Source organism: Diadema antillarum, unplaced genomic scaffold, assembly GCF_040938485.1.
Source record: "Diadema antillarum isolate AM-2024a unplaced genomic scaffold, OU_Dant_1.0 scf00000212, whole genome shotgun sequence".
Lineage (NCBI taxonomy): Eukaryota > Metazoa > Echinodermata > Echinoidea > Diadematoida > Diadematidae > Diadema > Diadema antillarum.
Genome location: NW_027271101.1, coordinates 289,117 through 348,834, shown reverse-complemented (window position 1 = coordinate 348,834; position 59,718 = coordinate 289,117). Strand labels below are relative to the sequence as shown.

The following is a 59,718-nucleotide window of genomic DNA, read 5'->3' as shown; positions in this document are numbered from 1 at the left end:
ATAAACCTCTTAAATACTCTTTTATTAGTGTGCTATTTATACCACCTTGGACGACAAAAAGCTGCTCATTCTGTGAATGTCAAAGAGGACACACATAAAAAAGAATGGTAACTGGTGATAATAATCACCATAATACAAGTTCAAACATCATCTGATATCCGGTGTTTCATGGCTGGTACACCTGTCCAGAGAAGTAACAGAATCCCATCATTCTCTATGAGTGGGACTAGGAGATGTCTTGAGACACCCTTGTCTGGGTTTGACACACAATAGCTTTCTGTGACACAGGAGGACCATGTACGTGCTATGCACCCATGGAGCACGGGATGGGGTGGGAACGCTGAACGGGGTGGGAAAGAGGGGCATTCATATGCCCCGCCCTAGTAAGATGAACCCTTCACTGAACTGGTCCTGCTCGGGAACACGGAAGAAGCCCAGCTTAGCGTAGAACTCCAGATGTGCTTCATCGCCCTCTGGGATGGCAGTGTGCACACCCGTTGAACCTGAAATGAAACCCAATTGAATCAAAATGATTATCATTGTCATATTTATTCATGGCAGTGTGTAGGGCATCCGAGGCCTTCCCCCACCCCCGACACACACACACGGAGTAACACACAAATTTGGATACTGGCTCTCACACAGAAAATCAGAAAGCAAAAACATAATGATATATCTTGTTTACATTAGATACAAAGACTTCTGAATAGAGTAAAGGATGGGCTATGCTCAAATTCCTATTCATTTTTTGAATTTGCAACGTGTACGCCATTTCATGTATGTGTGACTTCAATTCGCCAACGAGAAGAAAGTATAGTATTTCCTAGTTCAACAGGACTTATTTGCCAACATATTTTCTTTTTTAATTTTTGTCAGTTTGTGTTTTACGTTTACGGTTTAGGTTTGCATGTGAGGTAGATGAGGTTTTGTTACACTTTCTGCAGTCTCCTTGCTTGCTACATTCAACCCGTGTGTTTGACAATCCCTCCCCCCACATGATGTCTGGCTGACTGACACCTACCGTTGGACTTGAGGGCAGCCAGCACGCAGGCCAGGAGGTTCTTGATCAGCCCCTGGTCCTCCACCGTGGGCAGGATGTCCACGAAAATGGGGGAAGGGAGGCGTGCGTAGAGAGTGACCGGCATGTCCACCTCTTCCTCATGTAGACTCTTGATCATCTCCTGTAAGAGCATCAGGAAAAAGTCACAAATAGCATGTTTTATGATCATCATCTTTTCATGTTACACTTTAACCAAGATTTGCCATGGGGGGGGGGGGGGGTGTCCATTTGTCAAAAGGCAGTAATTTCACACAACATGGTAAGCAAAATTGTCTTCAAAACTCTAGACGAGAGCCCATGAGAGATTTCTACATTGTCATACATCTTTTTGGATGGGACAATGTCCACCCTTCGAGCACATTCAAGAACAAATTTTAATTGTTGTTGTTGTCGCTGCACAAAGCTAAATGGTATTTCTTGAAGGGATATTGAAGTTTGTCGAAAAAAATCGGAAATAAAAATTTTCAGGTGATTTCGATACATGGAAAAAGCAAAATGTGTATAGACTTGAGGGAAAAAAATCTGAAATCAGATTTAAATCTACACAATATCATGCCTGTTCTTGAAGAGGTGTTGTACCCACATTGCCAAGCCAGCTTCCTTGAAGTGCCCAGGAGATGCAGTAAAGATATCATACTGATATACAAATGATGTAGTATACCTTCATATGCACTCATCTTCATTTTTCTCTAAATAATCTCATGTCATTCTATCTATTCACTAATCTATCTATCCACCTATCTATCTCTTCCTCAATCTATTGATGTATCTATCTTATAGCAAATCAGAGAGTATGGGATTTGGAGGAATAACACCGACAACTTCCCACAGACAAATAATTGTTGCCTCTCAGCTTTCCACACATCTGTGAGACTGCAGCACTCTGTTAACCCGTTGAGGACAAGTCCCGAGCATACTCGGGCAGGTGTTTATGGGAAATGCGTGTTGCGGCAAAATCGGTACATCCTCAGCGGGTTACCCCATTGAGGGCGGTTTGATTTTGCTACAACACGCATTCCCCAGACACCTGCCCGAGTATACTCGGGACTCGTCCTCAAAGGGTTAAAAACAAATATCTGTCCAGCAACTCTGCTCAAAGGGGCAGCAACCCCCCAATGTTAACCTCACAAGCAATACGTGTATCTATTCACCTGTGCCGGAGAGAGATCCTTTGTCTCCTCCACCTGGAGTGGGTACTTGGAATGCAGCTCGGGCATCCAGGCTGCCTGGATCTTATTGCGGAAGACTTTGACGTCCAGGGCGGCCAAGACGTAGCCGATGATGTTCTCCGACTCCTCCACCACGAAGCAGTACTCTGGGCTGAGCGTGAGGAAGTGACCCACGTGTCTGCAACAGGAGCATGAGTGGAAAAACATCTTACAGCCCTCGTTAAAGAGTATCATGCACAACTTCAAGGTCCATTTTGAATAATAATTTGTTTTAAAGTGTTGTAATTCAGTGTGAGGTGTTTGATTTAAATTCATTTTGAACTGTATAATTCCACCTGGGTACTTTTACTTGACAGCAAAAGCGTCCACTGGCAATTTTGGCAAATGTCATATGATGAGCAGTTGATCAATAGCATAGCACGAGACACTGTAAGTGTTGTATAAACTTATCTATTGAATACCAAGGAGATGGACTTGAAAAGTGATATTATGGACTTACTTGTCTCCTATTAGTTGTGGGTATTCATCGAAGCTCTTATCGTTATTGTTGTCTTCTGAATACCGCATAGAGCACACGTTGTAAAGAGCCTCCTACCATGGGAAAACAATGAACACAGAAAAATCATTATTACAACTGACATTAGACAAATAATTTCTGTCTGCAAAATGCCAACTTTCCAAACCGTACCTCTCAGTACAGGTTGTTTCTTTCCATCAAGTGATCAACATTCAAGACTTGACATATGTTCTAATCACTGACAAAAATTTGGTAAGATGTATTCATTTTGTATAGACTCTCTCTTGTCAAGACTATATTTATGCAAAAGTATATTGGAGCAACATATATGACAAAACAATGTGCAGAGTATTTCGATCGACAAGTTTTTACGAAAATATGCCGTTGCCATGGCAACCCATTATGCGATACTAACGAAAAAGGTGTCTTGCACATCTACCTTTGATAGTGGTCACACATGCCAAATTTGGGGTCAATTGCTCAAAAAATGAGAGAGGAGTTCCACCCACAAGATTTTGCAACGGACCGACCGCCCGACGGACCGACCGCCCGACCACCCGCCCGACCGACCGCCCGATCGACCGCCCGGCCACCCGACCTCAGAGTGACTTCTATATACCCCCTACACACTATGTGTGGGTGGAGGTATAATTACACAAAGGATTCCATAAACATCTCATAAATGGTCTCAAAATTTAAACTGCTGATTAAGAATTGCAGAAAAATTCTCTTTCCTCTGGATGCTTCTACCTTTGTTGCCTCATTTCCTTGTGAGAATGTTTCTCAAACTAAATGTCACAGCTGAACCAATAACCACTCTTCAGTAGTGCACTGATGGAAAACCTTCACAAATTACAATGCAGATGAATGAATGCAGCAATTGAGCCTCCCTCCCTTTATGCTTTGCCAGTACAGGCTAAATGTGTATACAGTCTACTGCACTTTCATAGAGCGGGCACTGTATGCTGAGACAGAAAACTGCATGTTCATACCTCATCTTTGGCAAGGTAAGGCCTGATGGTGTAGACTTTGCTACTGACTTGTCGGGGCATCTGGCGAATGAAGAGGTCCCCTGCACTGTCCAGAGGTAACATGCGCTGCAGACAGAGAGGTGGGGGAAGGAAGGGATGGAACACATTATGCATGATTACGTACATTGTGCATGGTTCTGTTTTTGACAAGATTTTACTTCTAAGAGAGGCTTTCTGTCTAAACTTCCTGTGAAAACATCTCCTCCATGGCATCCGGAAGGAGAGGCACATATTTTGTTAGACTGGTTACATAGGGCTCTTAGAACTTTAGTGAAGCTTGAAGAGCATTTTTGTTCATATTTTGTCTACATTCGAATGGGGTAAGACATGCTAAATTGAAGTATCATCACCAGTGTCCAAGAAGATTTCATTTCTTGTTTTCAATCAAGCGTAAACCCTCCTTTGGTACAAAGGATTCAAGTGGATGACTTTTACATCACAAAAGTGGAAACCTCAAACACAATTCACAGACAACTGGATGATTGAGCAGATGGATTCCAAATAGTGGAAGATAAATTTGGAACCCTTCTGAGAACTATATTTTGGCTTTGAAGAAGTGAAGTACTGGAAAGCAAACTTACGTGAAATTCACCAGTCAGGCCCCCTCTGAACAGCCACGGCTCTTTGTCACCACTCAAGAAGGCTTCTTTGTGATTTTTGGAACACCCTGTACAATACGAGAGATTGACCATTTCATTCTTTAGCACACATGACACATCTGGCATGATATGTGTTCGAAAGTGCACCTAGCGGATCAGAATTGAGGTGGTGGTGGAATAGTGGGGTTCGTGTGATCAATTGAAAACACAAAGACTTGGAGAGACAGATAAAGCGTGAAGATAAGGACGAGAAAGACCCACAAGGCACTGTTTAGTTAGTGTTCCACAGAAACCCACGGAGTTGAGAGCGTATGTATGGCACAGGGAATTGTGGCACAGTTTCAACTGATAGTCTAAGTGTAGCAAGCCCATTTACTGAGATATTCTTGTCTTTTGCTTCTAATCTAATCCTACACTGCATTCAAGACAAGAGCCTGGAAATGGAAAGCAGACTGTAAAGACTGCTAAGTATTCTTGTTTTTACCCTACATCAAACTAGAAAGTACAGCACTTATTCTCACATGCACGATGATATCCCCACTGAGACAGATACTATCTTGTTTGTGTTAATTTGATTTATCGGTTTCCTCACATGTGATGGAGGACGGGGGGAAAATACTAGCTTGAGCATAAGTCTCCCTACAGAAGCTATTAAGTTATGACACATTCATTAACAAGTCCCAAAAATGGAGATAGTATCCTAATGAAATTGCTTCAAAAATATAAGCTAACTTTATTCATTTTATAAGAACAAGAGATAATATGCTATCATCTGATCTAAAGTAACATAAAAGGAAAGTCAAGATAGAAAACATCTTCTGAAAATGATGAGGGGAATGCAAGATGGATATATTAAGGCTACAGACGGAATAGTAGATGAATGGACAAGGGATAGATAGATGGAATAGTGGATGAATGGACAAGGGATGGATAGATGGCATAGTGGATGAACAGACAAGGGATAGATAGATGGCATAGTGGATGAATAGACAAGGGATAGATAGATGGAATAGTGGATGCATCAACAAGAGATGGATGGATGGATGGGAGTAGTGAATGAAAAGACAAGGGATGGACAGATGGAATGGAAGATGAATAGACAAGGGATGGACAAATGGAATGGAGGATGAATAGACAAGGGATGGATAGATGGAATGGAGGATGAATAGACAAGGGATGGATAGATGGAATGGAGGATGAATAGACAAGGGATGGATAGATGGAATGGAAGATGAATAGACAAGGGATGGATAGATGGAATGGAAGATGAATAGACAAGGGATGGATAGATGGAATGGAGGATGAATAGACAAGGGATGGATAGATGGAATGGAGGATGAATAGACAAGGGATGGATAGATGGAATGGAAGATGAATAGACAAGGGATGGATAGATGGAATGGAGGATGAATAGACAAGGGATGGATAGATGGAATGGAGGATGAATAGACAAGGGATGGATAGATGGAATGGAGGATGAATAGACAAGGGATGGATAGATGGAATGGAGGATGAATAGACAAGGGATGGATAGATGGAATGGAGGATGAATAGACAAGGGATGGATAGATGGAATGGAGGATGAATAGACAAGGGATGGATAGATGGAATAGAAGATGAATAGACAAGGGATGGATAGATGGAATGGAGGATGAATAGACAAGGGATGGATAGATGGAATGGAGGATGAATAGACAAGGGATGGATAGATGGAATGGAGGATGAATAGACAAGGGATGGATAGATGGAATGGAGGATGAATAGCCAAGGGATGGATAGATGGAATAGTGGATGAACAGACAAGGGATGGATATAGTGGGGTGAATGAACACAGAGTGGATAAATGACGACAGAGACGAGACACATGCAAACAGCATAATGCATACAGACAGATATAGAAGGATGGATGTATGTATCAATGAAGCAGATAGACAGATGGACCAATATTGAGAGATAAATAGTTAAATGGATCTACATAGATTCACACACACACAAAGGTAAGTAGATATCAGATGAGAGACAGACAGATAGATGGACAAAAAGAAAGAAAGACAGAGCAATGGGAATAGTGAGAGATATCATGGGAAGAATTGCGAATAAAGTCAAGCGAAACAGATCATAGATTAAGGTAAGCGTCAGGGAGACACACACAAACAATGAAAGCAGATTCCAGCACACACAACCACAAATAATTTCTGAGGACCCTTTTTACATTAGCAGTGCCTTCTACGCAGCAATTTGTATGCTGCTCAACTTTCACAACACCGCCGAAAGCCCCCCAAAACCAACCAAAGACCACATCTGTCAATGCATGGGCAAAACACTTTTATGAATTATTCATGCACATCTCCAAAGAAGCACATCATGTCATTGCTGTGTTGGCTTCGCTTTCATGCAGCTATAATTGTGGTCTTGTGGTGTTTTGCCAGAAGCCGCAGACAGAGCGTCTTCTACGAACCTCTCTCCAACTCGTAGAACCTCAACCCTCTGCAGCATGCCTGAGACAGGACATTAACCCTACGCAGGCAATGATTTCTGATAAGGGGGGGGGGGGGGGGCTTGAATTGCCCATTTACAAGGATCAATACCTCAAAACAGCTGACAACTGCTGTCATATTATCTTAAAAACATGAAGTTTGTGATATCTCTGTCACTGAGCCGTCAGTGCACGTTTGGTTGCATTTTCATTGCTGAAGGGGTATGCACTTCACGTCACGTTGGTAACATTTTTCCACGGTGTGTTGCCATGAGTTGTGACTGCAAGACACAAACCCTTGAAGTATGTCTGCAAGACACAAACCCTTACACACTTGTGCATTTAGGATGGTATCACCCAAGGTGCTCTTTCACAAAGTGACTATGGCCACCCTCAGAAACCACCTCCCTGGGCTTTTCCCTGGGCCCATTTGTACAGAGTGTAGGAGCACAGTACTGCCTCTCTTACACCATTTGCACATCCATGCTGAAGACCCATGTGGCCATAAACTTGCCTTGTTAAACCCAACTACTGCAAATGCTGCAAGTCCTCTGGATCTACATCTCAATAAGTCACATGAAATGCTGAAACCAACTGTCAATGTTACTACACAATTCTTAATATGGGAATGACTTTCAGGAAGTGCTATGGAGTGGCTCAGGCTGTAGTGTTTTGCCAGAGTGGCATCATTCAGATTTGCATTCAGCACAGGTCTTCAAAATAGGGTAAAACCATCATAAAGCATTTGGCGGACAGTAAAGCACAGTCAGGCCCAAAATCTGACTTTGGCACCCAGACTACCAAGACAAGACATAGATTGGAGGTCAAGGTCTTACCTTGTGACCGAGTCACAAGTCATGCACACACAAACCACACTTTGCTTTTCCTCAAGAACAGCACAAAGAGCATACAGTGCAATGAAAAAAGTACTGGAACGGTGAAGTGGTCCATCCCATCATAACCACATGCTCTGGAGGATGACTGGACAATGCTGACCCCTTGTGGTTTGCCCCCAGTGACCATCACTAGTCTGCAAATAGTACTCAGTGTGGCACACAAATGAATAGATGGTCTTCCCAGATTGTTGATAGTGAAGATGCAAGTACCTATTCTTCACTTCTGAACAGGGTATGAGCAAAAGTTGATATTTGAGTTTCATCTGAGAAGCAACGAGAAGGACCTCGGAAAATTGCAGTTGGGGCTGACATGCTGATTAAAAAAAAACAACAACAACTCTATAGCATTGGCAGTATTTGTGAGGATGAGTAACCTTTCACAGAGAAAGTGGCATCCAAGTAATCTACTAAATATCAGACACTAATCCCACACTGGCAGCTTACTATCTGACTGATGAGAATCAATCAATCAATCGCATCAAGCATCACCGGAGTACTTGTGGTCATTCAGACAGTAGGTAGACTGTAAAGAGTATCACACAAATGTCTCACTAAACTCGAAACAAGATATACTCTGAAAGAGAAAGATGGAGAGATACTGGGAGATACAGACAGACAAACAGACAGACAGAGAGGAAGACAGACAAAGAGAGGGGGAGCCAAAACAAAGTAGACACACAAACTGTCACAGACAGACACTTCGATAAGAAGATACAAGGAGCACAGCTGGTTGTGGAACCACCGTCAACAATACAGTACATGCGGTGAAATACTCAAGAGGCCAAGTTGAAGGTCTGCACACACAAAAGCATGGATTCTAGAACATCCATTCCGATACTGAAACAAACACAGGAAACAGACCTAGTTCAGCAAAGAAATGAGATAAAATAATGGCACATGGCGGATATTCTGAAATAACAAGATGTGCTGATGGGTGAAAAAAAGGAAGGAAAGGCAATGCAGGGAATAGGGAACAGGGGTATGGAGAGGGGGAGAGAGAGAGAGGGAGGGAGAGGTGAAAATGAGGAAAGAATGGTGCCTATGATGTAACAGGTGCTAATTGATCACTACAGTTCACTAAGACAGAGCTACAGCAAGAATATTGTGACGACGAGGTAAAAATGAGAACAGCTACAGAGTGCATGAACGCAAGGTAGGGAGATCTAAGTGTACAGGATCGACACATGAAGGAAGGTCTGGCGTACATGTCATATAATGTTCAAAATTATTGAACAGCTTGTAAAATAAAAATAAAATAAAAATCTGTGAGCGTAATAGCCGTTTCTTGTAATAGACACAATTGTTTGAGAGTATTACATGTTTAAACAGCAAAGAAAGAATCAAACTCTCAAAATTATAAATATTTAAACAAACAAAAGGGATTGACTACATTGTGCGTAGTCGGATTTCAGTTTCATAATAGGCATCTTCAATTCAACATGTCTAACTATAGTAAAGAGATGGTTATATTGTTACAGTTTCATATACAGGGATCAATACATGAACAAAAAATATAATAATAATAATAATAATATGTAATTGGAGCACTGCAAGGCATTATATCCCACATCATCCGCAGTATTAAATCAGCAACCTGATTTAAGCTGTTACAACCAGAGTGAACCGCCCTGAACCGGTTCAATCCTGCCAATCCTAGAGGGTGTTCTGGCTGACAGATTCCGCTGGGATGAACACAAGTCACAATCAGAGCAACATTTGCAAGATGCTTCAAAATGTTGGCTTGCAAAATCAATCAATCTGATCACATTTTTTTACTTTTTTTTTTTTTCTGGGGGTGAGGGAAAGGGGGATAAGCATACATTTTTGTTTTCTTTCTAAAATATCTAACCACAGAATATGATTGATTGAACAGAAAATATGCCAGATTTCCTAAATGATCTGATAATCACAACACTCAGGGAATATAAATGGAAATAATGTCATTTCTGGCAAGGTTTTGTTAGTCTTTCTAAATCTTTACACCAGTTCAAATAGTTACCACTTATCAGAAAGTTCTTTCTGCTTGTCACTCCATTATAAGTACCTTATGTATTGGGGTCAAAATCAAGTGACACTAACATACAATAAACAAATTAACTTAAAAAGAAAACATCAAATTCCAAATTTGTTTGTGAAAAAACTCAACTGTGTTTGATTGATTTTTTCTAAGCCAACCCTTTGGAGCATATGATGCATCGACCAATGAGCACTTTGACTGGTTTGTAAAAGTGGATAAATCAATAAAATCCTGCCATGTTCACTGCCTCATCATAGCATCAGATTACCACTGATTTACAATCACACACAATCACATTTTTTCTATCCAATTAACAGCAACAGGTGTAAGGAGAATAGATACATCTTCTCTAAAGTTGATTATTGTTTGTGTGTACGTCTGTCTGTGTCACACCAAACCTGTCAAGTCAACAGACGAAAGCTGATAGCTGCTGACTGAACAAAATCATCTGAAATTCAGCAACACGCTACATACAGGCAGTAAACAGGGAGGACAAAGGAAAATTCCTTTTTATTTTTCTTCTTCTTCTTCTTCTGGTTGAAGAAAGCCACAAGATGTCAATATGCATACATCGATGAAACATTCTTAGGATTTCAATGATTTTTATTTAGACATTTCTGATTTTTGCTTTCACTGGCACAGGCTAAAAATCTACGGGAGATTTTGAGGCGATAATGTAGTTTTGGTAATCTCAGAAAAAAAAATGTCGACCAGAATGTCAAACATAAAAAGTGCCTCTGTCGTTCTAAAGTCAGATAAACCTAACATATCTGAGGACAGTGAAATGTGGTGAGAGAAATGATATCCTCTTACTAGGTGATGCAGGCATATTTAGGCACATGACTTGTGACTTTCTCCATGTCAGAGGGGGCTCATGAGCACGACGGGAATGCATTACTGCGGTCATTGAGTCCAGTGAAGAAGACTGGTTAGACGGAGGATACACAAAGCATGGACATGAACTAATAAAAGCCTGGTGGGCACGACGAAGCTCATGTCACTTGGGTTCATCATTAACACTTTTTAATCTACGTGGCATAGGTAAACAAATTTCGTCTATAGAATCTTTTTATGGCAACCTCAACATATCAATGTCCGTGTTTGCAAAAATGAGATGCACGTCCATCAATCTGATTTGCATATCTGCATGACAATTCCCAAGATTTTGCAGACAAAAAGGAATAATGGAAAATGAGAATGTTTTTGGAAAACTTCAAAACCAGACCAGTATCATTGCGACATGGGAGAATTAATGTGGCTTGGCCTCTACCCACAGCTAATGCACGAAATTATAGTAGATTAGCAGGTTAGACACTATAACGGTATTGCCAAATTACGGGTGTGCTATTTGCAAATCTATCACCAAAATGGTTATCTAGGTCAGTCATAGAATCATTTTCAGGTTGAGCGAGAAAAAGACAGTGTCAGCCTTCCCTTTGATAGAGGCAAAACCGGTGACAATTCTCCTTGTGCCCTGAACCTGGTCAGTGGTTTTGAAGCCTTACAAAAATAAGGAGTGGAGAGGAATTTTCGTCCGAGACTCCGGCTTGCGGAAAACGTTCGTCTTGCTCCGAACCTGTGAGGGGGGTGTTCTCTTTCCCCTAGAGAGAGGCAGAATTAATGAACACTCTTTGAAATAGTCGGACGCTAGGGCGATCCGTTCAGTCAGTGCTGGCATAAGGAATGGATCAATTCATCTCTACTACTCCTGTGCTACTCGGGCAGAGTAGTTTCCTTACTATTTAAAACAAGCAGAGCAGAAACAACTCGTTGCTATGGTGAAGCTCCTGCAACCAATCAAGCCATCACAAGTCTTCTGTTACTCTTCTTTAGATATATATATAGGAGCCTATGCGTGACTTGACAGAGCTGCAGCCTGGACTCGTATGAATGGTTTCGATGCATGCCCGAACTCTGCACTGCATCAATGTTTGGCGGCCACATTTCGGCAGCATGTGGATTAAAGATCAACAAAGCCCGCTACTCCGCAGCAACCATATCAAGTTAACCCTTTTGGCAAGGAGGAGGGGGGAATGGAATGTTGCCCGATGCACAGACTTGGCAGCGTACCCTATGAGACAGCACTGACATGAAAAAAAAATCACCCACACGTCTGATATGAAATGTGCACATCAAAAATGGCTTAGAGCTATATCACCTGTCCACAGACATTGCAGGAAAATGGAGCAAAACCGTGGGAACTCTCTGCAGATTTGGTTTGCGAATCAGATTAATTACTGTATAGATTATTTCATTTCTTTTTTCCTGTTAATGGTCCAGGTAAGCTATTCCCGGGACATCATGGGTTTGATGGCTAGGTTGCAGATAAAGATTTGAATTGGTTAGACAAATTAAAGAAGAAAACAAAGCTAACAAAGATATTGACTATACTTGAATGAAAAAAATAATAATATGCCAATGATGAAGTCAGTAACATGTGCTTCAGGGATATAGGAATGACAGTATAAAGTGCTCATTTGTCTTGCATTTGCTGCTGGAGAAATACAAACTGCCACCTTTTCTGCAGCAGATGTGCCATTTAGTGTAAAAGCTGATATTTTCATGAGGGTGTAATTTTTGTGACTTTCGTAAATCACAGGCTGGCCACAAATCTAACAGCACACAAAAATATTGCCATGTACAGTACAGTAAAGTTGGCAGAGTGAATGGTAATGTCAGTGTCAAATTCCAAAAGGAAAAAAAAAAAATCTCCCAAAAATGTCTGTGACCTCCTCATTCATCGAAAATATCTGTACATGAAAATAACAGCTTTTACATTATGGAATGTAAACAATTAACACTCTTGTGACGAATCACTGTGAATACGACTGGTTCATCCCAAGAATCTTGCCACGCCTGTTGTGAACAATATCAGCAGCATCAGAATTAAATTTGCAAGACTCAACGCAGATGCACAGCACAATCGCTGAGAGCTGTCTGGAGTGATGCAGACGAGAGACCGCGCAATGAGATGAAAAACCAGCAACGCTGGTGCTGCTGCTGATGATCAACAGCCTTCAGCAACTTTCATTTTGTTCTTGTCTGTCAAACCCATTAATCATCACCCAGACTGAGGCCTGCAAACAGATGTGCATAGGCTATGCAATCAACTGCATGAGAAGTATTTTGCAAGGAAGGTGATATCAGCAAATTGAAGAATGACATCGGATTGATATGCAAATAATATGGACCTCATTTCCAAGATGCCATGTGTTGTGTAGTTTCCTTTGAGAAAAAACAAAACCAAAAATCAAAAACATGGCCCTTTGATTTCTTGCAAGTATGTCTTTCATTTTTTTGTGCGGACCTCTTCTTTTTTGCTTTCTTTCATTTTTTAGAATTTTCTTTATTTATTCATTTTTATTATTATCATTATCATTTTTCATTTATCTATTTATTCATATTTATTTATTCCTTTTTTTTTGGGGGGGGGGAATTTTTAAATTCACCTTTTTTGCCTTGCCGAGTCTCCTCCACAGCTTGCTAGGATCTAAAACCGGAAGCACTGTTCACTCTGGTTCCAACATAGCCTTGCTGCTTGCAGCAAGCTTGCAGCAGCGTAAAGTCAGAGAGGCTTCAGCGCAGCCCCAGACCCAGCAATCTACTCACCAAACTCTGCACAACCCAGAAGTTTTAATGATGATGCAGTCATATTAAGGTGGGTCGCATCGCTTCAAAAATACAGAGCATCTACGCACAGCTTTAATGCAGCATTCATTCTTGGTGGCCAGAAATGCATCCCTCATATCAAAGCCCTGTGAATTCACTGCACACACAGCATATATCAACTTTTCTTTGGTGTTCTAAAACACTTCTTAAAATGGTCAGTGAAAAAAACCAAAAATCGATCTTCCATTTTGTTTGTCTCAATAAATTTGTTCAGTAGACATGCAACATTCAGATTTTACCCACAGAGTACTCAGCAACTTCTGCCAACTCATTTTTTTTTTTTTTTCTGCTGAGCAAGTTCATTTGATGGGCTGTAGCAGACAAAGGTTCACACATTGTCATTTTCAAGAGATTGGCATGTAAGTGATAGCAGCACTGAAGTACAAAAGCGAACAGGCATTTTCAATGAGGGATGCATCTCAAACCTCCTCTCGCGTTCGCACTACAGCTGCGCAGCACTTGGCATATAATGTGAACAAATGATAACATAAAGGTAATAGAGTGAAGGCTGCCCTCTGTTGTTCGTACATGTGTAGAAGGTGTCCAAGTAGTCGCAGCCCATCTCCACCAACAGTCCCAATGCTGTAATTTTCAGACATAGGTTTATAAGAGAACACAAACAAAATGGGAGAAAATGAGAGAAAAAAAGGAGAGCATTAGTGCTGCCTGCAAAGTACAGTAACCACACGCTGCGAGGGGAAACATAAAAAAGAGAATTAAATGTTATCGCAATAAAGCGCAAGTTAGGAGAAAAATGGTGCAAGAACAACCCTTTATAGTTGATGGTTAAGGGATACATTCATAAAACAACATTTACAGTGCAATGTACCTCAAGTTATACACAGCATGTACCATTTCAGGAATCGCATTCTTCTTCAATAATCAAGTTACAGCCTTTTCTGTGAACATTTCTTATTGCATTGATGCTATTCATTCAACAACAAAAAAATCAATAAAGGAAATACTTTTAAGCAGCAAAATACTACACCCCAACTTATTCAAATACATACATTGGGAGAAGTAAAAATAAGCATGATACTGCCATGGTTTGGAACTTGTTTGAAATTCACATCAATGTGTTGAACTCTGCAAAATTATTGCATGATCAAAAAGGCTCACAGACAAAATAAGAAATACAATGTACTTTAGAAGAAAGTTAAAATGGTACACAATTATTACAACCCTTCTTTCCACCACAAGTAAAACCAGAATAACTATTTTTCTTATAACTGCTTTGTCTCATTTTCAAAGCCTCAATGTACAGCCTTTATGCCACAAAATTTACTTGTTACTAGAGGTAATAACTATCCCTCAACATACCCTCTGTTTGTTTATATCAACTGCAGTTTCATAGCAGTCTGGAACATTCACCTACAATGCAAATGACCTTTCATATCAATTTCCTTTTCCTTTTTCAATTTTACAAACACACTTGGGTTCACAACAGAAAGAGACTCTAAAGAGTCAAATTTGGGCCCATGTCAAACTTATCTACAGGAAAAAGATTTGGAGAACAGACTTTAACTTGTTTCTTTTTCATGAAGATGAATATTGCCTTTCAACTGAAAAAGGAAATTCCAGTAAATTAATATTTCATGAGAAGCATATAGTAAAGCAATAGACACCATTTGTTTAATGAATTTGGCACAAGAACATGTGTTTACTGCTCACTTCTTGCGATACTTCAAGAACAAGATAAACAAAACTGAAAAAGTGAAACCATGGTTTTCTATTGCATGTCTTGGATTGCACAGCATCTGCATGTGCCTGAGACTATTTCTAAAACCACTTTATGCCACAGAGGGCATGTGGGACAGACATAAGCTATAAACTTACTCTGTTCCAGCTTAAACAGTACAGAAATACATATCAACATGTAGTATAAAATAATCCTTCATTTGCTGTTCTCATTCCCTTACCTGCATCCCATCAAAAAAAAAAAAAAAAATGATAAACAAAATGAAAAGAGATTTGAAAGTGACTAATGTGCCCCTTGTAATCTTACAAATGTGCATTTTTACAGTTTGTCTGATTATTCAATTGCAAAACAGTGTGTCTATCCATCAATTCTTGCTTGTCTTAAGATGTTGCAATTGCAATTCAAAGTGAGCATGTCACAATCTGACATTAAGAACACTTTCACACGAATTGAAACGCAACAAACTGGGGGGGGGGGCACTTCCTAACTATTTTAGCGTACAATAAGCAAACTTAACTGTTTACTTCTGAAACAAGTATCATTTCTATTTTTTTTTTTAAAGATTAAAAAAATATCCCTGAAAAAAATCCCAGAGAAGAGACAGTAAACTATAACAAAACTGCTAAGATGGCAAGTGCATGATGGAATCATAGCAAAATGTACCTACTTTAACTACGGAGGGTTGACACCAAGACAATATATATATATGACGGCATACACAGAGGTAGAACAAGGACGAAATCAACATGTGAAAGAAAAAAAAAATCTAAAGAGGCAATTTATAGCTTCTACATAACAATATAAAAAAAAAAATGACAAAGACAGCCACACAAAGACACTTCAAACACTATCTAGATGTGTCAAAATGCAGCATACAAACACAGAAATGAAAAAAAAAGAAGACAATTTGTGGCATCTTCTACTCTCAAATATCAATTCATACCTAGCCACTTGACGAAAGAGCCGATCATAGAAACAGCGATCTCCATATCCCACATGTACGGGTAGATGTCGTACAGGAGACTGCGATTGGGCGTGTTCAGGAGCCGGGACATCAGCTGCTTAACATCCTTGCAGAATTTGAAGAATTCGGCAGCACGGTCAGTCCATTCAGCCGCCTAAAAAAAGACAGAAAAAAAAGACTACATGTGGTGGGATTAAGTTTTGCTGTAGCACCTTAAACAACTTCAAACATTTCATAAATTCAAAATACTGTATTTCTGCGTATCAGCATAGGAAAATAACTTTTCACAGCACAAAGTGTGGCATTCTGTAACATGACACCATAACAGTACTGCATTAACAGCACATTCATTTGAATGGATGGCTAAATTGTTTAGAGAACATGTATTTAGGAAGATGAAAATTTTAACTTGACTTACGACCCTTGCCCTTTGACCTCATGGCCATTAATTCTTCAGATAACAAGGAAAAGTAGAAATTATGCGGTGCATACTATATGTCCCCGCCGGAAGTAGCATTTTGTAGCAAAATGTACAATATAGGTCAAAAATCAAGGTCAAATGTCAAAGAAGTCAAAGGTCAAAATTCTGTGTAGAAGTTATGAAGCCCTCACCTAGTGCCATCACATAAAGCAAACGGAATCGAAATAGGGTTAGAAATGACGGAGTAGCATTTTGTAGCCAATGTACAATATAGGTCAAAAATCAAGGTCAAAAGTCAAAGAAGTCAAAGGTCAAAATTCTGTGTAGAAGTTTTGAAGCCCTCAACCTAGTGCCATCACATAAAGCAAACGGAATCGAAATCGGGTTAGAAATGGCGAAGGAGTAGCATTTCGTAGCAAAATGTACAATACAGGTCAAAAATCAAGGTCAAAGAAGTCAGAGGTCAAAATTCTGTGTACAAGTTTTGAAGCCCTCACCTTGTGCCATCACATAAAGCAAACGGAATCGAAATTGGGTAAGAAATGGCGAAGGAGTAGCATTTTGTAGCAAAATGTACAATATACATGTAGGTAAAAAATCAAGGTCAAAGGTCAAAGAAGTCAAAGGTCAAAATTCTGTGTAGAAGTTTTGAAGCCCTCACCTACAGCATGTAATGCCATCACATAAAGCAAACGGAATCAAAAATCGGGTTAGAAATGGCGAAGGAGTAGCATTTTGTAGCAAAATGTACAATATAGGTCAAAGGTCAAGGTCAAAGGTCACACCTGAAATTCTGTGTAGAAGTTTCAAAGCTCCCATGTAGTGCTATCATATAAAGCATACAGAATCAAAATTGGCTCATAAATAACAGAGAAGCAGCAAATTGAACATTTTGATCACACGCGGACGCACACACATACACACATTCACACATACACACGGACACACACACACACGTACGGAGCCCATTTCATAGTCCCCTGCTCGAACTCGTTCGGCTGGGACAATTATAACTGGTAAATCCATTTTCATGACAATAGCTATGCTTTTATTTAAATAAGGGGAATTCTTTTTTACATTTCAACATTTACACTTGACCATTGACCCCATGTCAAAAATAATCATTACCCGGCAGAATCATTGTGCAGAAATGCATGTATTAAGTTTATGCACTGTGTAATCTCCAAGGTATGGACAAAAAGTGTAATTTCAGCATTACATAGCAGAATTTGTGCATTTTAACCTGCCTTTGACCCCTGACTTTTGACCCTGACCTTTCACACCAAAATTCCCAAGAGAATCATTGTCAGGCAATTTATGCATGTGTACTAAGTTTCATAAAGATACCGTGAGCCATTTCCAAGATATATATCCCCCCCCAAAAAAAAAAAAAATTAATAAATTTTAGCATATTTACTTGACCTTTGACCCCATGGTCGTCCAAAACTTTCCCTAAAGAATCTATTATATCTGATGATACATGTATACATGTCTACTAAGTTTCAAGAAAATACCTTCAGGCATTTGCATGATTTGCAGATATGGGGGAAACAGTGAAATTTTGAGAATTTGACCTTGACCTTTGACCTCAGGGGTGTGCACCTGAAAGTTGATCCGCACAACTGTGTTCACCCATACATGTACATGTATGCCAAGTTTCAGTATGATACACATTGCACCTCAAACAGTTTCTGAATTACGTTATCTACACTGTACAATATTGATTACCAATGAACAGGACGGACGGAAGGATGGTAATTAGGTGATACGCTATCAGCGTATCACCTATTGTGATTGTCAAAATTTCTCTTTTTTAGGTGATACGCTATCAGCGTATCACCTATTGTGATTGTCAAAATTTCTCTTTTTTTTTATTCTTCTTTCTTTCTGCCACATTTTGTGTCTTCAATATCTCAACAATTACATTAAGGAATGACATGACATTTTCAGTCAACATGTCTCATAACAATATCTGGGCACAATAAGGTTTTCATGACAGTAACATATCTATGACGTCATTTAGGCGCCATTTTGTGATTTTCGGACCTTGTCACATGATCGATCATAACTTCATAACTAGATATCATTTTTGCATCATTTTCGGTGGACATAAAGTTCAGGTCAGGCTCTATCTTACTTTTTGACGCCAGTTACCCAGGTCATCATTACGCGCGCGTAAGCGTGCGTCAAAATTTTAAAAGGCTCAAAACGACTTCCCAATGGGAAATCTCGAAGTTTCAGACAATTTTAAGCGTTTCAAACATTTTTCGCGTGCGCGTCCGTCCGCGCAATTTCGCGCGCAGAGGGCGTAACTAACATGAAAATGCAATTTTTTTGACTGATTTGGATTTCTGATACTTTGAGTAACAATATCCATTGATTTCCGATCGATTTTGACCTATAACAAAGGAATGCACTGGCGTCAAAGTTGAAATTCCGCGCGCGCGTCTTTCTGCAAATATAGTGAAAAAACATGTTTTTGTTTATGTCGCCATAGCTCTTTAAAACGTCTGGTGACAATATATTTCTATTGCATATTACAAAAGCATATGAATTGGAAATAACTTTTCAAGTACCAATATTGCCAGGAAAACTCATGACGTCATTATATCATCATCTGAAATCAAAAAAGTGGAATTAATTTTTTTGAGGTACTGTTTCTGACATTCATTTGCTCGTATCTCTATTGTTTAAGCTTAATATTACCCCAAATTCAGATATGTTTTGCTTTGAACATTTGCCTTTCAAGTCCATGTCATGGTTTTGAAATTTGATGACGTCATCATACTTTAAATTGTGATTAAAAGTAAAGACACAAAATCGGACAAGTTTACGTGTTATGTCTATGGGAGGTGATTTTTTTTTAAACCATGCATTGACTTGACAACGTTTAAGCACATTTATCTCGGCTGATTTTGCTTCATTTCCTCTGAAACTTTAGTATGTTGTAGCTGAGACAATAAGCTGCAGTAATCATGCATTTTATTCTTTGAAATCTCCTCATCAGATTGAAAATTTTGCAGTTTAGACTGAAAATGAAAATGGAATGTGGACAAAACGATTCCTCATGTATCTTTCACATACATAAGTTTACGTTCCCCATATTTTCTCGTCGAGACGTATGGCCGAGTGGTTAAAGGCGACGTCTCAGAGACGTAAGGTTGCGGGTTCGAACCCCACAAGATCACGAAACAAAATACTTAGCTATTTTACTTTTTTTCTTCAATTTTGTATTACATATTCGTCCATGTAGAAATCACGTTCGTATATAAACGCACCTATACACACACACAGACACACACACACGCCATATCCCTCTTTTTTGTGTGTTGGAGACCACATTGCTTCGACTGCAGCAAAATTTTGCAGGTTGACTTTGTCAATCGATCATAGTATGTAATGACGACTGAGGTGTTGTACTTTGAACAATTGTCTTTCAAGACCATGTCATTGTTTTCTAATTTGATGACGTCATTACACTGAAAATTGTGATTAAAGGCAAGGTATGAAAACCAGCCGATTATAGGTTTTATGTCTGCGGGACGTATTTTTCCCAAGTTGCCAGAAATGGCATAGCGACCTCAGTCGTTACAAGGCCGCTTTTCCGTCTAGCAATGCAATAGATGTTCACACGGCCACGTTGGTTGAGTGGGCATTGACTTTCCCCCTGTTATATCTATACATTGTTTTTTTTTTTTTGTCTTACCATTTCCGTGGATGACCCGTGGCCGAGTGGTTACAGAAACGGTTTCGCATGCACGCTCAATATAACTTCAAGGTGCCTATATCACATATTTTTCTTTGTCGATCACAGATGACTGTCATCTGATGACCACAAGCATATCACCTAACTCGTCCTCAATGTGACGAGTTTTCATGTCTCGTTTATCTTGTATCAGATTACAATTATTCTGCTTCATGGTCCCATAAGATAATAAACACTCACTTCATAAGAATACATTTTGTACCTCACACTTCTACATTATTTTGAAATTAAAAGGTAATAAAGCATAGCAATTTCTACTCTATCAACCACAAGAAATTCCCCTCGTCCATGTGTGCAAAACTTTCAATATATTGAAAATCCTCAGTAAAGGTAGATGAAATAAAAGATTTTATAATGATAATAATAATAATACAATACATTTATAAGGCGCTTGAAACGGATGTTTCTAAGCGCACGGTTTACTGGAAAATTAATATTTAGTCCAAAATAATACAAAAATACAAATACAAAATAAAAACCAAGATACAGTGTATAAATGTGATAAATAAGTACTGAAAATCAAAGTCAGTGTGCATCTCCATCGACCGACCCGCAACTGGACCATTCCAAAAGACTTTCTACCAAAAAGATAAGTTTTCAGCCGAGTCTTAAAGTGATTAACAGAAGTGGCTAGATGTAATATAGGCAGGTAGAGAATTCCAGAGAGAAGGGGCAATTGTAGAAAAAGCATGATCACCATATTTTGTGGAAATTAGCTCTTTCTCTCTGTATTATATGCTAGATTCTGCAACTACATGGTAATGATAAAAAGGAGAAACATATTTTCACAACTGAAATTTCAACCAAACCTCTTCTCTTTTCATGAGAATCAGCAAATACACAACATAAAGACTATTCTGAATCTTATCACAACTGAGGTGTTGTAGGAATCTGCTGTTTCATAACCCCATTACGTTACATCATATTCCTTGTGAGTTAATCACATTTTCTGTTCCCTTCTTGATTTGTGTATTGTCCCTTTCTGTAAAGACACCGTTGTCAAAAAAAAAAAAAAAAAAAAAAGAACTACCATGGGGGGAGGGGGGAGCATTGCATGAACATAGCATGAGATTATGCTGGTGATGCACAACTACAATGGGAGTGCACCCTCCAAACATTTCAGGTGCCTCATATCTTTTAGTAAATGTGGAAAATTTGATATGGGCAACATGAAAGACTGGATAACAAGTAACCTCTAGAATGCAATGATCAAAAGTAATCTTATTAAGTACAAAATCAGTGCATAGGATATTCTTATCCACACTGCACATTTTGTTTTTTCCTACAAAACCGCGAGTGTTGTACAGTAAGCCTTGCTACCTCCTTTTCTATCATCAGTGCTCAGGATAATAGTTGCTGCTTGGCTTTTTTACATAAGATGATACAACTTCATACTGCAGGAAAAGATTCTTTTGAATGAAACCAATGCAACAAGTAAGCAGCAGATTCAGCAATATTATTACAGACGTCACCATTAAGATATTGACATGACCATTATTTGTGCAAGACAGTTTGTAGTTTCAGCATCTTGAAAGATCCACAACATGAACCCTAGGTGAATTAACTTTATGTAAGAAATACTGTATTTGTTGGAGTATAAGCTGCACCTTTTTCAATGGACTACAAACAGAAAAGGGGGGGGGGGGGTGCTGCTTATACAAGGGTATACAGAAAAAAAAATAGTCTTATCACCTCAGCATTCCATGTAATTTTCCAATATTCAAGTGCCTTCATGTAGAATTCTTTCCATTAAAACTGATGAAAATAAACTATTAGAAAATTCTCATTTCAGTATCACTCGCTCTATTAACACTAAGCATTTCAAGCAAATGTGCACTAGTGATCACTGAAGCCCTTTTCAATTAGGGACATGTGCTGGTAGAAAAGAAGCAAGAAAGAAAGTGAATACCACAAGTCATACTATCAATGACTCAGCTGCAAAAAGTGTAAAGTCTTTCATTAAAAAAAAAAAAGCTGAAGGATTCAGACACTCGCATGGACTTTTATAAAGGTTACAACCTCTGACTTCAACTTTTTTTCTTCCACTGGGGACCTAAAAAAGGGGTGAGGCTTATACATTGAAAATTATTGTACATTATTTATTGAAATGTGTAATTACTGATATACCACATACACAACAAATACAATGTTGAAGTACACATAAATGATCTATATACTGTTATTGGGTGCCAAATAAAGACTTTACAAAAAACCACACCAACATACAAATGGTAATTACTATCTACAATCATATTCACTTAAATCTGGACTGATCTTACATTTGTTTCATTGCATTCATGCAGAATATATTCTACAGTAGGTATAACTTTGTAAGGGATAAGTCAAAATGCTTAAAAAAAAACATAACTTTGACAAACCTTAAATCATGGCTACATGCAATACTTTTTCTTAATGCTTGGTTAATGATCCCACAGATAACATGTTGCCACCAGGCAATGTAACAACTTGCTCCAACACAGGCTCTGTGGTAGCATATCAATGGCTACACTTCATCTCTACTTACCTTTTCTGAGGTCTTGCCTGTCTTCTTGGCAGAACACAACACAAACGCATTAGTCCTGAGCCAATAAATGTCCTCCAGTTTCTGGGTTGCCCTCTGCCCATGCTCGTAGGGCAGGTAGAACAGTTCGCACATGAGGGCGAGGTCGTCCTCCGTGACCCGCTCTCGCACCACCGATTTCCTCTCCTGTCCGTTGCTGCTTTCGCTATCACCAACGGGCTGCTCAGCTGAGCCGTCCACCTGCATCTCACAGTCCGTTGCACTCTCCGTGTTAGAGTCTGTCAGCGGGGTGATGTCTTCCTCACCCTCGACCTCCTGCGGCTCTTTCGCCGGCGACTTTTCGGCGACATCCGCCTCGTGCATGTCGATGTCCGTCACCTTACTACTCGTTGCCGTACTCGTAGATATACTAGTACTGCCCTTGGTCGGCACCACAGTGGAGTCCGCATCACTAGTCCTAAATAAGGCATTCGAATCAGCTGAGGTGTTGACGCTCTGGACGGGTGGGGCTGTGAGGGGCAGTGGGGGTGTCACCACGGGCGGAATCACCACCACCTTCTTCTTGCTGCTCAGCTTAGTCTGACTGAACACGTTGAGCCAGTCGGCGATGGCAAGTTTGAGGGCGTGGTCCGGGTCGTAGTCGCCATGGTTTATTCTGAGTTTTCTCTGGCCTGGTTCATTATTGCCTTCAGTCTCGAGTTGCTCATCTGCACTTATTGCTGCTTCTTCTGTCATGTCTCCTACAGCACACAAAAGAACCATAATATACTCATTTCACACACAATTCTAGTATTGCCTTACCTACATTAAAGGGATGGTATAGTACTGGTCGAGGAGAGGATTCAGCTTATAAGGTTTTGCGAGATACTTAGAAACCTCTTTATGAAATGTTAAAGAGCATACAATTCTATGAGGAAATCAAAGTTTATTTGATGAAAATCTGTTAGAAATTGGGTGAGATATCCAAAACAAAGTAATTAATATCAATGACTTGGCACCTACATGCTTGTTTTCCCTCCATACTATCTGCACATGTTGTATCATGTCTTCTGTAGCATGGTTGTAAGACCTAAAACCTATGCTACTATATATTATTTATCAATATTTTTTTTCCTGTTTTTGTCAGAGGTTTCCTGTAATATCATGTCGCCTCTCCTATATTAGTAGGACTTCCATTACTTATATACACGCAACTAATAACCAAATGTGAATTTTCATCTGGAAAACAGGTCACTCCAGGAAATCAAGCATTACAGACCTGGTGGTTCGTCTTTCTTGGTATCAGCACTTCCACCAGCTTTGTTCCACGTTGCCAGCGTGTGGAGAGCTATGTGGTTCAGGAAGTACTCGCAGTTGGGATTCGTTAAGACACCACTGATATAAGATTTCAGATCCGTTGATCGGCCTTTGTATGGGCCTGTGTGAACAAGGGGGGGGGGGATGGTTAGGAGGAGACATCTTTAGAATTTTCACAACACATTTTTTTTTTAAATCACCATTGCTAATAAAAAGAACAGAAAAGAGAGAAACATTACACACAAATGCAATCATTTCCGCCATCATAATCATATTCTATCTTTGAAGTCTGGAAAGCGCATTGAAATTCTTTCCAACTCTGAAATGCGCTATATAAAAAACAGCTATTATTATCATTATTTCAAGCTCACAAACTCTTTCAAGTGGGTTATGGTCCAGTTTCCTCATTCTGTTCTTACACCAGCTTTAACCACTCCCACGATCATGAATCATAATTTCATCTGACCAGAAGGCAATACTGATGAACTTCATAGAATATTGGGATCACACAATTCAGATTGTAATAACACATGACCAACGTGGTAAGAATGAAAGGGAATTCACCAAATACTCAATAATACTGAATTGCTGTCATTTAGAAAGAAACAGCCCCCTCCCAATATCATCAAGTGTTTCATTCATCTAAAGGATCCTTCCTGTTTCAAAGTAGGATATATCCATATTCCGCTCTTCCATATCACTAAACTGAAATACATGTTTATACACAGACATGCAAACACACATATAGAATACATTTCCACATCATTTGTGGTTATTCACTAATACAAAGAAGAGAACTTCTTAGAAAGTGACAGTTTTCATGTGACTAAAATGGCTCAATCAAAAGTGTTGATATAATTCTCTTACCATGCTTAAAAAAAACCCCACATAATTCTACTCCTAATCTACAACCCTATGTGTATGCTTGATATCATTCACTATTTTCAGTCGCCTTTGATGAACATCATAGGATGGGTATTGTTCCCCAATTTCAAAGAGTGTGTGAGATTCTCTGATCGTCGCATGAAGTGGAGTGGGATCTCTTAGATGTACAAAGGTAGTGGATTCTCGAATATACAGGACCTCCACTTGATGGCATTTAAAGAGGGAAAGCTTTTTATAGCTTTACCTGAGGAGATAGTTCGTTGACGCACAACTCTGGCTCACCTGTTACAACTGGTGTTACCAGCATTCTCGTGCTCATTAGGCATACATGCTACCCACTGAGAACACTCACTATCATATGTCACAAGGGATTTCATGATATCCAAACTGTTGTGACTGACAATAAAATACTGCCCAACTGATCGCTGAACTGCTGATTGAAATCCGACATGACTGACGTAAACTCACCCAGATACATGCGCTGCTGGTCGTAGTCGTTTGCATGAATGTTGTCCCAGATGAGCGGCTTGCGTTTGATCACAGAGGTCAGTTCTTTGACGGACTCGATGGTGATGAACTTTGACACGACTTTGCCACCTGTTTTCGCGGTCAAGAAAAGATCAAACCACAGTCACACACTTTTCTCTCCTCATGAGTCTTCTTGGTGACTTCCTACACCTTTTCTTGTTCCATTAATACTGTAAACATGATACTTTCCCGGCATGAAATTTTCGCAAATTGGAGCCGACAGCCATTTTTGTGCCATGAAATTTTTGCGAGTTGCCTCTAACAATCAATGCATACAGTGTAGACAAGAACTTTCACATGCATTTTAAGTTCTTGAATCTTGGCTCTTGCAAAATTCACGATATTAAAATGCATGTGACCATTCGTTTTACAGTACTCTCTTCCTGCATTACTTCGAATGACTTCCACATGTGTCTGCATAAAAACCTTCACATGCACATACAAGGAAAGACAGCATTGCTAATATGAACATCAGATCACAAATCATGCAAAACTAAGATATGTAGAATTACAACAGTATCCATGGCACAAATAGGCTGGTGGAATTACACTGTAAGGTAACATATTGGTGGCTTTTGAGCTCATGTACATTGTAAGTGAATTTAATCAGCGCAGTGGGTTCTAAGTGAAACGAGTTGAACAATTTCACAAAAGTGTATACTGTATGCAAAATCTTTGTGCCAATACAAGTCTATGAAAAGGGAACAAACGACCAGTGACTAATTACGTGATCCTCAGTCAGTGTAGAAAGATCACAATCTAGCAGGATAAAGTCACCTGTCCACATAATGTGGATATCTGGAAGGAGCTTTGCACCCAGAGTCTGCAGGTACTCTGAGTTTTTGACGGAGGGGTGCGCCCGGGTAGCACAGTATTCTGTAAACGGAAAAGGTGTACACAGTAATAGTTCAGCACCATGTGACATATGACCAGTTTGAGATTGTTGCTCGTAAAAGTGTTGAAAGAGCACTAACACCAGCACCAGCATTAAACATGAAACCACCAATTATATCCTGCATGACATATCATATGAAGTATACAAGAAGTTTGATATCTTTTGGAGAATATCTCATTTTCAGAGTCAAATTTGGTAGAACAATACTTCTTGTGCTGTTGCCACACACCAACACTCTTCCCTTCCATCTTGTCAAGTGTATCAAAGGTGTCAGCAGCACAAGTAGCGTTCGTCAAGTAGACCTAGATTGGGTTTGTGACCAGACAGGTATGGAGACATCTTGTGGGCTTCACTGACAGTGCTTGGCACTCATGTTTATTAAAAGAAATGTATGAGAACTAACACACATGAGGCACCCTGGGGGGGGGGGGGGGGAAATGAATAAAAAGGAATTGAGGTAGGTATGAGAAAGAAATGTATGTGTAAGTCCAGAACCTTATTCATTTGTTCACACCACAAACAAACAGATCTTGTAGACCACCCAGTAGCATGAGGATTCATAGAGTGGGAAGGCAGGCCTAGCTCTGATATATTAGAGAATCCCCTTAACACATTGTGTGCAGCTGTATTGCTGATCTCTATGTAAGTACACACACAGCCAAGAATCTCACTAAGGGTGCTTTCGAGCGCTCTCCTAAAGCGAACTGTACCGTACCGTACCCGCGCCAGAGGAGCGCTCGAACGCTCCTAAAGTGTACTGTACCGTACTGTACTAAACTAAAAGTGGACCACTTCCCGATGTGCTCCAAAGCGTACCAAAAGCGTACCAAAAGTTTGCTGTAAAGCATGCACGTATTATGCGCATACGTCACAATGCAAAGACATCATTCTCATTGTTCAGGACAGCTGTAAGTAGTTCAAGCGCCAGGTGAATGACATTCTTGCTACAAAAATGCATGACCTTTCCTAAAATAACTCGTGAGGTACGCTTTCTTGACAGAGCGCTTGAACGCTTCAAATCTGGCACAGTTCGGTACGGTGCGCTTTGGTTCAGTTCGCTTTGGTTCGCTTTAGAGCACTCTAACGCACCCCTAGAGTCGACCATTATCAATGAGCGTACGCTTTGATGTTCATATTCGCTGACACATGCCTTGCGGATGCTATTTGTGATATCAAATGTACACCAGTGGGCAGTAAATGAAGACTGATTCTAGCTGAACATCTATGTTCCCCGATGCTTCTGGGTCTGTAGAAGTAAATCTGAAAGTTTAGTCAATATTACTTAAAGGGTGACAGTAAGGTTTCTTTGGAGTCAATTTGAACAATTCTGTGTGTATGTCAATGTGGACAATGCACATTCCAAAGCCTTGGTAGAGAAAGAGAAAGATGAGACAGAGGAAACACAAAAATGCTCCAAAAGCAGAACAATGATAAAGAAGATTTTTATACAACACCCACTTCTTACTCTATTGATAAAACATATCACTTTAATGAAAACTGAACTGTCCCCGAAATGAAACAAAGACATGCAAACCAATTGTTGGGGTCAGGTTGTTCTCAATACCTTGAATCCATCATGTATAGCTGCCTATGGGTGCGTTCAAGTGCTCTTAAGCAAACCAAAGCAAACTGAACCAAAGCGTACCTTACTGAAGTGTGCCAGATTTGGAGCATTCCAGCACTCTGTTGAGAAAGTGTACCTCACAAGTTATTTTTAGAGGGGGTCACCCATTTTGTAGCAAGAGGGTCATTCACCTTGCGCGCTTAAACCACTTACAGATGTCCCACACAAAGAGAATGAATTCTTTGCATTGTGACGTATGCGCATGATACGTGCATCCTTCACATGCGAACTTTCAGTATGCTTTTGGTACCCTTTTAGAGCACGTCGGGAAGTGGTCCATTTTTGGCTCGGTACATTTGGGTACGGTACACATTAGGAGAGCTCAAGCGCTCCTCTGGCATGGGTACGCTACGGTTCAGTTTGCTTTAGGAGAGCACTTGAACACACCCTAGAAGAGATGAATACACATTATTAGCTGGAAGTACTACTTCTGGTATTCTTGCTGAAATGACTCGCACAAGCACAAACACTCAGGCACTCACTCATACATCATGAACAAAATAAAAATTAGAATGCTGGCCTAAATGGCATCAGTACTATAAAGGCTAATACAAATGTTAGCAATGCTCAAACCATGTCAGCACGCTATAAAAAACCACTGGGCCGAAGGGCCAGCAGACTTCAGGGCCAGCAGGCTTCCGGCCCACCTGGATCATAGACATTCACCTGTTGGACAGAAGAGGAATCTTGGCTGGCCTAGGTACTGGAATGCCTCATTTGTGACAGAAACCTGAGCGTGGGCAAAGGATTGAAAGACTTCTGTGTCGGCAACGCTCATCTCCGTGTCAATGTCATCGAAGAGGAGAGCAAAGGCCTCGCAGCCAAACTGGCTGACCTGCAGAGACGGAAGACAGTTGAGAATGAGGGGAAAAAGAAGATTGCAGATATCTTAATTATGTGTTCAAAAAAAAGGAGAACAATTCAAGAGAAATGTTGCACACACGTTGCACAGTGAGCTTTGCCCATGGTCTGTCCAACCAAGCAACATCTAAATCATGCAATAAAGATTCAATAAGATAATATTTGTTATGGTCAAACAGAAGCGGGAAATTAATAAGCTTGTTACAAAGCATTTCCACATAACCTGGGTATGAATGGAGTATATCAGGAAATGGCTCTGGCGGCTCAGTGCACTATTTCATAGAAAGCTGTCAAATGAATTTATAAATGATAAACTGAAACTGAATGAATGATGAACTGGTTACTTGTATCAATGTGTCCATTATGAGCTATAAACAGTTTTTGACTTGTTGTGCCCTTTCCTATTTCTTGTTGACTGCTAAAAGACTAAGTCGCAATAGGCGCGGTCAGACTGGCAAAAGATTGAGAAGTTTAAGATGGTGTGTTTACATTCTTGAAATTTTGCAGTGTGACCGCAAACTTCCCGCGGAACCTCCTGCGAACTTTCTTGCAAAACTTCCCACTAAACCTAGGGATATTTCCTCTCTCCCGCCAAATTAGTGTGACCGCTATAAAGCGAAACTTCGTGATCTTTGTCATGTGACCAATCCATCACCTGTTTGCGGACAATGCCTCCGAAGCACACGGCTATTGTGTTGTACAGGTGTTCATAGTTACATCACAATCACCAGCCATTAGACCATAAACAGATGGTACACTCTTTCTTCATCCTTGCGCATGCGCACTAATGACCAAAACTTCTCAGTCAAAAGATTGAGAAGTTTGGCTGCCAGTGTGACAGGATGACAAAAGATCGCGAAGACTTTGCGAACTGCAACTTCTCCATCTTTTGCAAGTCTGACTGTGCCCAATGTTAACACAGAAATATCTCTTGTACAAACGGTGTACGGTTACTGGCATTTTCCTGGTAATTGATGACAACTTTTCTTTCAATCTGACAAATATCAGACGGAATTTCTTATCAATATGGTCCCTGACAAGTATACTGCATATATCTGAACCTGATGATATCAAACATGTAGGGGTTGTATAACTAAAATCTCACTTTTCGTTCATGTATACTTGAAGTATAACTTCTCAAACAAATGCATCATGGCCTACAGCATGGAATCTATTTGGTGTGGCATGAACAGAACACCTCCTCCGAGATGGTGCCATACCATTCCCTCTTGCATCCTATCATTTATCTTGTGACCTTAAAAGCTAAAACATCGTTCTCAGAAGGGCTCAAAATTCATCTTCCAACATTTCAAATTTGCTTGCAATATATTGAAAGGCTCTACCATGAAACTTGTCTGGCTGACATACTCTGCCAAGTAATGAGTTGTTTTTGTATTATGAGATTAAACGCGTGAAATGAAGTCGGTGTACCACATTTTTATTCCTGACACATCCTCCAGATTCAGTAGTGGGTATGTAGAACACGACTTGTATGTGATGATCGAATCATGCCCTAGCAGTAGTATTGAATCGCATGCAGCTATTATAGGCTGCCGCATGCAATTCACTCTCGAGTGATGGATACAGCTAGCTGGCCCGACAAATTGTAATTGATGAAACTGAATATAAAACTTCATGTAGCTATCAAGATTGAGTACACTCTGAGATTGCAGTACTTTTGGCGAACCAATTTAGATGGTAATTTGCATTTCAGTCGATACCTAACTGGAACTGTGATATCAGTGTTATTTAACACATTTTTTACACATCACGTCTCCATTCCAGAGTAAAATTTGACAGTTTCTGCAGGTATGAGAACTATGATTTGCCTTTAACATGCGTGTGACAGGCAAAATCCTATAGAATTCAAAAGATATGCCATGTGACAAACTGCAAGTGTTGTATGTTGTAAAACACTATTTGTTTAACAATATGGTAGACAGGTATCATTCAAGAATCATATGACATAGCTATGTTACTAATCATGACTGTTTTCACGGCCATACACATAAATTGTGTGAAATATGTATTATCTCTGACCCTTTATAGAATATTTAATTCAGATAGAAATGTACAGGCTTACATGGAGAAACAAAAACATGCAATTAGAGCAATTATGCTTCCCACACAGTACCAGACAGAACCAAAAGATTGAATGATTTTAACCTCTAAATGCTCATCATACAGAAAGAGAGAGAGGGGGGAAAAAATAAAGGATAGTAAAGATATCACAAAGCCATACAAAAAAAGAAAGAAAGAAAGAAAGAAAGGACTTGGGCAGACAATCATGCTTTGGTTAAGAAGCCATACAATCTCCCTGAGGTCACAATTTTACAGCAATTACCAGTACAGAGTAATTGCACACTTAAAGTGATGATTTCAAGGTGAGTTACGTTAACAATTTGGTTAATTAAATACATATAAGTATGTATTTCTGGACAACAGATAAGAAAATATGTGGACGGAATATCAGTAATAATTAGACTGATACAGCACACACAGCTATCACACATATGTGGCTGTTTGTGCAGTTTTGGAAGGGAGTTTTTCCTCTCTTTCTGTCTGTCTGTTTATCTGTCTGTCTGTCTCTCTCTCTCTCTCTCTCTCTCTCTGTTTTTTTTCCCTTTTGTTTGCTGCACCTGGATAGAGCATCTTGCAAATATTTGAAGTAGCTACATGAACAATTTGAACAATTCAACACTAGGCAGCTCCTTGGCAATTCTATCTATCCAGGTCAAATAAACAAACTTGGATCAATCAAGCATACTGTATTTGGCAGTGCATATATTGTACCTCACACACAAGATACTGTAAGGTGTAAGGACATTCTGCAATGACATGTCCATCTGCATAGTACAGATGTTTGATTTGCAAATTAAAATCCAATTATTCATTCCATATTTAATATTTTTGGAATAAGAATTATTCTGTTTTAATCATTTGTCCAACAGGAAGAATAAACAAGCTTAAGAGTAAAAGTTTTTCATATAAGGTTAAAAAAAAAGCTAATTTTCTTTCTGTTAATAAAAAAAAAGAGAAATCAATACATTCCTGTTTGACACACATCAAATGCTTGAGTGTTGCCATTGAATTCATGTCAGAATTGATAAAAACTTCGCTTCAGAAATTTATATGCAACTCATGCTCAGTCATTTACTTTCAATATCTATATTTGCTATAGGTAATATGATCTGAACTCTCTTGCTTCCAGAGAAAATCTACAAGCTTTCTACAATCATGTTTGTCCTTTCACAGAAACTCTAAATGGCTAGTAGCCTCTTGACATATACTTGTATCATCACAATCCACAACCATTAAAAAAAAGAAGAAGAAAGTGCATATCCTGTTGGCATGACAGAGTGAGTCATGCCTAATTGCACTTCACTTTAAAAAAAGAACAAAATCACTTTCAAGACTGATCAGAAACAATAAGAAAAGGTGTAATGACTGTCTAGACATTTACCCAACAGAGTTTCAGAAGTATGGTATCTAAACTTTCATGCATGCACTTTGTACCTGCTCCAACTTCCTCTTGAGACTTGTGACCTCTTTGGGATTGGAGAAAGTGATGTCGAGGCCCGGTGAAAGGGCGTAGACGAAGAGAACACCCTGCTCCTTAGCTGCTGTGATTAGGCTGGTGAGTTGTTCTGTAGAGAAAAAAAAGACAAAATGCTGAAATGGAGACTAATCATTGAGTGAAGGGGAGGGAGATACATTGCAATGTTGAGCTTCTATTCTAACACATCAAAATGTCTACATGCCATACCAGGGAAAATATTCAAAGTGACCATAATTGTCAAATCATCTATTAATTTATAATTCCCCCTTACATTCCATTATATAGTGGTCTTATTTCATTACAGGGAATCCATCGAGGCACAAATTCTCCATGGCGTATATTTATCTCTTGCATGTTTGGGGTTTAAGCAGATCCCTAGATGCACAAAGGCCTTCTCATCAATAGACCAGTTTGCGGTCAGCAATGTTTCAAATGACCTCAAATTTTAAACAATCCAAAAAAGAAAACAGTTGTAAATCTTGATACCACCTACTTACATAATCCAACATGCATTTTTGTTAATAGGCTCCCTTAAAAGTTTAGGATATTCTTTCACTGCAACATAGAGAACACATTCAGGCACTGTCCATGACACTGTTTGTTACAACTCGGTGTGTCATTATGTCACAAAATATAACTTTGACCTGGCCTATTAAAAAAAAAAAAAAACAGTGGCTGTTCTGCATACATAAAGTAGGCTACTACATAACACCAAAAGAACAACGAAATTGTGAACAGATCGCATTTTCAATCACCTGCTTCTTCAACGGAATAGAGGTCCCTCCAGTAGGCCCTGTGCTTGCAGTCATCCTTGGGGGCGTACATGTACATGTTGAGACCTAGACGGTTCATAAGGCAAAAAAGGTCCTTCCTCTGCTCTGGAGTCCATGGTCTCCCATAGAAACCTGTGTGACCAAACACAGACACATAACAAATAAAAAAATAAAAATAAAACAAGTCAATGGAAGTGGCAATATTTACATGTGCATCTATAGCCTTTATAGATACAGAGGTCAAGGCACTGTACACCTTCTACCTTCAATGTATGTGGCACCCACAGTTTGAATACAATGTAGTTTTTCCATTCTTCTGAGCAAATGTAATGTACAATACATAATCCTTATGTAACAAGTGAATCTGCATCACAATTGTTCAAGGAAGCCCTGGATTTTACGATGCATCATTATAGAACTGTTCTTCAAAATGTTCTTCAAATAAGTCATAAAGACAAAAATTCTCAAAAAAGATATCTACTTATATGCAACACATATCAACTTTGATATGTCAAGTATTTCTGATTACAGTACCTTTAAAACTTACAACTGTACCACTCACCCAAAGAGATTATGAACTAAATATTAGCAATATTTAGTACACTGTATTAACTAAAAGATCAATAAAAAGTGAGTGAAGAAAAGTCCATCACACATCACACAACATGGCATTTGAATGTCAATACGTCATCTACTGTACATTTTGTATCGAGTTAATTTAATGTAGCCCCTACAGAACAATCTACAAGGTACATGTTTAGCTGGTTTTGGTTACATGATTGTGATAACACTTGCATAGTACCAATTTTAACACAGTACCAATATTGCAAGAATATCTTACATGTTTATAAATCCATGCATGAATCTGCTCATACAAATAACTTTATACAATGCCATCACCATCAATACATTCATTATGTATCCTCCAAAACAAAACAAAACACACTTACAAAGCAAAATACTAGATATAATTTTCCTTTGATAATCATATTCCTATTGAAGCGCACAACCAATATGGCATTTTACAGTACAATGAACATGTACAATGCACTGAAGCACATCATGATGGTCATACATGTATCTTCTTCACTACTTTCTATCTGAAGATTTCTTTAAAACTGAGACAGATAATTTGGTTTGTACATCATGAGAGGCTTTATCAGAAAAAATATTTTTAGCCAGTGTTTTCTCTCCAGCTGGTTTTCAAGAATGGCACTATAAATTCCCACTATCAGTACTGTCACAGCATTTGTGCCTAGACTGCTGATCATCCTGGGAGCACTGTGGCACAATGGATAAAACTCCTGACTTTCAATCAGACAACCCAGGTTCGAATTCAGTCCAGAGCCTCCATCCTTGGACAAGAGGTTTTTACCCACATTATATGTCCCTCTCAACCAAGGTGTAAAAATGGGTACCTGGCAATGCTACAATCTGTAGGGTAATGAAAATGGCAGGGCCCTCTTGACAGAACAGTGTCAACACTGAAGAGGCTACCCTGGACAAAGAAGACCAAATCATTATCCTTGGGCAAGGTATCTTGCTAAAGGGATAAAGAGGATAATTAAAGTGAGATTTCATGGAAATATTGAGCAGTTTGTTGTTATTCTCATGCAACTGCACTACAATAGTACAGAGATCACACCTACACAATGTATTACAATATTCTGCAGAAAATGCCCTGAATGCAATCAAGTTGAAGTGGCTAACTGCACCACGGGAAATGTACATTGTACACATGTACCAAGGTAAGAGAAGCCTAGACAATGACACTGAATAAGTGTCCAGTGAAAAAGGGAACACTGGATGAGCAAGGTGAGCTTGAAATGATGGTATTGATAATAATAATAATGATGATGATGATTATTATTATTATTAGTAGTAGTAGTATCAGTATAATTATCATCATCATTATCATTATCATTCAAATGATAAGAGTAATAATAGTAATGATGATAATTACTATTATGATATTGATCATGATATAGTTAGCTATAATAAAAACAAACATATTATAGCAATCACCTATCATCATCTCATATCACTGTCATCATCATTATCATTGATGTCACCACCTAAATTACTACATTACTGACTACAGTATGCCTACAATTTCTACAAACTAATTCTGTTGCTGTTGTTTAGGTTCAATATTCATTTAGGGAACCTGAAGCACAATCAGGATATAATACACTCCCACAAAATAGATTGTTACTGTGTGAGATTAACCCCAGGCTCAAATATTATACAAATGTATTTTGCAGATACTCTTACAAAATTGCACATTCCACTCAAATGTCTATCAAACCTAACACATCTATATGAAAGACAAACTGCATACTGGTTTCTTTGAAAACTGCCATATGGGCACAGTGAAGACATATAGTTTACAAGGTTTATGTAGGTACAAAGTGTATGTACATGTAATATGAACATACACGTATATACACATACAATGTACCACGGTACATTGATACATGTATAGCACACACACATCACAGACACAAATACACACTGGTACACACACATACACACAGATGTACTTGCAAAATTCACAAACATATTCAGGTTCATTCTGAAATCGGAAGCTTGTCGATATGCTATCACTCGACACGTGATATTCTTGTCTTAGGCATGACTCAGAGCAGAGTTGACTGCTGATCATTTGCAGATTCCACTACACGCAGCCTAGTGTCTGGGGTAACAGCTAGGGGGAAATTGGAGAATCAAAGTGTGACACTACTGACCCTCCTTACCAAGTACGAGGCAGTCTACACCACAACTTGAAATGCACTGTTAGCACACTCGTTACACTTTGCATACTGTGCACAGATTATTGTCACAGCAAGCATGTGTGTACTACATCTGACTAGTCATGAGCGTATGCATCCAAGCCAGATACATGTAGTCTCCTTTCAGTGCATCAACATTATTTTTTTTTCTTTTTTAAGTTTTTCTAGTAAAGTATATGTACATAGACAGGGAAGTACAAGCATTCATAAGCATAATTTCTGCATACCCCAGGTATTTTGCAAGCACCATAACAGCTACTTTCAAGAGATGAAAATGCCTTTATAGTATGCAGTGTTTTCATATGATATGGGACTGTTCACCTGTGCCAAAACATAATGTTATTTTTTAACTTGTCAAGTGTGGTCTTGGAATGCCCTTTGATCATTCAATATTCCCACACACAACATCAGTAAACATTAAGCACAGTGTGTACACCTCCCAGGCTATTGCATAGATAGTGCAAGTACATGTATGTTTTCCCCGTAACTGGATGCAAAGGCTATTTCTGAGGCAGGTCTATGAAATAATTAGGAGGAAAATTTAATCATGATAGCAAAAGCATTGGCTACTATTCAGAGTTTCCATATTCACTTCCCTATTGCCTTGCATGATGATACAGCTTGCGTGTAATACTGCAGAGGTTCAGATTCCTCTGTTTGCTGATATCATACAGCCTCAATTTTCTGTGGATTCCTCTGCTATTTTTCTCGAACCCTGAGACTGCGCATTGCACAATTCATTAACTTCTCATAGCTTGTCTTTTTGCATGAACAAGCACTTCGTTTGTGAACAAACAACATTTCTACATTTGTGTACTTGCTGTCATCACAACGAAATCAACTCTTCATACAGCACAATATCTGTTTGAAATAACTGAAGCGGCACAAATTGCTCTGCAATTTGGGCCCTGTTAAATAAAAGTTGAGATCAAACATATTACAAAAGAGAAAATCAAACATAAGTATCTGAATACTCAATTCTCTTGGCTGATACCTGACTTGTGATTTTCTGACTTACAGCTATGTTTGATTGCATCAATGGTTTATTTCCTTACATGATTGAGCTGTAATACCAGGAAGTCCTCTTATTTTCTGTTTTGTGCCAGGGTGTTCATTGCATGCACACCTTGCATAGCATGACTGGAATGTGTTTGTTTGGGGTGCAAATAGGATTTTCTTAACCCCTTTACTAACAGAGACTACATTCTCAAAAGGTACATGTACTTCGAATCTTGTAGTTTTTGTACAAAAATAACTCCAGCCACCTGCACATAATCCTGACAGGTACAGTATCAGTAGTTGATGTTTTTTGTCCGTTACTATGCAGTAATTCATATGCACACAATGTGGTACATTATGAAGACACATGCATGACAGCATTCGAAGAAGCTCCTTGAAAATTGTGACTAATTGTATCTCTAGTACTGCGCTTCTCATTGATTTTTGTATATGAGCCAAAATAAGACTGCTGAAAATTGTTTAACATTACAACTGTTTGAACATGTACATATTTTGAGTGTACAGAAACAACAATCCTGGCAGTACTGGTGAGTTTAGCCAACATGCATCACAACCTTATAAAACACCTAGTATCTATTATGTATTACTACATAAAGAACCTCACAAACATGTGACCTTTGCAGCTGTTGTGAGATATTCACACCATGAAGACATTGCCATCATTCAAATGATTCTGTTCTACATGTACATGTCCTTCTGTTTGCCCGTCAATCTTCAGAGCTATTCCTTTATTAAACAAGTGGACAATTTTTGTGGTGTGAGTGTTTTCACACATTTTGCACAATGTGATACTAATGCATATATACAAGCATAATAGAATCGGATACTTACATCATGACGGACCACTCAACACAAAAACTGAAGCATCTGAATCAAGATTCTTAGTATTTACAAGACTCAAAATGTTTGTATTACAACGAATACAAGGTATTTTGTTGATACGTTTTTGTTTTGCGAGTAGAATGAGCTACAAGGTTTACATATGGGGGGGGCACAAGTCTAAATAATGTACATGTAGTAGGCTAGTGGACACAATGATAGTTCAACTTTTGTTGTTCATTGCAGTGATTTTTGCGATAAAACCAACCTCGAATTACAGACTGTACAGTTTACAAGTTCCCAAGTGAGTTTGGTTGGGCTAGGCCTATATCCTTATGTTGTCAAGTCTTGAGGCAAATTCCTCTTTACCTCATAGAGTTGAAGACACTGCCAATAGGGCCTACTGTATGTCATGAAAAAAAGATGAGCAGAATAAGGAGCCCCCCTCATGAGCGGATTTCCCGGACTGACCTGTGTGTGTAAATATGAGCCCTCTAGCTAACGTTTAATAAATAGCCATATTTCTAGAGCTAACTGTTGTTAGATCCAATAAACCTTTTACAGTATATAACCCCACTTTATTCCACAAAGGCATATTTGGTCTGGTCACATTATCATTACCACTGTCATTAGACATTACGACAGGACAGGTGGCCACTGACATATTATAGAGCTAGTCACTGTCCATGTCCTAATATATACCGGATAGTCCTAATCTAAACATGGTGGTATAAATTCAATTGACAATGAATTGTTTCATTGTTAGCATGCCGCTGCTCCTTTGATCCTCTCACACTCATTCCACTTACCCTCCACTACGCCGCATAAAAAGTCTGCTGAGAACATTGTCCGAGGACGTGGACAAATCTGACCTCGTCACTCTTGTCTCGTGCTCGTCTGGATGTTGAACGAAATGTTTTGCAAAACAGCACTCAAACGTTCAGTCTCGTTTCTACACCTCCACAACAACCTACTAGTATCGCTGTCAAATCAAGGAGTCCATTCTTATTGGCTTGCGAAATTCACTAGAATCTGTATGGTGTTGTATTCTTGTGCTAGTTACTCTGAAGCATTTAGGTACACCTACAAATCATGGGTTACTTTGGCAAGCTCAGAAAATTTGATGTTAACATCTGACCAGCTAGAATTTGTGTAGCTTGAAATCGTTCAGGACATGTTTTCCGATTTCACTGGCAGTAGTATCATCACCGTCCGAGATTCCATGAGCATGCAGTCAATTCGCTGTTTACACTACACTGGCTATGATATGTCGCTACAATACATGCCGTACACACAGGTTGTACGTATAGATACGTAGTACGAATTTTACTGCGCATGCAGATCACAACCCGTTTTGTGTGTATGTTCAGTGATACGCAGCCACGTAAATGTAGAGAGACACCATTAGCGTTGCATTCGAAGAACGGCTCGATCGTGCGTTGTGTGCAATCTTCGTTAGGCATTTGTGTTGTGTGCAGGAAGGCTCGGCAAATTTTGCGCACTGCCGAACATCACAGAACTGGATGGAACTAGCATACTGCAGATTACAATGCGATGTACAGTACCTGTACTCCGCTAGAATGGATGAACCATAGGGGAGGTCGTGGTAACACCTCCCAGGAGCAGGGTACATTGTAGTTGGGTCCGTTTTTGGAGATACTTTTCTCTCATAAGACACACTTATGAGAAATGGATTTGAAAGTTGAAGGTCTCATATATATATACATTGTAGCTAGTTACATACGAGCGACTTTGGTCATTCTGAGATTTATTTTGTAAAACTTTTTATTGGATATAAGCCAACAGGTAAACAAACAATTATTTACAATAATACAGAAGGTGCACACATAATGTCAGTATCAGCAAGGTCAACATATCACATGGTAAATAAACAAAGCATTAATTATACAGAAGGTTCAACTGTCAATATCTTGTAGGAATTGGGTGTTATTTATAAACTTATCAAATGTTACAGTATATCATCTAACAAACGGAGCATATATGGAGTTGGATTGTCCATTTATGGTTCGGTAACTTGTCTTTCTTTTCTGTTTTTCTCTTTTCATTATTTTGTTTGATTTTTACAAAAACCAGAAATGTCTCAAAAGTTGGATGGCGATCTTCTGAGATTTATTTTATTTATTTATTTATTTTTTGTTTTGTTTTTGTGATGACTCCTTCATGAAACGGACCCCATGTGGTGTATAACGCCTATACATTCCTGTGTGCGAGTCCGGGGATGGTTAATCATCCACCTTATAAAGGAGGGAAAAAAAGGAACCCAAAGTCATATCTCGTAGGAAGCATTAAATTTACAGAAAAGCTCAGCAGTGAACATATTCTTTGTTGCGAATATGAAACGTCGACTTGAGTAGCCCAGATACTGACGCTGACAGTATTGAGACGGATCATCAGGCAGCGATGGTGATTTGAACACATGATTTGTAATATAATTATGTATTCTAATGATGGGGATGTTTGATGATGAAATGAATAAAACATAAACAGAAGAACTATATACACGCGTTTCTCACAAGAATTTTCACAGTTTCCTCCACCAGACACTTTCGCTGTTACTGGAGCGAAGTCACTACTCCCAGAAATTTTGTGACAGCAGAGAGACCTGCTCGACTATATATACACGCACAGCTATAAGCAGTACATGTTATTTCCATTTATAGATCTGGTAATAAAGTAAACTATGTGAAGGTGCGTAAAAGATAATCAGCCTCGTAGGGCCCTTTATCAGCCAGTTTCCCCATGGTATATTGAACTATAGTAAAGTTCGGTCGATCGGATTAATTTGCTGGGCCTTAGTCCTATACCTTTTCTTTACAGAGCCCAGTGTCCTGCGGTGACCAATATCTTTATAATCTTAAATTTTGGGGGGAGTCCAATTCATAATCCCAAACTTTTTTTTTTTTTTTGGAGGCCGGTTGTGTTCGATGTTACCAACGGATACCCATGGATGTTAACTCAACGCAGACTCTAAGCCTCTGCAGTCAGTTGATTTTGATAATGATGATGCAAGTTTTTATATAGCGCATTTCAGACTTGAAAATAATCTTATACGCTTTACAACTAAATTACAACATAATAGAATATCTTAAAAGATACAATACCACTCGTTACTCTGCAATACTAGTAATCATTTTACATATACCCCGACGCCACGCGTCATTTGCTCCTGCGACAATTTGCTCCCTGGTCATATTTTCTCCAAGGCCCGAGAGGGTTTACTGAGTGTGATAGGGTTTTAGCAGGGAGGTGGAAGCGATCTTTCAACATGTTCAATGTGTTGTGGGTAGAATTTATGTTTGGCTTATTGCCTAGATATTTCGGGTGCAAGTCACGAGACCAACGCCCGCGAGTCATACAGCCCACGAGTTATACACCCCGCGAGTCATACAGCCCACGAGTTATACACCCCACAAGTCATACAGCCCACGAGTTATACACTCCCACGAGTCATACAGCCCATGAGATCGACACTAAGCAAACAAAGCCTACGAGACCGACGCATTCATTTAAACCCCTTGTTGTATATCTGTCGAACTCGTGGGCTGTTTTTACCTATATAGTGTCGAACTCGTGGGCTGTTTTTACCTATAGTGTCGAACTCATGGGCTTTATTTGCCTAGTGTCGAACTCGTGGGCTGCATGACTCGTGGGCTGTATGACTCTTGGGTGTCCGTCTTGTGCCGACCCCGATATTTCATAGGAACAGGAGCAATTGTCATGAAACCACCCCGACAAGGTTAATGCAACCGGGCAAAATACCATATAGACGGTTTCACTGGTTCTTGAGCGTTAACTACTACAAAATTGTAGTATACAAAATACTTTGCTGTGAGAGTTTCAGTGGTATGGGCAGCTAGAGGTGACTCCACACAGGAATACCAACCTCTGATCCCTGCTCCAAACTAATTATTCACTGAGGGGCGCAACCCCGAAGTGAATATTTATTTTGGAGGCACCAAGGCCTGTAGTTTTAACCAGCAACCCGAAATTAGGCAGAACTTTTTGCTTGTTTTATATTTTGGATCAAAAAATTAAACAAAAGAAGGGAAAATGGGGGAAAATGCGAGGCAAGAAGTCATGTGGTGGATGCGATGTTGTTAGTTTGGAGCAGGGATCAGAGGTTGGTATCCCTGTGTGGAGTCACCTCTAGCTGCCCATACCACTGAAACTCTCACAGCAAAGTATTTTGTATACTGGTAGTTAACGCTCAAGAACCAGTGAAACCGTCTATATGGTATTTTGCCCGGTTGCATTAACCTTGTCGGGGTGGTTTCATGACAATTCCTCCTGTTCCTATGAAATATCGGGGTCATCCCACAAGACGGACACCAGCGCACCATGTCAGAATTGCTTGATGATGCATGTCACAATAGACCTATTTGTTAGAAATTGCTACATTTCACAGATTGACGGTACGAAGCAGTGCGCAATGTCAAAATTGCTTTGTGGCGTCACATCTTATACCTGGTTAGAAGTTGTTACATATCACAAAGGGACCGTGCGAGGCAGTGCGCGATGTCAGAATTGCTTTGTGATGTCACAATTGTTTTGTTAAATTTATTGTTACATTATTTTCACAAAGTGACAGTACGACGCAGTGCACGATGTCAGAATTGCTTTGTGATGTCACAATTGTTTTGTTAGAAATTGTTACATTTCACAAAGTGACTGTACAAAGCTGCGCACAATTTTGGAATTGCTTTATTTGTAATGTCATTTTGCAAATACATGTATGTACATGTAGTATACTATTTGCAAAAAAAAAAAAAAAAATTAATGTTGTCATAGAAGTGACGTCATTTTGCAAATAGTACTCATAGTACTTCATAGAGTGTCAAACATGCCAACATTCTGACATAAACACTTATTGGGTCTAGGGCAATTACCCCCTGGGCAATTACCCCGGACCCTTCCCCTGGCCCTAATCCTAATCCTAACCCTAATCTTATTCTAACCTTACCATTAACCAGTATTAGCCGGGGGGGGGGGGGGGGGGGGTAATTGCCCTCTGGGGGTAATTGCCCGGATACGTCACTCTGTTTTATGTAACATTTTTTAACAAACAATTGTGACATCACAAAGCAATTCTGACATTGCGCACTGCTCGTACGGTCACTCTGTGAAATGTATCAATTTCTAACAACACGATTGTGACGTCATAAAAACAATTCTGACATTACGCATTGCTTCGCACCGCGCGTAGCGCTTGTCAAAATAAATGTAACTTTTGTTTACAAACATCACAAGTAGTTCTGACATCGCGCGCTGCTACACTTCACAACATCGCATCCACCATACGACTTCTCATTTTGCATTTCCCCCTTCTTTTGTTTAAATTTTTTATCCAAAACATAAAACAAATATACTTTGCCTAATTTCGAGTTTCTTGTTCAAACTATAGGCCTCGGTGCCTCCAAAAGAACTACAGTGTATTCACTTCAGGGCTGCGCCCCTCAGTGAATAGTTCCTTTGGTGTCACCTCTGCCCATAGTTTTAACAAGAAACCCTCAATGCAAAATATATTTGTATACTAGTAGATGAAATATCTATAAACACGTGAAGCTATTAACCAGTCACTAGAGGATAATTTTTTGATCCAAAAAAATGTACCCCCTAGTACTAGTATAACCGCGTTTTCTGTGGGCTTTGGTGGCGCTGTTCACTGTTATGCATGCTGCGCTCCAAAGTGAACGGGTAATCCCCGTTGATCCCGCCCGTTCGGTTCAAAACAAGGGGACTTGGAACGTGACTGGCCTGTGAGGCTGCTATTTTTGCCTAGTTGCGCCTGCCTGTAAGTTCCTTAATCATACTATCTGGGCTCCTCGCTGCTGCTGATTCCTCATACGTGGACATCACAACTCAGCTTGACTCAAGACGAGGTTACAAATCCGAGTTTCACAGTTTGAAATTTCGATTCCCCTGCGTGCATGCCATGATGCCATAGTCGTGACCCGCGACCCCCGGCCGGATGCCCGGGTCGTTCATCATGATCATGTCTATCATCATGGCATGGTGCACGTGCAATGACAATGTTGCCGAATTTCCCGTCGCACTGACTGGTGGGACTGATTCTGCTATTGCGAAATGAAATGTAAGTGTATCGGATATCGGCTAGCTAGACGAGGATACCGAAAGTGTGAAAGATGAGTCAAGGGTCTCTGACGTCCAGTCTTGCCCGTCTGAATGGACTCTTTGCTGTGGTAAAACCAGCAGGAATTACTTCAGCCAATGTGGTGGACAGATTGAAGACAGTTCTTCTCAGAGATATTCGGTATCGTGAAGAACATGGAGAACAGTTTCTATATGGGGAGTCCAGAGAGAACGTTGTTGAAGCCAGAGAAAAAGGTGGCGAAAAAGGAGAAAAAGGCGGGACACCTCGGGTTTGAACACTGATGTGCCCCCCCCCCCCCATTCATTTTATCTCAAAATTGCTTGGTCTGTGTAATGTAGGACTAGTAATAATAGTAAATTTATAGGTAAATTTATAATTATGTGTATTTAATGATTGTTTTCTGTGTCTGACACAGTTATAAACTACTGTAAAAGTGGAAATTTTCGCGCATTTCGCGCAACCAGAAACTAGCGCGAAAATAAAAGCACGCGAATATTTTTGCTTGTCGTATGTTCCTGTGCGTCATGTCTCGATTCCGCAGAATTAAAAACACACGAAACTCTTCTAACCCGGCCAAGCGCAAAAAATTAGTCACGCGAAAATATCCACTTTTACAGTAATATGATAGTGCTGCATTGATTGACGATATTCATAGCCGGTGCTACGTTTTCAAAAGGGGGGGGGGGCACTTCTAATTTTCATCAGCTAAAAAGCCCCCCCCCCCCCCCCCAAAAAAAAAAAAAAAAAAAAAAAAGGCCTTCAGTGCAACTTCTGGTGCCACTGGTGTTTCTTCAGCTGACAGGCAAAAAAAAAGAAAAAAAGGTCATCAGTGCAAAAACAAAGGCCTTGTTATACTGCACTCACTTCAGGGTTTCATTCTGCTCTTGGCACTTCCAGGATAAAAAAAAAGAAAGGGGGGGGGGCAGCAAGTGATGGTGACACCCTACATGTATATATTCCCAATGTATGGTGCAAAAAGTGGGGGGGGGGGCAGCCCACCCCCATACCACATTACTTGTTTCTGTTTTATTATTATTATTTTAAGAGAATTGGGATATGTAATGACAAATGCGAGGACGGATTTACTTTCACACCAGTTCCAAACACACAGTGACTCTACTCTCCCTTCCCCCACCGTTCCTTTCACTTTCTTCATTTCTTCTCCCTTCAGATTCTTATCAGGACTTTCCACACAATGCTGAACCACAAACCTCACCTCGTGTATACATATTCTCACCACCATGCAGTCATTCAAAGATTGCATAATAACTGATTATATTTTAAAACTTTGAATGTCAGTTGAATGGGTTGGATATTACATTTTACCTGTACTGTTAGTGTGTGCAGAAGTCCATTCATGTGGTCACTTAACACTCCAGGGATTTTTTGTTTTGTTTTTGTGCAAAACTGCTACTGTTCTAGTAGAATCTACATGTTCAAAGTTGGCCACTTGAATTTGAGATGTACTGCACTGACCCGATCCTCGCACGTAAGCCATTTGAGAATTGTGTGAGTGTGTGTGTGTGTGTGCTTGTGTGTGCATTGCTGTTGCTTCTAGTTCAATGATGCAGTCATCATATGCTATGTGAATGGGCCAGTTACCTGCAACATTTATTTTTCACTCAAATATCTTCCCCTTTTTACTGTTAATCTCCACTCACAGGCTGTTTGTTACAGTAGACCTTAAGAAGGAAAACCAAATCTTAGTCCATTTTTTGTTTGATTGGATTAAAACAGGTGGCTCCCCAAACTGTGCAATGTATGAAACTGGAAGGACAAACAAGAAATGTTACAAGCTGCCAAAGATGGGACATGGTGGTACCCTTGATATGCACGCCACTGGGGTGCTTGTGGTTGGCATTGGAAAGGGCACTAAGCAGCTGGCATCATACCTTCAAGGTGGAAAGGTAGGAATGGGTTTATTGAATCCAGACTTAAAGGCATAATTTACCATCTGCAGATAAAACAAAAACCCAGCATTACTGCTTTAAAATAGTTCTAAAATGTGAGTTAGGGATAGAAACAACCACTGTAAAAAAGAATTGAGTCGGTAAAATTGATGTTAAGTATTGTTGAATATACGAAATGTGATTGTTATAATAAAAATGTTTCCAGACTAAACCGTATACAGTTACAGTTTAATTGAGAAAAATACATACAGTGTATTTATCTCTTTATATTTCAGGCTTTATCACGAAAATTTTATATAATAGGATGTTTTGTGGTACAACAGACCTACACATATGCATTAAATGTCATATCTTGAAATTTTTTTTCAAATTACTGTTCCCAAAGGTAAACAGGACCTTTAAACAGTCACCCTTTCTTTCTCAGAGATATCTCCTGTATATATATATATATATATATATATATATATACACACACACACATTCTTTCCAATCCATTATCTTTGGTTTGATGGGTTGCCAGCTACACAGTAGCTCATTCATATGTCAACCTTTATAGGAGGACTTGACCTTTTAAAAAGGCGGGTGGGACACATGTTTTATTTCTGATAGTCAACATTGTATATTGTCATCCCCTCTATTAAGAGGCAAAGTTCTCCTTCCCTGAGGAAAGCAGATCAAGTGGAAGGTCTTTCTTGGAAGAATGCTATAACCCACCTCACTAAGAGCAAAGAGCAGGGCTGAAAGACCCTGTATAGTGGTCTTTTTTCCTGATGCTTTTGGATGTATTTAAGTGCACCTGTTTCATGGTATATCAACTCTTGTAAGGTAACCCCAAGATGACCAGTACCAATTATAGTAATGGGAGTAAATAATATCATGTCTTCATACAGTGCACTCCTGTTGAAACAAAAATCTCATTCCAACAAAGAAAATATTCAGGTTCCAAAATTACGATCTAGCTTGTATATGTGTACATATACTATATATATATATATATATATATATATATATATATATATGTTTTAATGTTCAGCTATAACAAAATCTCGATGTAACAAAAGAAAACAACTTAATAGGGAAGACAATATTTTCTTTCCTTTTTTTTTTAAAGAGCTTGCTACCTCTTGGTATGTGTAATACTGTATGCACACTGATTTTTATGATTCACCTATTTGAGAATAGTGGAAAAACATGTTGCAGGATGTAGGATATCTTGAGGCAAAATAAAAAAAGATTTAAAATCATGATATTATTTGTACATACGTACATATATATTCGCATTAATAGAGAAACATTGATAAACGTGTTTTTGCTTACGGAACTTCAAGTCACGTAACATGCCATAAGGCTACCAAAGATGAGTTAATCAAAGGCAATAAGTACATTGGATGATATTTGAGTAATACATATGTAGCAGTAATGTTCTAGATTGATAGTAATATCCTTGACTCATGTCTTAAGCTGATATAGTTGAATTCTTTGCTTAGAAATGTCCACAATTTCAATTTCAGACGTATGTGGCCCATGGCTGTTTGGGAAATGCTACAGACACCATGGATGCTTCAGGAGAAGTTACAGAGTCTCAGAGTTTGGTGAGTAATCTACTTGGCATTGAACTCCATGTGCTTCTCATGCATAAAATGTCACATATTCAATAAATCTGTCAGTCAAATCATGTTTGAGAAGACATAGAATATCTCTCCATTATTGCTGTAGTTTGGCATGAATAATATTTGTTACAGAAAATATTTCAAGAGACATTGCAAACAGGCTTTTTGTCTACAGACAGTGAATGCTCGCTCAAAAAAGCCATCATAATTCTGGATGAATATGAGTTTAATAAATATGAGGAAATTATAGTGCATGTACTGTATACATCTCTGTTTCTGCATAGTTGAATATCCTTTGTCTTTCTTCCTTTTGAGTGTCATTTGCAATCAAACTCATTTTGTCATAATAGGCTCTTGCTGAAGACACCGTTTTTGAAGTGAATGTAATATTCTGACGCAGTATAGGTCTGCTGGCATAATAAGTTTACTTTTGACTGTTCAATTTGTTTGTGTTCACCCAGGTCATATTTCTGAATCTGATTTCAAGGGGGCTTTGAATAACTTTGTTGGGAACATCATGCAAGCACCTCCACTGTAAGTATTGAGTGTGTTTATTTGCAGCAATCTACGTCTTCTTTTTCACAGTAATAAGCTGCTCCATCAAAATTCAGACAAATGGATTACTGTAAAAGTGGTTTCTTTCGCGTACAGATACTTTCGCGGTTTCCATCGGTGCCGACTTTTTTGCGTGTGTTTAAATTCGCGATCGGCAAAATCTGTGAATTCACAGTCTGCAAAATCTGTGAATTCACAATCGGCAAAAACTGTTTTATTTTGCACATGAAAATCCAAACTATAATCTAATTATTCTTTTATTCATTAAATAGAAATTAAACTAAATGCAGGCTTACCTGAAATCCTGTCTCTCGAGTACTTTATAACGTGCTTGCTGTGTGTGTGTTGACCATCAATACACTCAATGCGCGGAATCTTTGTGCATGCATGTGCGCAATAGCTTTGTAACAAGCGGCGAGTTCAAAACATTTCCTTGCGTGGTTAATTTCGCGTGACTTTTCAAAACATTTTCTCGTGATGTTAAATTCGCGGTTCAACCTCAAAGCGCAAAAAGCGCGAAAATAAAACCACCACGAAAGAAACCACTTTTACAGTAGTAGGAAGTTCACTGAAATGTATAGACTAGATCCTTACCAAGTTTTTATAGATCTACAGTATATGTCACAAAATGTACTTTTTTGTGTGTTGATTTCATTCCAAAATAAGACATGTAGTGGAAAATTGTGTGCATGATTTTTATAGCTGTAATAACAGGACATTCTTGATATTTTCTGTTTTGAACATCAGTAATTTCATGTCATGTCTTATCAAAGAAACATTCCTTTATCAATTGTGCTGAAAAGATGTCTGCAATGTCATATATGAAAACTAATATCTGAGAAGAATCTCTATTATACTTATAAAATACAAAAGAGAAGTCACATGTAACCACAGTGCCTACTTTGATTGGCTCATAGAGTACACTGTCGTTTAGAACACTAAAATTTATAAGGTCACAACTCTGTCGTCATTGTTGAATATACACACCATATCGCATGAAATGATAACATTGAAACAGTCAAGACTATGTCATCATTTGTCCAACTTTGCTAGTACTTTTTTACCTGTGCTTTTGGATTTTGAATACAATGTTTCTTCCTTCAAACCTTGTTCACTTTGGGGGAAATTCTACATTGTATATGGCTGTGTTGATTGAATCATCATTAGTTTGTAATGTCGTTGTGGATCCAGGTACTCCGCCCTGAAAGTGCAGGGGGAGAGGATGTCTGATCTGGTGAAGAGGGGTGTGAAGGTTGCACCAAAGCCAGAGAGACCTGTGCAAGTTTACAGTCTTCGATGCCTGACGTTCAATCCCCCAGATTTTACAATTGGTTAGTCTAATTGAGATCTGGCAACTGAAACTTTACCACTTCATACTTTGCTACATTATACAATCCACACCTTGGAGTAAGTGTAACTTCAAGAATTTCAGTTAAAAACAATGGAAGATTTGTATCAGTTCAAAGAATTAAAAATTTTGGCTGTCAGCATTGCCTCCAGCTGTATGCCAACAGACACAAAAGTTTAAGTGTTTTATAATGTGTCTGTGTGCTTGCCTCTTGATAACTGTTTCAATAAGTACAGGTATTCATGCAGTTTTTAATAATCCTGTCCATAGAAATTGATGAATATGCATTGTTATAGGCTTAGTATTGGGTTTTTTTTTCTTTTTCTTTTTTCATTGACATTTGGGCATGATATAATGGCAATGAAAAGATGTATTGCTGAGAGTTTCTCTTCAAGTTCTTATGAATTATGCAGCATGCAGTAAATACATGTATTGATATCACATACAGTTTAGAACTTAGATGATTACTTTATCTATGAAGGCACTTGTAGAATGACCTTATACTCTTTGAATTTACTTATTCTCTTCATACTGACTGTGGGTTAAGGTGTAAGGAATTGAAACAATTTTCTGCTTTGTTTTGCTTTGCCATGTTTTCTGCCAAAAAAGATGTTATTGTTATGAATGATCAACTCCAGAGACATAATGTAATTCCATGTTAGATGACTCACCCATTCATTTCTACTACACCCATAATGTTTTCCTTCTGGTAGACTGTTTACTCCAATCGTCTGTGATCCAGTGCTTCTATATTTAACCAATATGGAAAACTTAAGAAAGTACATTTGTAAGTATAACATTTCCAGACATAATTGTCAAGTACTTTAAATGCTATTACCCCCTCCCTCCTGTAGCACTAGCACACAAATGCACACTCACACACACAAACATACACATACAATGTAAATAATGTACAGGATCCAAACATTGCCATTACGGTACCACTTCTATGATTTGTATCTTATTTTCTCTGAAAGAGGTCAACTGTGGAGGTGGCTTCTACGTCAGAAAGCTCATACATGACCTTGGGAAAAGTGAGTATTCCTCAAATCTCCCCTTCAATGAACGTACAATGCACTCCCATTATCACAAACACGGTTATATCAAAATTCACGTTATAATCAAATAAAGATTCAGGTCCCCAAATTATCATCTGTATATTATCTTCATGTGCTTTTCTGTTTGGTTACGTTTAAATTTTATTGTACTGTATAAAAAATGTCCAGAAGACTTCATTATAATGGGAGTGTGCTGTAATTACCACAGACTAATATTCATGTGTATATACCAAGGTGTGATCTATGTAACTTTTTTTTAAATTTTTTTAATGGGATGCTAGGTATTGATATTCAGAGATATGGTAATGATAATGCAACAGTTTTATTTTTGCCATGTGTACAGGGGAACCTTGTTATAACGAGCTGCTTGGAACCACTTTAGTTTCCTCTTTATATAATAGGAATAAAAGGAATGAGCCCTGCAAAATTACCTTTTTATATCTGGCATCTTTCTGTATCCTACCTTGTTATGTCAAGGTTCCAAAATGTCAACTTAGAATTCATAGTGCCATCACTCTCTGAATGTAGACAAATTTACATAAGTGGATTTCCTGTCAGCAGAACATTCAGATATATGTTACATTGTACGTATAACACTTTTACGCAGTCTTTTAAATGGCCATAACATGCAGAAATTATGATTGGTTGATAACAATCATCTTTTGGTCAGTGATAAACTTGACATTTGAATAATCTGAAGAGTTCTTTTTTGCTTTTATTTAATGGTTTTCCCCTTGCTACATTATACTTCATCAAGACACATTGAAATAAAAACTACATGTATCAGTGTTGATGACCAGTGAAATACCACAAGATGTTCTGGGAACTGTGTATTTACGTGAATACATGTACAGTGATGTCAAATTCTTCTGGGTAATTGAATCATTTCAAAGATCATTCAGAAAGAAGCTGTTTTTGTTTTTGTTTTAATTTTTTATGATAGACTTTAATTGTAGCTTTAATTCCTCTATTTGACAGTTAAGAAAAAATAAAATACATGTACATGTGAACAGTACTACTGTAAAAGTGGATATTTTCGTGCAACTAATTTTTCGCATTCAGCCGGGTAAGAAGAGTTTCATGTGTTTTTAATTCCGCAGAATCAAGACATCAAGTACTGGAACATATGGCAAGCAAAAATATTCGCGTGCTTTTATTTTCGCGCTAGTTTCTGGTTGTGCGAAATGCGCGAAAATTTCAACACGAAGAAAATTTCCACTTTTACAGTATTGCAAATGTCTCTTCTGGTGAAGAAACTTCCATGTGAACATGCAATGATTCATTTTTGTAATTCATGTAGTAATGTTAATTCATGACTTCACACAATTTTGTTCTTGTATGTTGAGAGCAGGTCTAGGCTCGTGCGCCCATATGACGGCCCTGTGCAGAACCAAGCAAGGATACTTCACGCTGGACAAGCACGCCTTGCCGGAAGACAGGTGGACACTCCAGGACATCCTACAAGCAGTGGAAGAATTCCAGGAGGATGTTGGCAGATGACAGTAGCAAAGAGTTTGACAATCCAAGAAACGAACTTCCTTCTTTAAGCATTGTACACTTGGCTCACTGGATGATGTATGAACTCAGTGCATCACTGTTGGGTGTCAGAACAATTCTTGTAGACTGTAGGCCACATTCCTGTTCTCATTCCCCCCCCCCCCCCCCCCCCCCCCCCCCCCCCCCCCATCGTAGGGACTCGAGTGGCACTTGACACAAACTACAGAGTCTCTTTCATTTGTGGACTGGAAATTTGCAAAGTCATAGTGCAATGAATTAATTATGCATGTATTTTTTTTTTAAATGCCTGTCCTACATTGCCTGTCCTACATCTTAAAAATAAGATATTTGGTGTTTGCAAAATGTAGACATCTGTTTAGATGCTCAACATGACCCATTCCTGATGTGACCTTGCTGATTACATACAATGGATTTGTTATTCATCAGCAAACTTCTACAAATTGATGATTAAGTGAAAACTTAGAATAAAGAAGTTTGTTATACCAAAATATCTGATGAAACAAACTTTACTTTGGTCTCGGTGGAACAAAATCCTGTACTGGTACTTTTTACTTTCCTTTAAAGGAAACCAAAACCCAAAGAGCAATGTGGATTGAATGAAAGCAGCAACATTATTAGAACACATCAGAGAAAGTTTGAGGAAAACCGGACAATCAATGCAAAAGTTATGAATTACTTAAGATTTTGGTGTAGTAATGACTAGATAAGGGTACTACCGGTACTTCAGTTTATGACATCATGTGTGGACAACAATAAAAAGAAAATATAAAGGAAATTCAACATACATATATTTTCACTTTTCTAGCTTAATGAAAGAGCCCTTGACTAACTTCTTTCAGAAAGCAGGGGGAATGATATTACCTGTAACATACAAATGTCAGTAAGAAGTTGATGGAATGTGCAATTTTCATGAAAAATGAATTATTGTGGAATTCTTGTTTTATTTTGGAACTTTATATTGTTGTCCACACATGACATCATAAACTCTAGCAGTCTCCTTATCCAGTCATTACAGCACCAAAACTTATATAACAATTCATAACTTTTGCATCAATTGTCTGATTTTCCTCAAACTTCCACCGTGTTCTACTGTTGCTGCATTCACTCTATCCATATTGCTCTTTGGGGTTTGGTGTGTGTGAGGTTGTCCTCCATGAAAATATCTTTGCTTTCAAACTTTTTTTAAAAAAAACTATTCATCTTTACCAGACTTTGGAGTAAATTGATCTTAAATAAACACACACAGAGAAGGTAACATGCTGTTGTGTTGTATTGCCCACTTCTTTACAAGGTATAGAGCTGTTATTTCCTTTCTTTCTTTTTTCGTATTGAATGGTGGTGTTTTTTACTTTTGCTTTTTTTTTCCTTCGGTGTCTTGCAGTGATCATTGAATCAACTTTACAAAAGTGGCCAATTATTTTGATAAAATACATGGAAATACAGTGAATATAGGTCATTTTTTTCTTTGATCTCCAACTTCCAATTTACTGAAGTGAAGATTTTTGAATAAACAAAACACACTGAACAAGGCCGTCAGTTGGTGGTGTACATCACTGCTAGGCAGACGGAAATTTTACATGTACAGTTATTATGGTGTAGGTTTGTACTTGTACTTCTAAATTACATGCACACTGAAGCAGTAAATCTTGATCAGCTAAGGCTTGTATCAGCACATTTCACCTTGTGACCATTTTCACTACCATGCATAAAAGATTCAATAGGATAATAGAGTACCTGGGTACAAATACACTTGTACAGTGTACAAGTGAATCAGGTGAATGAGGTCCATGTATGTACATTGCAGTACACTAGTATACTAAGGGTAAACAAAAGTAAAGTAAAATTTGATTGCGAGGCTGTTTCATGATCAAAATTCTCTGCAGTGCATAACTATACATAGTTATGCACTGCAGTATACACAGCCCAGTCGCTGTTACAGTATGCAAATGGTTGGTTTATAACAGAACCTACTTTGTACATGTGCTACTATTGTCTATACAGCTGTATACATGGCAATTTGCACTACAGTGTAGAACTATACTACAGTGCACTCTTGTTATATGGAAATATTCGGGACCGGGAGTTTTCTTTCATTATAAACGAAATTTCGTTCTAACCGAACAAATACAATATAATACGAAAACAAGGAAGCCACGCATATATGATATTCTGTTTGTTGAATACTCGTCATACACTGGAAAGCTATGTGAACAATTAAACAAATATTTAATCAATTTCAGATTATTGTATTACAATAACACAAGTTCCCCTCGGAAACTGTGTGTGACACACCAAGCGAACACACAGTGATGTAACGCGTTCACCCATGCAGAGACGCTGTAAATGCCTTGTTCCGCTACGTATTTTTTGAAAGCGATTAGCATTTCGTTATAACGGGGCACATTTCTTTTGCTTTTCTTTGTCAGTGGTGCTCAGAAAAGACTTCATTATAACGAAAATTTCGCTATAACAGTGTTCGTCATAAGCAAATTTGGTACCATTGACTTTAATGGCGATAATTATGGGACCAGAAGTTTTACTTCGTTATAACGAAATTTCGTTATAACCCTGTTCGTTGTAACGGGAGTGCACTGTATTACTATTCAGTAGACTATTGGCAATGGACATGTTGGAAGCTCAAAGTTTTGGCATTAAGCGCAATCACCGACTTTGTCACCAGGTATTTTTAATAACACCGAATGGTTCAAATTTACAAGTTAGGGACCCTATGGCTTATGTATGTATGAAGTCCGGTTGGCCTTGTGACATGGTCTTTGTGTGCACAAGATCATACCCAGTCTTCACTTTTCGAATTAATCTTGTACCAAACAGTCCCTCTTTCAACTTCATGGAAATGAAAAGGCACTTCTTGGCCATCAGAAACATTCTACTCAACGTGCAGTGTGTAGGAGCTGACGTCCGTCCCCACACACGTGCGGTCGAGAGTAGTTCCGTGAAGGCTCCGTGCCATTCTTGGAAGAAGAACCCGAGACTGCTCACGCGAAGGTCCAATTATATGAGGAGCACCCACCAACATAAGTAGATGGGACCGACACATATTTTTGTACCTCCGTGAGGGTTGGTACGCCGAATTCGGTCTTTGGAACACCTTATGAAGGTTAGCCAGCTTTTTGCGCCCACCACTTGCTCACACTGAACCCACGATTCGAAGAAAACTGGCAAGAAAACTACGAATCTCCACGTGAGTTACGAGTAACAATGCTAGGGTTAGAAGCTGCGGAAGTCTTCCGCAAGTCGTCCCTCCACAACGGCCATCGTAATTCTGAAGTGTTCAATAAGTGTGTATGTATCGGTATCGCTCGTAAACCATAAAATCGATGCGGATGCATGCATACCGCATCATTCCACTTGGGATCTTTGGTTTTTGCGTTCAAATCAAAAGATTGCCCTCTTAGGCTATGGCGCCCTCTAACGTGCGCTTGCTTTAATGCTGCAGTGATCGGTGACCGTCAACCGACGCGACAAGAAGCCGCATCTCGAATCTCACACAGTCCTACGATTTCCAAAATTACATTACTACAGGACGTGTATTTAGGTCGTTTTTAGCTCACCTGAGCCAAAGGCTCAAGTGAGCTATTGCGATCGCCCTTCGTCCGGCGTCCGTCGTGCGTCGTGCGTCGTGCGTCGTCCGTCGTCCGTCGTCCGTCGTGCGTCGTGCGTAAACTTTTTACATTTTCATCTTCTTCTTGAAAACCCCAAGACCGATTTTCATCAAACTTGGCAGGTAGCATCCCTAGGGGGTTAGGAACTCAATTTGTTAAAATGGGCACCATGCCCCACCCAGGGGGCCCCCAGGGGGGGGCCCAAACCCCCCAAAATTAAGGAATCTGTAAAAATCTTCTTCTCTAGAACCAGAAGTGATAGAGCCAAGTTAATACTATGAGTTAGTACATTGATGACTGTAGTTTCAAGTTTGTTCATGGCAAAATTAGGGGTGCCCCCCTTGGGACCCAGGGGAGGGGGGTGGGGAGGGGTTCTAATGGGGCCTAAATTGTACATTTTCATCTTCTTCTTGAGAACCCCATTACCCATTTTCACCAAACTTGGCAGGTAGCATCCCTAGGGGGTTAGGAACTCAATTTGTTAAAATGGGCACCATGCCCCACCCAGGGGGCCCAAACGCCCCAAACTTAAGGAATCTGTAAAAATCTTCTTCTCCAGAACCAGAAGTGATAGAGCTAAGTTAATACTATGAGTTTGTACATTGATGACTGTAGTTTCAAGTTTGTTCATGGCAGAATCAGGGGTGCCCCCCTTGGGACCCAGGGGAGGGGGGTGAGGAGGGGTCCTAATGGGGCCTAAATTGTACATTTTTATCTTCTTCTTGAGAACCCCATGACCCATTTTCACCAAACTTGGCAGGTAGCATCCCTAGGGAGTTAGGATTTCAATTTCTTAAAATGGGCACCATTCTCCACCCAGGGGGCCCCCAGGGGGCCCCCCAAACCCCCAAAATGAAGGAATCTTTAAAAATCTTCTCTAGAATCAGAAGTTATAGAGGTAAGATAATACTATGAGTGAGTACATTAATGACTGTATTTTCAAGTTTGTTCATAGGAGATCAAGGGGTGCCCCTCTTGGGGGCAGGGGGGGGGGTTGGTTGGGAAGGTCCAAATGGGGACCTGAATTGTACATTTTCATCTTCTTCCTGAAAACCTCATGATGTATTTTCATCAAACTTGGCAGGTAGCATCCCTAGGGGGTCAGGATCTCAATTTATAAAAATGGGCACCATGCCCCACCCAGAGGGCCCCAGGGGGCCCCAATCCCCCCCCCCCAAATTAAGGAATCTTAAAAAATTAGGGCCCTTATTGTACAGTTTCATCTTCTACTTGAGAATGCCTGGTCAAATTTTGGTAGAGCTGTGAATAATTTAGATTAGTGACTGCGTGAAAGGTGAACTTGCGATACTCAGGTGAGCGCTAGACCCGCGGGTCTCTTGTTGTTTGTTTGTTTGTTTATGTTGGGGGGGGGGGTGTGCATTGACCCAAATAGGCCGGGTTATTTAGGTAGATGATAGAGCGGGGGGGGGGGGGTGCTCCCATGCTCCCCCACCCCATCTCGGCCGTCGACCGCGCGATGACGACGAAAATCGGCACACACGTACATTGCGATGCGATGCATGCTTTTATGAAATCTGACTGAAAGCACACTTAAAATCAAATTTGTACACGAATTCACGTTTATTTTGAGCAAATTTTGGTCCGACATGCATGTACAGTGTATATCAAAATTATTCATGCGTAACTTCAAAACTGCGTGCCCAGGCGCCGCAGATTTGGTGTCTAAAGGCCCTGTAACACCTTACCGGCAAGCCTTGCGTGCCACTAGCGAAGAACAATTTTGCTACCCCCGGAGTTGCGCACGCAAGTCCTATTTACCCGCAGCCAAGTTTAGGCCCTGTCACACCTTTCCGGGCAAGCTACGCGGGATTGTTGTGTGTTGGGATTTTCCAGCACGCAGAACAATTTTTGCAGGCGGACAAGGATTTGGGCGATCGAGTTTCGCATGCATCTTACGTGCTGGACCCGTGCTACTCACGTTCTACTTACGTGCATTCCGTGTGACCTGCGTTTCAGGCGCATGGGTGGCGAGTGAGGGATGACAACTCGGTGAAGGAATCCTTCTGAAGGAATTTGATACGGTGGAAGTCCCACAGAATGTCATTAGGGAGCTTTAGATATGCGGCGCGGACGTTTGAGACGACGCTTGCGTTGGACGTTCTCCCCTCTCCCTGCGTCGTTCTAAAAAGTAGCTTTAGATTACGCTGGGACGCAACCTACAAAAATGATATGGCGCCCCCATAAGATCGGTGCATGAAGTAACTCTCTACTAGACCGGGGGCCCAGAGCATTTATTCAGCTGAAAAGGGTCACACTTTTTGATGGTCTCATCATATGAGGATGTGGCCAAGGGTCAATAAAATGAATTGCTGGCAAGTCACATCCTGTACCGTAAGCCTAGGGACCACAAAAAGGGACCCCGAAAAATTGATTTATTCAGCCGAAGGGGGTCACGGACAAAAGTTGGTGGATATTGTTCCTTTGGGTGTACTTATCATGAAAACAGCAATGCCAGCTATTTTATCCTGTACGGGGCCCCAGACAGTAGCCCCAAAGGGCCCCACAAATATGGTGTTATTCAGCTGAAAAGGGTCACGGCTAATTTCTTTTGCAATGGAAGTAGTACCAATCAGAGATATCCAAAACACCAATGCCAGCTATTTTATCCTGTACGGGGCCCCAGACAGTAGCCCCAAAGGGCCCCATCCCCCATAGGCCCTACGTACAAACACACAAAAACATCGATTTTATTCAGTTGAAAAGAGTCATGGCTAATTTCTTTTGCAATGGAAGGAGTACCAATCAGAGATATCCAAAACACCAAAGCCAGCTATTTTATCCTGCATGGGGCCCCAGACAGTAGCCCCAAAGTGCCCCGCCCCCTATAAGCCCTACGTACAAACACACACACACACACATTGACTTTATTCAGCTGATAAGAGTAACGGCTAATTTCATTTGCAATGGAAGTAGTACCCATCAGAGATATACAAAACACCAAAGCCAGCTATTTTATCCAGTACGGGGCCCCAGACAGTAGCCCCAAAGTGCCCTCCCCCCTACACACATATTCACACAATAGTTTCATTCAGTTGAAAAGGGTCACGGCTAATTTCTTTTGCAATGGAAGTGGGACCCATCAGATAAATCCAAAATACCAAAGTCAGTTATTTTATCCTGCACGGGGCCCAAGACAGTAGCCCCAATTTTCCCCCTTATCCCCCCCCCCCCCACACACACACACATTGATTTTATTCAGCTGAAAAGGGTCGCGGCTACTTTCTTTTGCAATCGGAAGTAGTGCATACTCATCAGAGATATCCAAAGCACTGAAGCCAGTTATTTTATCCTGTACGGGGACCCAGACAGTAGCCCCAAAGTGCCCCCTACACACACACACACACACACACACACACACACACACACATATTGGTTTCATTCAGCCGAAAACGGTCACGACTAATTTCTTTTGCAATGGAAGTAGTACCCATCGGATATCCAAAATACCAAAGTCAGATTTTATCCTGCACGGGGCCCCAGACAGTAGCTCCAATGTGTTTTGCTTTATTCTCTTTATTGTTTGCATCTCTTCTTCTTCTTAAATATGCGTTCCTTCGTCTTCATTTTCGCGACAACGACAACGTCCTAATTATCATCAGTTTTGCTGTTCTGGCAAACATTTTCCAGCGTATCGGCTACCTTCGATTTTAGAGCGGCGAGAGCGGAAGACATGCGTAATTGAGTCTGGGAAAGCGTAGGAACAGCGTAGCTAAAGCGGCCAACAGCGTTATCGAAGCAGGAATGAAGCGTCGTAGCAACAGGCCTTGATTTTATACGAGAGTAGTGAACTTAGTGAGAGCGTCGTTAAAAGGTTGTGCTTTGATCAAGAAAGCGGCGCAGCAGCGGGACCATGTCGTCGGTGTCTCGTTTAGACTACTTCCCGTTCTTGTGCTACTGTTACTACGGTCAGAAAAACCTAGAATTGTTGTGCTCATCCCGCGGTATTTACACTGTCACTGCTCTCTCCCCGTTTGAGCTACGATTCAAAATAGGTCAATCTTGATGGGGAGATGGGGAAGAAATTTTGAACCAGTTCAAAATTTCTTCCCGATCTGTAAAATTGCCAGATCCAACCCCATCACACA

At 39.6% G+C, this 59,718-nt stretch overlaps 2 protein-coding genes across 2 annotated transcripts; one reads left to right on the top strand and one right to left on the bottom strand.

Annotated features, from left to right (window-relative positions):
• Window positions 1–366: 366 nt before the first annotated feature.
• Window positions 367–39,035, bottom strand: LOC139724388 (protein O-GlcNAcase-like). The gene is made up of 16 exons (XM_071635532.1): window positions 38,667–39,035; window positions 33,209–33,358; window positions 32,411–32,541; window positions 28,700–28,868; window positions 26,292–26,390; window positions 25,455–25,583; window positions 24,064–24,222; window positions 22,809–23,545; window positions 16,077–16,251; window positions 13,963–14,016; window positions 4,359–4,444; window positions 3,739–3,843; window positions 2,729–2,820; window positions 2,212–2,407; window positions 1,022–1,181; window positions 367–503 (listed from the first exon to the last, which is right to left on the bottom strand). Exons 1-16 carry the CDS (start codon window positions 38,701–38,703, stop codon window positions 367–369), a joined length of 2,616 nt encoding a protein of 871 aa, XP_071491633.1. The 5' UTR covers window positions 38,704–39,035.
• A 4,594-nt stretch (window positions 39,036–43,629) lies between these two features.
• On the top strand, window positions 43,630–51,971 carry LOC139724401 (pseudouridylate synthase TRUB1-like). The gene is made up of 7 exons (XM_071635546.1): window positions 43,630–44,223; window positions 45,728–45,897; window positions 47,412–47,496; window positions 47,972–48,044; window positions 49,257–49,396; window positions 50,391–50,447; window positions 51,823–51,971. Exons 1-7 carry the CDS (start codon window positions 44,022–44,024, stop codon window positions 51,969–51,971), a joined length of 876 nt encoding a protein of 291 aa, XP_071491647.1. The 5' UTR covers window positions 43,630–44,021.
• The last annotated feature ends 7,747 nt before the right edge of the window (window positions 51,972–59,718 follow it).

Bases quoted from the DNA above. Each gene is read 5' to 3' on its own strand.
- LOC139724388 (XM_071635532.1), bottom strand. From the start codon at position 38,703: ATGTTCTCAGCAGACTTTTTATGCGGCGTAGTGGAGG. The intron at 33,359-38,666 runs GTAAGTGGAATG...TTGGTCACACAG, and splicing joins TTTATGCGGCGTAGTGGAGG to GTTTCTATGGGAGACCATGG. The intron at 32,542-33,208 runs GTGATTGAAAAT...TTTTCTCTACAG, and splicing joins CTATTCCGTTGAAGAAGCAG to AACAACTCACCAGCCTAATC.
- LOC139724401 (XM_071635546.1), top strand. From the start codon at position 44,022: ATGAGTCAAGGGTCTCTGACGTCCAGTCTTGCCCGTCTGAATGGACTC. The intron at 45,898-47,411 runs GTAGGAATGGGT...TTTCAATTTCAG, and splicing joins CATACCTTCAAGGTGGAAAG to ACGTATGTGGCCCATGGCTG. The intron at 49,397-50,390 runs GTTAGTCTAATT...TTTCTCTGAAAG, and splicing joins TCCCCCAGATTTTACAATTG to AGGTCAACTGTGGAGGTGGC.